This window comes from Ictalurus furcatus, chromosome 14 (genome assembly GCF_023375685.1).
Source record: "Ictalurus furcatus strain D&B chromosome 14, Billie_1.0, whole genome shotgun sequence".
Lineage (NCBI taxonomy): Eukaryota > Metazoa > Chordata > Actinopteri > Siluriformes > Ictaluridae > Ictalurus > Ictalurus furcatus.
Genome location: NC_071268.1, coordinates 12,346,777 through 12,418,865, shown reverse-complemented (window position 1 = coordinate 12,418,865; position 72,089 = coordinate 12,346,777). Strand labels below are relative to the sequence as shown.

At 38.8% G+C, this 72,089-nt stretch overlaps 3 protein-coding genes and 1 pseudogene across 7 annotated transcripts; 2 read left to right on the top strand and 2 right to left on the bottom strand.

Annotated features, from left to right (window-relative positions):
• Nucleotides 1-15,319: 15,319 nt before the first annotated feature.
• On the bottom strand, nt 15,320-20,356 carry thg1l (tRNA-histidine guanylyltransferase 1-like). Its single transcript, XM_053642351.1, has 6 exons — nt 19,909-20,356; nt 18,657-18,833; nt 17,745-17,914; nt 17,052-17,140; nt 16,741-16,848; nt 15,320-16,636 (listed from the first exon to the last, which is right to left on the bottom strand). The coding sequence occupies exons 1-6, from the start codon at nt 20,094-20,096 to the stop codon at nt 16,475-16,477; spliced, it is 894 nt and encodes a 297-aa protein (XP_053498326.1). The 5' UTR covers nt 20,097-20,356; the 3' UTR covers nt 15,320-16,474.
• A 492-nt stretch (nt 20,357-20,848) lies between these two features.
• On the top strand, nt 20,849-24,325 carry LOC128618420 (THAP domain-containing protein 1-like; annotated as a pseudogene).
• Nucleotides 24,326-24,687: 362 nt separating this feature from the next.
• nipsnap3a (nipsnap homolog 3A (C. elegans)) lies at nt 24,688-29,852 on the top strand. Of its 2 annotated transcripts, XM_053641138.1 has the most exons (7): nt 24,736-24,844; nt 25,610-25,778; nt 25,897-26,107; nt 27,038-27,199; nt 28,017-28,166; nt 28,761-28,847; nt 29,091-29,852. In XM_053641138.1, exons 2-7 carry the CDS (start codon nt 25,749-25,751, stop codon nt 29,165-29,167), a joined length of 717 nt encoding a protein of 238 aa, XP_053497113.1. In that variant the 5' UTR covers nt 24,736-24,844; nt 25,610-25,748; the 3' UTR covers nt 29,168-29,852. The 2 variants fall into 2 exon arrangements, with proteins under 2 accessions (XP_053497112.1, XP_053497113.1); XM_053641137.1 differs by lacking the exon at nt 25,610-25,778 and having other exon boundaries at nt 24,688-24,844.
• A 1,994-nt stretch (nt 29,853-31,846) lies between these two features.
• On the bottom strand, nt 31,847-66,675 carry abca1b (ATP-binding cassette, sub-family A (ABC1), member 1B). 4 transcript variants are annotated; one of them, XM_053641133.1, is made up of 47 exons: nt 66,261-66,662; nt 63,106-63,213; nt 61,922-62,015; nt 59,475-59,616; nt 59,208-59,326; nt 55,432-55,553; nt 54,369-54,560; nt 52,747-52,836; nt 50,070-50,310; nt 48,806-48,945; nt 48,555-48,671; nt 48,212-48,406; nt 47,437-47,642; nt 47,154-47,330; nt 46,843-47,065; nt 45,780-46,001; nt 44,939-45,257; nt 44,655-44,829; nt 44,411-44,542; nt 44,088-44,227; nt 43,867-44,004; nt 43,546-43,766; nt 42,615-42,690; nt 42,230-42,468; nt 42,088-42,139; nt 41,864-41,983; nt 41,613-41,761; nt 41,387-41,511; nt 40,944-41,042; nt 40,555-40,839; nt 40,311-40,449; nt 40,145-40,225; nt 39,883-40,052; nt 39,591-39,768; nt 39,385-39,500; nt 39,142-39,286; nt 38,798-38,921; nt 37,733-37,862; nt 37,511-37,631; nt 37,343-37,405; nt 37,129-37,235; nt 36,886-37,027; nt 35,913-36,047; nt 35,480-35,583; nt 34,396-34,488; nt 33,977-34,220; nt 31,847-33,318 (listed from the first exon to the last, which is right to left on the bottom strand). In XM_053641133.1, exons 2-47 carry the CDS (start codon nt 63,169-63,171, stop codon nt 33,175-33,177), a joined length of 6,852 nt encoding a protein of 2,283 aa, XP_053497108.1. In that variant the 5' UTR covers nt 63,172-63,213; nt 66,261-66,662; the 3' UTR covers nt 31,847-33,174. The 4 variants fall into 4 exon arrangements, with proteins under 4 accessions (XP_053497108.1, XP_053497110.1, XP_053497109.1 ...); XM_053641135.1 differs by having other exon boundaries at nt 42,230-42,432; XM_053641134.1 differs by having other exon boundaries at nt 66,276-66,662.
• Between the last annotated feature and the right edge of the window lie 5,414 nt (nt 66,676-72,089).

Sequence of the window (72,089 nt, the reverse complement as noted above, 5' to 3'; positions counted from 1 at the left end):
ATTGGGCCCAATTTGGATATTTTCACTTAGGGGTGTACTCACTTTTGGACATTTTCACTTAGGGGTGTATTCACTTTTGTTGCCAGCGGTTTAGACATTAATGGCTGTGTGTTGAGTTATTTTGAGGGGACAGCAAATTTACACTGTTATACAAGCTGTACACTCACTACTTTACATTGTAGAAAAGTGTCATTTCTTCAGTGTTGTCACATTAAAAGATATAATCAAATATTTACAAAAGTGTGAGGGGTGTACTCACTTTTGTGATATACTGTATAATCACCAAGTCATGCACATAGAGCACATTTGAGAGGAAGTGAGTCTGACATGCCCCATTGCAGTGTGTGTGAGGCTTGGAGGGTCATGGAAAGCATTCATGAGAGTAAAATCTTATGGAAAGGAGAAAGAGAGAGAGAGGTTTAAGGGGATGTTCATACACCCATAAGTTCATCCCTCTGGCCATTATGACTCTGCTCTGACAAACAACAACCAGTAGAATGAGGAATTGACCATTTGGAAATTGAACATGGGGAATGTTTTCCTTTAGAAAGAAAGTGCATAAAGTAAAATTTTATATATATATATATATAAATATATATATATACACACACACACACACACACACACACACATATATGTATATATATATATATATATATATATATATATATATATATATATATATATATAGCCCTGGAGTATGATCTGTCAGTTGCTGCAATTTATTATATCATTTAATGATTTTTTTGTTTGTTTATGTTGCATAATTTAATCTTATCTTATCTCTGGCATTTCAAAAGTTTTACCCATCATGGTTTTATTTTATTTAGTTAACTAACTAACTAACTAACTAACTAAAATACTAGTTAGCTAAGTATTAATCAAACACATTCAATAAATAACGGGGTGAACAAACAAACAAACAAACAAACAAACAAAAATATCAGTGCCAATAATTTTATAAATCATATAAATCAACCATAATATTTTATATGGCAATCTACCTGCACTAAAAAGATGCTGTTGTTTCATTACAGCATTGTGTCTTGTGTTATCTTTATAGCACTTATGCATACTTTTTAGCATGTAGTTTGGCAAACTAATTTGAACTGTATCCTACCAGGCTATAAACATAATTTGATAAACTCACAATGTATACTTAAAGTCCTTTTACTGAATTGCATGTGTGATCTGAGATATTGAATGATGACATAGATACATATCATTGAATGAGGATTAAATATTCAAACTTAAAGAGCAGCCACCTCTCCACTATTCCATAGCAGTAATTCCTGAAACCATGATATGTGTAGGAAGTAAGCACATTTAGCTCTTTAATGATATGCAACTTCTGCACCATTAGAAAAGCCTCAGCAGCCCATCTGCAACCCTCTGACCTCAGTCTCACATTTGTGGGGGTTTTTTTTAGAGCAGCATTATGCCACATCTCCCCTGAGTATACACTTTGATGCAAGTCCAGCTTGCTCATGGGGTTAACATGGGCACTCCCTGGACACAGAAATACAGGTGGTGATGATGTGATGAAATCTTGAGAGAACCCTGCAGAGCATCAATATTCAAACATCAGGGTCATCTCACAACATTCCCTTAGACTAACCCAAATGGACCTCTCTTTTTTAGATAATACTTGAACCCATTAAATATTTATATTTTTTATTGTCAAAGCGCTTTAAACGGGCTTGTTGACTCTACAAGGTTCAAATCTAGGAGCATTAGGGTGGGCCCCAAAAGCTTGGATATGCTTCCAAAATGTCAACAAAACTCATACCAAATGCAGAGAGCAAATTGCTTTGCATCCTGCCACAGAAGAGGCGCATTGTAAGAGTCAACAAGCAGTGCTTCAGCGTCGGCCATGGGAGCATTGTAAGAGCGAGGGGAGGTCATGCAGTCATCGGGGGCGTTCTACGTGCTGCCTCTGAGGTGGAGGCACAGACAGATGGGCTTGGCAGCAGAACAACAGAGAGGCGTCCCCCCCGATCTGCCCACGAGGAGGACCACTCTAAAGTTTGCCTCTATTAAATGTCGATTATGTGACACACATTGCACGGATGGTGGACAGCCAACAAATGTTTCTCTGACCCTTGAAGGCCAAGCTCATGCGACAATAGAAACTGATGCTACAGGGAATTGCAATGAGTTTGCAAGCCTGAGAAACTGACAATATGTTCTGTTTACGGCTACAGTACTTTACGTTTTATTGATTACACATACACACAACGTATTGCTGTTATTTTAAAGCTTTGTGGTTCTTTGTAACAAATACATAGTACAAATATTTTTAGAATTAGATGTGCTGTTTATAGATATTTTCTAGATTTTTACATACATGCAGACTTCACATTTCTAAACATGTGTAGCAATTTGTAAAAGTGCATTTTTGTCTGGTATAATCTAGTACAAAGAATGTAAAGAATGTAATGACAATTTATATATGTTTTGTTAAATATCTGTGTTGTCGTTCTGGACATGGCAGATGGTGCAGGAACATCAGGGTGCAAACCTACCGCTGGGCTTTTATTGACGCTTATATCACCATCCACCTCACTCATACTAAACTTCTACGCTTAGTTTCTATGGATTCTTAGAGAGGAATGTTATGTCAGTATCCTAGAAGGAAGGAGAATTGGGAGTAGAAATGAACTAAGAAGAACATGGATTGTTTTGACAATGTGATAGTGTCCTGGCTTTTATCTTCTTCTCCCCCTTGCTTTAATCTTCCTTCCTTGTGTGTGTTTTAGCTCATTCTTCACTACTAATTTCATATAAACCCAGAGTGATCATAGCTCAGGACAAAATCTCAAGAGTTATCATAATGAGTGTGTATTATGTGGAGGATCCAGTCAAAACAACCACAGTGAAGGTCATGCAAGGAGTAAAGGGGGACCATGGGCATCCAGTCAAGTGTGGGTGGGTAAACTCACATATGTGTGCATGCGAGAGAGAAAGCATGCATATTTGAGAGACAGAGACAGAAGGAATAAAGGACCATAAGAAAGAAAAAGAGGGCCATCTGTCTCATATTTTCCTTTCTCTGTGATAAAGGGAGTGCAGGATGAGAGCTGTGAGCGAGGCATGATTATAAGATGGACACTATCACTCCTTTCTCCTCAGAGCTCTGTGTGTACATTGTGCTCTCTGGATCCGTCCTTGCTGAGTTTTCCTTTGTCAAGAGCCTCGAGATTACAGATGCATCCATCTGACATTGCCAGCTTAAAATAGAAAACACATGACCCATTTTTTTCCATTTGTACTGACCCCACTTTAGGTCTATGTGAAAATGCTGGCATGGCCAGTGCCTCACAGAAAGTAAGTCTTGAGGGACCAAATGTCAAGTTTTTATTGCAAAATACAACTGTGTCAGCAGATGTGAAGGCAATACGAAGACTTTTTCCCCCTCCCTCATATGTCTCTGCTGTGTGTTGCATACAGATGGACCTGAGTGGTTGAATCCATACAGTAAATGTCTGAATAAAAGAAGCCATGTATCAAATTGCTTAATATGAGCCAATGCTTAATACTGTATACCATAATATTTACTGCTTAAGAAGATTAGCATGTAGAACATCATTTCAACTTGGTAATTTTTACGTGATATGCTAAACTCAGTGGGCAAGGTAGCTTAGTATTTAGCATGTTTGCCACGCACCTCTGGGGTTGAGGTTCGATTTCCGCTGCTGCCCTGTGTGTGCAGAATTTGCATGTTCTCCCTGTGCTTCGGGAGTCCAAAGACATGCATTGTAGGCTGATTGTCATCTCTAAATTGTTTGTAGTGTGTGAATGGGTGTGTAAGTGTGTGTGTGTGATTGTGCGCTGCAATGGATTAGCACCTCATCGAGGATGCCCCCCACCTTGTGCCCCGAGTTCCCTGGGATAGGCTCCAGGCTCCCCGCATCCCTGTGTAGAATAATCGGTACAGAAAATGGATGGATGGATATGCTAAACTCAAATATTCATTTTGCACTTAATAGAAAGTATGTTAAAATGCATGCAGTGTAAATAATGGTAATGTATTAATTTCAATGCTACTTGATATCATCTATATTTAGTATTTTGCTCCAGAATTATTGCCACATTTCCATAAAAATTTGCAAATAATTATTGTGCCAAATGAAAAATATATGCAATGACTTGTATAATGATATTTTAAAATTGGTAGTTTTCCCATGATGATGGAGGACATCAGGCTTTTACATGTAGTCATGATAGTGCAAAAGAGGTGCTGAACTACATCACCCATCAACCCCAGCATGTCACAAGACCATGTCACATGTCTCACTGATCAGTCACACCTGCTAGTGTTACTCTTAATAAGCACCCCATTTAAGTTCCCTGTGTGTCAGTGTTAGGTTTCTGTTTGTTGTTGTGTGTTCCACAGTCCCATTTATTGTTTGAATGTTTTGCCATGTATACTCTGTTCTAGTTATCTGACTGCACTCTACTTCAATAAATTCTACACTTACCTCTGCCACCTCTACAAATCCCTGTCACATGTGTGCAATCTTACATTAGGTCACAGGTACTCTCAGCCTCAGATGAACTGTCATGTGTGCACTCTTCTGGCCACGGGCGTCAGGATTTTCAAGATTGCAATCTCATTAGTTCTCTGCTCTGTGACAGTTTAAGTAGGAATGTATAGTATCTGGATTGCAACAATATTCACAGTACAATGTGTTTCAAATGTATTCAAGTTTTAATGTGAAACAGGGCAGAGTATATATGGTTATCCAGTTGCAGTGTCAGTCAAACATTCATCTTGTGAAAACACGCTCTTTAGTGAAAGTTAGATTGGTTTGCAAGATTAGATCACAGTATTTATAGAGACTAAGCGCAATAAAACTAGATTTTGTTGCATTTACTGTATTTACTCTTTTTTGATTAGTTAAGAGAGACAATAGTAATGCCACTTAGGATCAGAGAATATACCATTATTTACAGGAAAGGTAAGTAGTTTCTCCAACTGTCTGAGTAGATTAATTTAAAAAAAAAAAAACATGATTTTCAGTAATTTTACCCATTCTCCAGAAGGGTGCCAACAAATGTAGAGTTTGCTGTACATGCATTTCTTTTAGTTTACAGCTTGTTAACAAGTACAGAGGTGGTGCCTCTACAGCCCTCTTGGTAGCCATGTCAGTTATGTTGTCATCTGCTACAAAGTGCATGATGGGACTATGGGATTAGTGCAGTCCAATAAGTGGGGGGGAAAGCCCAATTGTATTTCTGATTCATATTTATCAACATGCGCACTATAGACCGTGATGAACAATGAAAAATTATCTAGAATAATACAACTCCAATTAAATACAAGCATTTGCCTCCCTCATGGTTTCTCCATTACAAAAGTAAAGACTACCCCATTTACAGTGTTTGTTTTGCCAAGACCCTGAGAGTGTCCAGTCCTTATTTGATGTAGGAAGTATATGGTCCCTGGCAGACTTGTAACGAATATTTCATGAAGAATGAAGGATACAAATGATATGAAAGAGGGTGGATGCATTTGTAAAGGTAAACAAGTGGACTTTTAAGTTAAGTAATATTTATATCACATTTAGTAAGGAAAAGTATTTTTTCACTTTTACTCTGTTAGCATTCACCACATTTTGCTATGAAGTAACCTCTGTGAAACTTAACAGAAAATGTATTTTCTTTGTCTTCTTTGGTGTGAAAACTTTTGCACTCAACATGTGATTGTACAGAATTGTTGAACATCTAGCAGGCAAAACACGTTCAATGGCAAGACAAACAAAGTCTTTAGAAATATGACAGGACACTGCTTATCTAAATGCAACACTCACTCTTGGTCTCAGAGTCCTCAGTTACTGTACATGGTTTTGTGTTTTACTGATCCAACATGACATCATTCAGTTAATGACTTGAATTGCCTACTGTGTTTAAATATAAGCATTAAACTATGGCTTGAGAGTAAAGAACATTGGATTAGATGATGTCCATCGAGGCTTTGACTCTTAGGCCTCCCAGGAGAGAGGAGGATCTATTGTTTATTCCCACTGATCCTCAGATGGCCATATTGTGGCTCTGTGGGATGTTAAAAGCACAAAGGCAGCTTGCTGCTTTGTCACACTGCAAATGAAGAAGTTATCTGAGTGACAGCGACCAGAGCGTGGATGTGTCACAGGATATTGTGTGTGTGTGTGTGTGTGTGTGTGTGTGTGTGTATATGTGTGTGTATGTGTGTGTGCACGCATAATATTCCTTTCTCATTCCGTTCCCAAAATTTCACACACTCATTTTTACAATATTGTATTAATTACAGTGTACAACCCTGGATTACACAACGTCTATTCCAAAAAAGTTGGGACAGTAAATTGAATGCAAATAAAAACAAAGCAATTTTTAAATTTACTTTGACTTGTATTCAAACAACAACAACAAAAAACTGTATAAAGATAAGGTTTTTCATGTTTTTCCTAATCAAATTGTTTTTTTGAATACATACCTTTATTCTGAAATTGATGCTTGCAACACATTCCTGAAAATTTGGGACAATAATAACAATGTGACAAGCTGAAATAACAAGATGATGTGAAACAGGTAAGGCAATTGTGTTATACTAGATAAGGAGCCTCTAAGAAAGGCGTAGTTCTTCAAGAGCAAGGTTGGGTTAGCCATTTTGCCAACAGATATGTCAGCAAATAATCTAGATCTTTGAGAACAACGTTCCCCAAAAAACAAATCAGTAGGATTTGGGGTATTTCACATTTCTCTGCAGTGCACAAAATAATTTAAAGATTCAAGGAATTCAGTCAAATCTCAGTGCGTAAAGGACAAGGCCAAAAACCACTTCTGAATGCATGTGATCTCTGATCCATCAGACGTCACTGTCTTAAAAACCATCACGCATCTATAATGGATATCCTGACATGGGCTCGTGAATACTTCAGCAAGCCATTGTTAGTCAACACCATTCGCCGCTGCATCCACAGATACAAGTTAAGGCTTTACTATGCAAAGCAGAAGCCATACATCAACACTGTCCAGAAGCACCGCCGACTTCTCTGGGCTTGGTCTCATCTGAGCTGGACAGCAACACAGTGAAGACAGGTTTTGTGGTCTGATAAATCAAAATTTCAAATAGTTTTTGGACAAAAAATCCATGATGTGTTTGGGACCAAAGAAGAAAATAACCATCCAAGCTGTTATCAGCATCAAGTCCAAAAGCTCATTTGTTATGGTATGGAGGTGTGTCAGTGCCAGTGGCATGGATAACTTGAGGGCATCATGAATACAGAAAGATATGTAAAACTTTTGGAGCAACATAGGCTGCCATCTTGTCGTTGTCTTTTCCAGAGGCATCCCTTCATTTTCCAGCAGGACAATGCCAAACCACATTCTGCCCTGATTACAAGCGCATGGCTGTGTAAGCAGAGAGTGTGGGTCCTAGACTGGTCTGCTTGCAGTACTAACCTTTCTCCAGTTAAGAATACGTGGTGCATTATGAAGCGCTAAATACGGCAATGAAGGCCCAGTACAATTGCGCAGCTGAAGACCTGGATAATGGAAGAATGGGGGAAAATTCCACATCTAAACCAACTGGTGTCTTCAGCGCCCAAACACTTAATAACTGTTATTAAAAGAAATGGTGATGTTACACAGTTGTAAACACCCGACTGTCCCAACTTTTTTGGATCGTGATGCAGTCAGCAGATTTGAAATGAGTGTATATCTTCAAAAAAAAACAACCCAACAGCTATTAAATTCACAAGTTAAAACATCAAATAATGTGTTGCTGTAGTGTTTTCAATATAGTAGAACGTGAATAGAATTTACAGATCACATGTTTTTGTTTTTATTAGTATTTCCCCTACTGTCCCAACCTTTTTGGAATTTGGGTTGTAAACTGCACCCTGGATATCTTGCCATCAAAAGGCGATTGAAAGCATATTGAAAGGTGATATGTCTCTATAAAATTTCCTACCTAAATTATAAGTCATAACTCTTCTATGTATGGTTCAAAATAGTGCATCTATGCCAGTGCTCTCTCTCTCGCTCTCTTTCTCTCGCTCATTTTTTTTCAAATGAATGTCCTTATTGTATGATGTATTCAAAATGTAAAATATATTTATAAATTATGAGCATCTTCCATTAGGAGAAGCTTTAGTGTTGTTAAAACATGACTCTGAAACGAATCCAAGTATTTTTAACCAACCAAAACCTTAAAGCTCGCCCTCGAGCTATATAGATTTGCATCAAATGTACTGAATTAATGTATTTGATTGCTCAGTACTTTAGGAAGTGTCATGGCAAGATTGAAAACAGAAAGACACTAAATTAGGCATTTGATAAATCAAATCTGCATTGAAAAAAAAAATGTTTTGTTACTGTTCTCAGAAGGATCTCATAGCAGCTTGTTTTGATGGAATGTGCTTGGAGGCAAGCAATGTCATGGCCTCATTTGGGGCCTTGGAGATGCATGTCCTATTCTTCATAAATCAAACTTCTTACAATTTCTGTTCCAGCAGTAGTGATGCTAAAATACTTAATTTATTTCAGTCTGATAACAATTTTCAAAACAGTTTTTGATTACTGGTTAATGAAAAAAAAAAAGTTACTTGTATTTGAATGTAAAGATACAAGGGTAGTAACAGTACCTCATTATAAATGGCTTTTGTAGTTGTCCAAAAAGAAATGAAACTACACTAAGAGAAAGTAAAAGACAAATCTAAAGTGTTTGCTATGTTAGGTAAGATTGTGAACAGATTGTGAGATTTATGATCTTTTATTTTTTTTTTAAATAATTTAATAGCTAGGATATGACAGTATGTACTACAGTGCATTAACAGTAACAGTAACATTTTGAACATTTCTAACATCTCTCTCTCATAACTTCTCTCTTTGATGGGTATCTTTTTTCTTGGTTATCCTCATGTCATTTAAATGTGATCTAATTTGCTGCAGTGGAGCACCTTTAAGAATTAAAATATTATGCTGACAGTCCAAATATGAAAATATCACACTATTGATACCACAGGCATCTAGCTATCGCCCTTGCATGCTACCTTGAGTTCACCTCATGCAGGAATGTTCAAAAACTACACAGCCTTACAAAATGCAGTCTATGATTAATCTGTTTGCCCTGGAATATCCTCACACTGAGCATGGCATGATTTATGTGGATATTACTCTCCAAAGGAACACATTGCATCTCCTGTAGCTGGCAAACTCCCAGAATATAAACCCTTGCTGAAGGGGTTCAGGTGGGACATAATTTAGGTGTGCTATAATACACTATAGATTTTTTATTACCAGTTTAGACTTTATATTTTATATCCCCAATTTGGTCATATATTAAATGCATAATGACATGAGTTTAAGTGTCAGTTCATGATGATCTCTGGTACTTAAAAGTCTCATTTACTCTCAAGGCACCTGTGTATTATTTGTTATGATACACATTTGAACATTTACAGTATGTGGTTAAATTACATAGGGGAAACAAATTACATATCTAGACTGAAAATGTAGTAGTGTGTCTTCCATCCTTTTATATAATACAATAATGTGCCACACACACACACACACACACACACACACACACACACACACACACTGAAAACCAACCAGGTTTTTCCCATTAAAATAAACTTGGTTAGTGTTACTTAGTACTATTTACATAAAGACACAGGCTTGGGGAGTAACGCAATACATGTAACAGTGTTACAAAATCAGGATACAGAAAACTGGTAACTGTAATCGGTTACAGTTACATCAAAAAAACAAAGTAATCAGATTACAGATACATTTTGTAAAAATGGGAATACTCTCAGGATGACATTTTTTAAATTTAAAACTAAAGAAATGAACCTTTTAACATAACACCATATAGACAGCTGCTTGATTATAGTTCTGGTTCTCTCTTCAGTCATGACTCACATGAGCAAACTCCTGGTGCATGCGCAAATACATTTTGCACAAAGTTAATTTGGTAGAAATTAACACAAATTTCTGAAATGCTTTGTTAGGGTGAATATACGTCCTCTTATTCCCAGACATGTCCTCTTTTCAGACCGTAAAATAGGTCTAAATTTGAGAAAATGTCTGGGATTCACCTTAGTTTCATTATGATGTGCTTTTGGTCTAATACTACATCATGTGATGCGCATGTTTGCATTGCTTTAACCCATCTCTGTAAGTCCCGCCTTCTCGCACACCAATCGGTCGATTATAAAAGGCTTGTAGCAACTATTAGCCACATTCCTGCCTCTCAACCATTAGCCTACTCTCAGCGAACATGAGAAGGTGAAGTGCTGTTGTGTACAGCATCAACATACTGTAGTAGCAGCAAATGACTGCTGTCCTGAGTCGAAACAATGCCCATGGCCATATAAGGACATTTTTAATGTCATGTTATCACATTGCTTCATATTACATGACCATTCAAATGAAATGTGTAAATGGTAACAGATGGTACACTCATGGCATCTAATATTTTATTTTATTCCATGAACATTCTAAAGAAGAACTTAGGAAAAAAATAAAACATGGCCAGAGTGAAACCAGTTTTATTTATATATATTTATGTGATGCTAATAGTATGTCTTTTTCACCATATTAAAGTCTGCATTCATAGTAACACTGTTTTGAACACTATTAAGACCCCCCCCCCCCACCCCCACCCCCACCACCACCACCAAAAAAAAAGTTTCCTCTTTTTGGAACAACAGAATATAGTCACCCAACTTTTGTGTTGTAATGTTATTTTATTACAACAAATCCAAACATTGAACATGTTTTTAAAAATAAGTTTTCTAAAAATAAGCTATAAATAAAAGTATTTTAGATCATATTGCTTTTCTCTTGACTTTATTTACATATGTGGCTTTGAAATAATACATACATAATCAGATTACATTACTTTCATATTGTGATACTTGGATTACATTACTGATGACATTTTTTATGAAGCAATTTATAACTGTAACAGAACAAATTTTTAAAGTAACCCTCCCAACCCTGTAAAGACACTGATGCATTTTTATTGTTGGCACTATTCTATAGAAATAGTAAGCTAGTCTCTTATCTCTCTAGTGCATTTGCATTGGATCAGCTGGACAGGATAAGACCAAGCTGCACAATTTACATAGCAAAAGAGAAACTGAGACTCAAAGAGAGCAAAACTTGTCAAACAAAGTGTTGCATTATCAGCCCAATCTTTTAAACACATATGCATAATGCCAGTGGCTTGAGGTGGAAACCCCTGAACACTGAATCCCCTTTTCTTTCTCTGTACTGATGAATTCCCTTATCTCTCCCCACCAGTCACACCAAAAAAGAAAAGACATGGCTGGGCTTTTGTGCGCCACATAGAGCCCCAGTTTTGTTTCACAGAGTTTTCTTTGCCTCACTTGACACACCACAATTTTTTTATACCCCCCCACCACCACCCCCACCATCACAGCATTATAGTTTCCCCTGCTATTATTCTCTAACCAGATTCCCTGTGTTTGTTTTTTTATGGGGGTGAGGTCTCACTAGAGGTGGAGGCAGGCTGCAGAAGAACAAAGTTTGTTGTTGTGTCAGGGCATCGGCTCTATACCATTCAAATTTCAATTGGCCCAATATTGCTATTGATAAGATGAGGAAAACTCAACACTCACTGTACCATTTGCAAACAGCACACAATCAAATCTCTTTTCCCATCACCTTCCCCCACCTTTATTCTCTGGGATTCAAAAAATCGTCACAAGCTGCATCCCTCCAAAGAGGAAGAATTCCACCGCTGCTTCTTAACAGCTAATGAAATAATAAGATCAGGTCCAGCTCATCTATCAACCCTCTGCTCAAAGAGACACACTGGGACTTGGTGTGAAGGTCTCACAGGTCTCACATCGTTCCTGATTTAATTTAACCTAATAAGCACAGAATAAAAAGTCACAAGAACAAAACCAGCATTATTTAATTACCTTCGAATTTGTTTCTTTGTATCTAGTTTAACATTCATGACTTCGGTGTATAACATTTATAATATATAGTTCACCACTAAATGTCAACAATTTGAAACTAGGACAATTATTAAGACTACCACAAATCCTTATAACTATGTTGCAGTGTATTTATCATCTTCCTAGATGTTCATGCATTTTGTAAAAATTAACATTTTATTTGACCGTATTAAAATCATAATGAACATGCATCTGCAAACAGAAATCACATCAGTGCCCTGTTTTTTCCCCTTCAGCCTTTGGCTCCTCTCTGTAGCAGCATTGGTATCCATTGGCATTAAGACTGGCATGCCACTGGGTAACTCCAGACAGGGGAGGACATGCCTGTGTATAGAGAAAATCTCTCAATCAAGTGAACGCCTGGGTGGCCAATTAGCTGGAAGGAAAAATAAAAAAAAAATAAAAGCCTAGATGTCATCAACTAATCGAAACAGGGAACATATTTTGTGACTCTTTTGTTTTGTTTTGCTTTGAGCAAATTTCTGTCTGTCACCATTATTTGAATACAAAATGAAGGCTTTGTGCCCTGATGCTCTCAATGTTTATCACTAAAAAGTACTGTATTCTCTATATTCTCTGCAGTTTGCAAAGAATCCACCTGGAATATTTGCAATTATTGAAATGCCCTGCCTAATTCTCAGTAGATGAATGCTGCCTACACTATAACCAACTATAAACACCACCATGCTCAGCCACAGGGGAGTCCTCCATCGTTCAAATGAGGTCAGATCTCCAGCATCTTGAGTGCACGGCAGAGTCCCTGAGGCTGGGTATGGCTCTAATTAAGGAACCTGTGAGAGCCTGCACTCGTCCTGAGTTGCCAGAGGTTGGAGCAGAGGAAGGATAAGATATGCCCTCACACCAAATGAAGAGCAGAGCAGAGAAGAAGCTGGAGATGAACCAAAAAACACTAAATTAAAGGAAATCAATGCAATCATGGTTGTAGTGAATAGTATAGAGTGTGTTGGTGAGTATTAATTAATAAATTAATGATAAAATGTATACCTAATTAATGGTATATGTTATGGAATGCAACATAATGATATATTCATAGATACACATGGCCTTGTGATAGGCAGGCGCTAGACTCAAGCCTGGCTGCATTTCAGAGGAGTGGGAGCATGTGCAGTCATTTTTAATGATGGGGGTCTCTTCAGTTTGAGATGGAATTGTGCCGGGCTAATTTGTGTGTGCAGGGACGTACGTGCTCGGAGTGGGGCTGCATGCGCGAGGAGGGCTTTGTGTCTGAGGCCGCGGCTGAGGTCAACCTCGTGGGGCTCCGCTTCGGGCCTCCAACAAAAGCCATGGCAGGATAATCCACCCGAGGACAAAGTGTATGATTAGCATGAGAAAGCGGCCTGGTTCTGGCACGGCAGTCAGGAGAGGGAGAGGGAGAAGAGTGCTGGTCTACAAGGCCTGCAGACTCTTTGAGCAGAGACTTTAGACGCACAGATCAATGCACCAGTGCGCAAACAAAAGAGTCCGATTGTGCTGCTGTTGATATAAGACAGTGTGCTGGTTTACGCTGGTTTTTGCATAAGGATTTGTTTTATGAGAATGAGTGTGAAATGAAAGAATGTAGATCTAGCATGCTGAGTATAAGATAAGCGTGTGTGTGTGTGTGTGTGTGTGTATGAGGGAGCATTTGGGCATTGCAAGCAATAGGATCTATGGCAAATCCCAAATCCTGTTGTGATGACTAAACTGCCTATTGAGGAGTTGCAGTCCTAAGCGCCCAGCATGTAGATTTTCCTCCTTTTCACAAACTCTCAGTGTCCTGCAAATGAAGAGGATGAGCCCAGCTCTTCTGTGTAAACCCTCTCCCTCCAGTCCTCCGGTTTAGAGCATTTGTTTTGTCTGGAAAGCAGACTCCTCCTGTTAAATCTCTTCTCTGTGTCTGGACTTTGGATGGTTTAAGATGAAGGATAGCTTCAGACGCTCCAGCAGATGCTCAAGAAGAAGATCTCCACTTCAGCTATCTCACTCACATACTATCACCCCCTTAGACACAAATACACCCACACACATGTGTAAACTGAGTTCGGAATGCGTTAGTAACATGCAAATAATTACTGCTTTGTCTCAACTCGGTGGCCTCAGAGTTCAACGTAGAGGTCAGGAGTTCAGCATGCTGCCACACTCACCCAAAACATTTACACACACTTTTGTATGTGATACTGCTCTTTTGTTTCAAGCATGTGTGCTTATTGCCTTGCTATACTTTACGAGCCTATTGTTTCCTGGACTTGACTATGGAGAGGCAGCCCAATTTCCCTCTGTTCCGTCTCTAACTTAGCGGGGTGTTAGTCAGGTCAAAGCTGTAAGTAAGACATCTCTATCATGGGATACAATGCACTACCTTTGTCACTAATAAATACCTATTAGATCACGTAGCAACCGCTGCAAGAGAGCTCAGCTACAGGAAAAAGACCAGATTCTAAATGACAGTGTGGTCAGCTGACTCGAGGACATATCATCTCCAACACACACAGTTAAAAAAAAAAAAAAAAAAAACACAACTAGGATTATGTCTTCAGATCTCATTTCCCAAGTTGTTTTCAAGCGAATACCAAAACAGACACCCAAAGACGAAGCCATTCTGCAATTCTGAAATGTGATGTCTGCATTTGAATGATGCAAACTATAGAGTTTGGATATGATATATAAAAATGACTGATAAATCTGAAGAAAACTGACATTAATAAAACTGTTGCAGCTAAGAAATAGTAATAAAGAAATATATTGAATGCAAATCTTCAGTTTTATTGAACATGATTACGAATTGCTTGAAACATTACTTAATAACAGATTGTCGTTTTTGTTTTTTTAACACTGAAAAACAACACTGGCCATTTCCTGTTCTTAATATATGTGTGTGAGAGAGAAAGTTTCTTTTTGAAAATTAATTTAACAAGGCCATTTCATTAACCATTAAAGTAAACAGCATATACTTCAAATAAACTTGCTAATCTAAAATGTCTAGCTTCACAGATGAGCACACTTAGATGTTACTTCTCAGTGCACTTCTAAACACATACATACCAACGACCGAGATTCACAGACTCAACTTAATTCCTTTTATCTTCTACTGAAGTTGCATGAATTCTCTTCTCGCAAAGTTATTATTTGTCTGTTTGAGAGGCCAAATGAATGTGATGCCTACTATGGCCATGGGCAAAAAACAAGGCTTAAGCCAAATATAGTCACCCAAGTCCCTCGTCTCTGCGCTCTCACCTTGGAGATGAGGCTACATATTCATCCTCTCTACCTCAGGGAGCTGAGGTGACAACAGAATGGATTTCTTAACCAGAAGAGAACATCCATCTTGTGTGTGTGTGTGTGTGTGCATGTATATGTGTGTGTATTCTTTTTTGTTAGCTCAATAAGGATTTGAATGTGTGTGTGAATCAGCAGCAGATTCGAGTTTAGGAAGCCACCAATTAGGTTAGAAAGTTCTGGTCTGTAAGCCAGTGTGTGCTGCAGAAATCATTCATTAAAATAACGGTTCTACATTAATAACAGTGATGTTGGTACTGCAGTCAGAAACAGCATGATCAAAGGCACAAATTGAAGTGATAGTGTGAAAAGATTCCTCAGTCCACAGGAAATGACATACTGACAAAAACAAATCACAAATAATGACCGTGTTAAAGACAGACAATGTTCTCATTATGTTAAGTTAAAGATTGTTGGGCCATGCACCATGCACGCTCATATTCACACTTACGGCAATTCATCTAGACAATCCACCTACTTACTGTACACGTTTTTGGGAGGTGGGAGGCAGCCAAAGAATCCAGAGAAAACCCATGCAGACATGTGGAGAACATGGGGAAACTCCAAATCAGCACAAACCTGAGCTCAGGTTAAGACCCAGATTTAGTATTTTGTGATTTAATAGAATTTAATAGAACAACGAAGTGCACGTCCTTTTTATTTATTTAGCATGTTATTGTAATGCACTAGGAGCTAATGATTTCATTGACTGTAATAGGCACAATATTTTCTATTTAACTGATTATAAAATCCCACCAAACAATGCAGAAGCCTCCATAGAGGTAGCTGACAAGATTTAATATGTAGGTCATAGTCCAGAGCATGTCTGAAAGCTACATGGTGCCACCTTGTGGTGTCAGAGCTGAGGTGCATGTTAATCCAGGTTCTTCCTTGTACCCAAATAAATAATCTGACATGGTTAGTGACCTGAATGTTCAGGTATGCACAGGAACATACTCTGATTGAACATGTCTTGCCTTTGACTTCATTCAGAGAATAGAACAGTTGCTTAAGTATAACTAGGAATAGCATTTTCCTTCTGAAAGCAGAGCACATGAGTCAGTCATTCTTTAACCTGGCAAATAAAAACACTACAAAAAAAAAACTACTATATATTTAAACTTTTTATTTTCTGGAAGTAAAGAAAATCATAATATTATGTTTGTGTCCACACTAAAACATTTACTAGTCCAGCTCCAGTCTTTTCACCATGTTTATATTCAGCAGCTGTCTTCCTCTAAAATGTCTGGATGTTCTTCCCAGAACAAATCTCCAATTATATCACAGTTATGAGCGGTAACTTTTCTTCTGCTCCGTGTAAAAGTGACCTCTTTTTCTCCTTCCTTGGGTAACGTGATCCTTTTAGTTGACGTTTCATCGACCTGTAGGGTGTTTATGTTTAATTAAAAAAAACCCCAAAACAATTATTAAATTAATGCAAAGCAACAAATTACAAATTAACAAGCTTTCTATTATTGCTACTTACTTTTTCCCAGATCAATGTGGTGCCTTTTCTGTGCAGAGGTGATTCATTGTTGTAATTCATATTAAACTCTGAAAACAACATTTCATTCTTATCTGCAGACAAAGTTCCCTGAAACAACATAAAGAAAATATTAAACGATGTACAGTATGTGTGGCACGTGTTGATTTATCAGCTCATTCTACCACATTTTATATCCAATACAATGAATTGTGAGGTGAATACTAACTCTAATTTCAAATTCAAATTAAGATGACGTTCATTTGCAGCAACAAACTAAATACTACACAAACTGGCTTAGCTGTAAATCATACATTTAGTCTCTCCTCTGCTTGAGTTGTGGAGAGTCCACCCTTATGCACCAGGGTCCAAAAAGCAGTGTTGTACAAGTTGTTAATGTGGCCTGCAGGTTAAAAGGAAACATTATGATTAATAACAAGAATCAGTGAATATAAATTTAATCAAAGGCTATATAGACCTTTATTTTGCTTTGCATGGACTTGCTCCCCAGTATATTTGTGATCATCTCTCCCCATACACTGCTTCAAGACACCTTCAATCATGCAGTCAATTACTGCTCTCAGTTCCTCGTTCACGTTTTAAGGCTAAAGGTGTCCGGGCGTTCTCGGTGGCTGCTACTAGGCTTTGGAATAGGCTTCCTCTCCACATTAGATCTTCCCCTTCCATTTCTGTGTTTAAATCCTCACTTGAAAACTTATTTATATTCTTTATGTTTTAATTGAGGGTGTACATTTTTTATCTGCCTTTTCTTTGGTTTTTGTTTACTCTTTTAATTTGTTTTAATTCTGTTTCACATCTCTTGTACAGCACTTTGCTTTATAAATCAATAAAGTCAACTAACTAAACTTATTTTGCGATGTGTCTTGTCTGCTTTGTTGATCCGAGAATTACTATAAATATATTTGTTTACATTTTTTTTGTAAGAGAAACATAGTTTGCAATCATAAAAAGGTTTTCTCTTAAGATAAAAACAAAATCTTACTCACAGTCAGCCTGTCTCCAGCTTAAGTAGTCTTTTAAATTACGGTTGGTCGGATATAAAACAACTCTGCCATCGAAGCCCGGAGGATAGAGCAGCGGCTGCTCTCCAAAATACTCCTTCCAATAAAACACATAGCTGGAGGAGAACTGTGATGCCACATGGGTCATCAGTTTACTGTGGGAAATGGAAGAGAGAGCAGGCAAGTAAAAACTCCATGTACTGACTAGTGTCATGATTTGTGTCTGGAATCTGACTGACTAGGCTAAAACGTAGTAATTAAAGCAATATACAAACATATGACTTTTCCATGCATGCTAATTAATATGCCTAGTAAAAACTTTTCTACCAACAGCAGATCACGCCTCGTGATGTGTGTAGTGCAGCAGGATTCAGTACAAGTAGCTCACGCTATAGTTACAGCATCGAGGTGTTACACCAAAATGAAGTGCATTCAAATGCATACATTTTATAGTCCAGTCACTACAAGGCCAATACAGAGTTTTTCAATTTGCACTGCACAAATAATGACGCTAGCAAGTAATGGATGTCTATGTCACCCAAAATTTCGCTCCAAATTAGCATAATGTTCAACTTTTTTCAACTTTGTTGCATCACTGGACACACCCACATCTAGTAGCCAATGAATGGTCGCTATCGCTCATGTTGCTGGAAGTCGCCAGCTCAATCAGTTTACAACAGTCAGTATGACAGTGATGTTTTGTTCTGGTTAAAGTCACACAGTGTCCTAAAGCAAATCAGTAAGCCTGTGTGATATTGGTGAGGAACTGAAATACATCACTCAACCAGGACTACAGTAATTACATATTATTTTATTAAGCACATCAACACATGAAAAATGTTTTTTTGCTTAGTTTCATCCAGAACAGTTTTGTCTCATTTTAGGATTTGAGTTTACCTTCCTCTTCTTTTGAACCAGTTGGTTGATCTCTTAAAAACAAAGCTGAACTCATCGCTCTGCCCATAAGCTATAGCAATGTCCTCTAGATCCTCCATGACGGAGCGTGCGCTGCGGGCCATCAGGCCTAAAGCTCTGTCATCATTGGGCTTCATAAAGTTGTGCTGCTCGGCAAACCTAAAAGCAAAGAGTCCTTCATAATAAATAACAAAAAAAAATATCCTCCTTATCACAGAGATGCATAATCATGCATATGAATTATTAACATTCATTTTATGTCTTAGAAAATACTCATGTTAAAACTCCTACATTAAAAAGAGGCAGAATGTAGGCTATTGGCCTCCAGAAAAATCCATAACATGATAATGTGTCTGGCATAAAACAAACAAAAAAAGCTTTATTAAACATGCATACACATCATATGATGTCACTATTTATATATTACACAAATACATATGCTTATATACCTTTTGCAGTTCTAGATATACCCTCACTGTCTATTATATTAGGCTCACCTACCATATGAACTTTTTATGTATATAGTTTTTTTTTGCTAACCAAAAACACACAGAATTCAGAAAGCAACCATGATGAAGCATTAGAGATGGGGTCGCAACCCTTAGCTTGGGAATCCCTGGGCTAGTGTGAATGAGTGAGTGAGTGTGAATGTGTGAGTGTGAATGTGTGAATGTGAGAGTGAGTGAGAATGAGTGAGTGTGTGAAAGTGAGTGAGTGAGAGTGAGTGAGTGAGTGAGAGTGAATAAGTCAGTAAGTGAGAGAGTGTGAGTGAGTGAGAGAGAATGAGTGTGAATGAGTAAGTGTGAATGAGTGAGTGATATGGGGTCGCAACCCCTAGTTTAGGAATCCCTGGACTAGAGTGAGTGTGAGTGATTGAGTGAGTGAGAGTGAATGAGTGAGAGTGAGTGCGAGAGTGTGAATGAGTGAGTGAGAGTGTCAGTGAGTGTGAGAGTGAATGAGTGAGTGTGAATGAGTGTGAGAATGAATGAGTGAGTGAGATGGGGTCGCAACCCCTAGCTTGGGAATCCCTGGGCTAGAGTGAGTGAGAGAGTGATGGCATTCCCATCATCTACATAAACAAATCACACATGGGAATCGGTTCTCAATGGTTAACTAAAAGAGCCGACTCGGTCGTGAACGACACTCCACTAGCGAAGAGTGATGTGTTCACTTCTTAATAATCCACTGACATCTTGCAGGTTATTAGGAAACAGCACAATTTAAAGTCGCTTACTTGTGAAAATTGCGGCCATCCAGCCGAACGACGATGTAGCAGTTCCGTAAGCACGTGTCATCAGTCTCAAAGCAGCGCACGTACTCAAACTTACTCTTCGCCATAACACAGCTGGTGCACAACAGAGCCAGATGTTCACTGCTTCTCTTCGCTAAATTTCCAAACAACGCAGAGGCTCGACTTAGCATGGGATTTCAAACGAGATCAGAAACTGAAGAATCCTTCAAAACTCGTGGGAACCTCCTGTATCGTAGTTCACCTTACTAGCTATAGCTAACTAGCCTGTTGTCAGTCAAATACATTTAACATACTTTACTCGTTGATTAACTTACAATGATATGACACAATTATTATCAGATCACAATTTGAGATTGAACGCTAGACTTCAAATTTGCCCACTATACTCCAAAACTGCGGCAGCGTCATTTGTATTGGTCCGACAGACTGTGCGGTGGTACTAAAACAAGGATCTAAAACATTAGTTCCGCCGAGTGCCTCCTACAATGCGGATCCATTTAATTAGAGGGTGTTAGGGTATGTGTTAAAAACCGATTTCCATGCTTGTGTATTTTAGAGGGTGTGTGGCCTTTAATTATTTAAAAGTTGCATTGGTTATTAATAAAATACTTCCGTTTACTCTGTTTTGACATAAGAAAGGCTAAACCAAAATGTTATTATTAAATTTAAGTAGGAATCAGAGCAGTGTTCAAACGCAATCACATAAGGCAACATACTGGATTTACACAAATAATTATATACACAAAACACACTTCTAATTATACATGGAATTGACCTTTATTTATAAATAATAATTATAATATATAATTGTAATAATATATACAAGCAATACTTATCTACATAAATAAAGTCTATACATAAAACAATATATGTTTACAATAATAAGTTCAAAGGTTTTTTTTTTTTTTGCACCCTAACAAGCATGGATGGTGAAATCAGAAGTGATAGTTCTATGAGAGGGGAGGTACACATCCTCCTCAGCAGCTCCCGTCTTTCATAATCATGATGTCTGCGTTGGTTTGCCTAAAATCATACAGTCAGTCAGTACTGCAGCATTGCAACATTATTACATCATTTCCTGACAGCTGACTTCGATAAATAAAGACAGAATTGTGTGTTCAAGAATAAAAAAGAGAAACAGTTTTATTTCAATTGTGCTTTCATTCTATAATAAATCTGGTGGATTCCAGTTGTTATGTATGACTATACTCACAGGCGTTGTACACATAGGGCACATTCGTTGGCATAGGTGATGCCATCACTTCCACAGACTGGAGCGTAGTTAAGAGGGCAGGCCTGACTTAAACTCATGGGCCCACATGCGGGCTATGAAATTGAAACACAATCTGTTAGCGATCACATTGAGTCATAGATGAGTAATTATGCTCTGATTTTTAGCAGAGATCTATTACCCTTCGGTACCGTGTTGATTTGTCTTCAGCATCTGGGGGGGAAAAATATTGGAAAAGTGTCATTATGGAATCATATAAATCCAAATTAGAAAATATGATTTTGGAGAAGTTGAATAGGAGAATTAGAACATGAATCAGTAATCACTATTTGAGTTCAATACTGACTTGCTGAGAGAACTATTATTAGGATTGTTTAAATATTTTAAACAATTTTTTTAAATGATATTCTTATTGGGCATGTGGGACAGGAATATGCAAATATCAGGCATAAACATACATGGCCAACTTATACATACAGTATAGCTCATACAGTATTTTACAAATAAAAAACATTTCAGTTATAATTTAATATTTTTAATACTTAAAATTTTACATTATTATTTACAAACCTACATTTTTCTTGTCTTATTTTACATTAAGATGCATTTTATGTAAAGGTGCTTCATAAATAAAGTTAATTATAAAGCTGTCATCAACAGTTTATCAACACACAGGCAACTAGACCTAGTGTACATGTAGACTTACCCACAGAAAAGATGAGAATCAGGCACATCAGTAACAACACCGTCTTTGTCATGTCGCCAAAAGGTCAATATTTGAGATCTTGAAGTTCTGACTGATTACTCTTGCTGTGCTGGATTATATGACAGATAATCCAAGCGTTTGCCTTATAATAAATAAAACAAGATGATGTGATGCCGATGTTGTGATGCTGACCACCTGTTGCAGGTTGTTTATCTGTGATGGAGAGAGTTGCTGATATATTGACACCGGGCCGCCCCACCCTACCTGACAGAGCCTCACTATTGTCCCTTTCTTTATTATGGGATGAACATTCTGTCTGGCCAGAAAATTGCTGATCACAGTCCAAAACGCAGTGGCGTAAATGGCATCCCTAAAAATAGTGTAGGCAAGTGATTTCTACACACCTACATACAGTGTTGTGTATCAGTGCGAGTATTTATGATCACACACGTTTCATGCTCTATACATACCCTTATTCATGATCACACACTTTAAATCCCCTTAATGCACAGGTTCCCAACCTTGTTCCTGGACATTTTACTGTGTTCCCTGCTATGGACCTCTGGGGTTGGGGGTTCAAATCCTACCGTGGAGCCTGCATGTTCTCCCTGTGCTTCTGGGGACTCGGGAGTTTCTTCCGGGTATTTTGCTTTCCTCCACCAGTCCAAAGACATGCGTTGTATATTGACTGGCATTTCCAAATTGTCTGTAGTGTGTGAATGGGTGTGTGATTGTGCCCTGCAGTGGGTTCACACTCTGTCCGCGTGGTCTCATGCCTTGTGCCCCAAGTTCCCTGGGATAGACTACAGGTTACCCCACGACCCCGTGGAGGATAAGCGGTATGGAAAATGGATGGATGGATGAATGAATTAGCTGATGGATGAAAGAATTAGCTGATTAGTTGAAGTGTGCTGGAGCAGGGAAACACTAAATATGCAGGACAAGTGGTTTTCCAGGACCAAAGTTAGGAACCTGTGTGATAATTCAGTGTAGACTTCTTGTGCTTGTGTCATTATATTAAGACAAGCTTGAGCTTCCCTGCTGAAACACACAAAAACAATAGAAACCATCACATAAATTCTAATTCTATTCTATTTCCACTACAAATACCATTACAAACCATCAGCTAACCATTAAAACCATTCTATTTCCACTACGAATACCATTACAAACCATCAGCTAACCATTAAAACTATTACCATAATCTGCCCTTAATGGTATCCACTAGACATAACACCACCAATCCATAGTTTTTACGTGATGTCACATTCTTACAGGAACGTCCACCTGGAGGGCAAACACAGTTTTCTTACGCTGCCCACCAGTTATTTTGTTTATCCAAAGTGCCGGATAGTTGTTGTTCAGTCAGATGCAGTAACCGACGAGGAGACAAGCCTGAGTTGTGCTTTTACAGAATCCCTTCTGAGAAAGAAAACCCAGAGAGGAGGAGGTTGTGGATTTGTGTTATTAGACATGCCTCCTTCCCTGGGGAGGGCCAAGAATGGCAACCATCAAAGTACACACGTGTTTGCAGTGAACATTTCATCAAAGATAAGCTCAAGTAAACACTGAGTATTTTAAATGTTGTATTGTTAGTAATTATATCTTTACATAAAAGGCCTAGTTCATTTTCGTGGAGCGATGCAGCCAACTTCAATGGGATTGAAGACTCAGGAAACAGTGTAACAGTTACCTAACGCTAGCTAAATAATAAGTTGTCTAATTAAGGGGAAGTTTCATTTTCAGTCTGAAGAGTTAACAGTTGTTGGAAGGAATAGAGGGTTTTACTACTCTGAAAGAATGATGTCACAAACGTTACTAACATTACTTTTGAACTTGTTGGCATATATTGGACATAAACACTCTTGTATCATTATAGGTGCCAAATCTGATGACCCGTTGTCCCCTGACTGGGTTCCATCTGTCTTCTTGCACACAAATGACCCAAGAGGAGAAAAAGGGAGAAAGACATGGAAAGGTATGAGCAGCACAGCAGAATGTAGAACAAGAGCGTGGAGGAGAGAAAGCAGCAAGATGCAGTGGATGTCCTCCTAAAATTGTCATCAGTACCAGGTGCTGAGGATGAACAACAGTGTGACAACAAACCATGCAAGGAAAATAGTGCAAGATTACTGCAAAGGAATGTAATGACCTCCAAGAGGAAAATCATAGGTTGAGGGACATTATTAAATCAGGAACATTTGATGAACTGGTTTTTTGAAAAAGATGATGAAACGGTGAAGGCAGTGACTGGAATCCCCACATATTCCAAGTTTTAAGTAGTTTTAACGTTTCTGATCTCAATTCTGCTACAAAACCTGGTACAAACCTCTCTCCCTTCCAACTCTTATGAGGCTGAAAATAAACCTTCTCCTTTCACTGCTTGCTTGTATCTTTAAGATCTCAATTCCATCTGCCAGCAGAACAACAAATTATCAGAAGGGACCATTACAGTTACCATTAAACCAATACAATTCCCATTACAACCATTCTACATTCTATGAGGGTTTCTATTGTTTTCTTTTTTTCAGCAGGGTTGACTTCTCAGCTTTCTTATTATAGCACTTTTAAGAGGAAAGTTTCTCTGAGGTCAACAAACCTGCCCTGGTTATGTCTCAAATCCCATACTACTGCGTTAATTAGGATTGCAAAACCTTGTTAGTGTGAGTGACTTATAAACCACCGATATTTAAATGTCTCATTGAAGTTTAAAGATTTATTATGACGTTATCCAGGCTAGAATTCTTTGATTATACACTTATTTCAGGTTGCAGCTATAGGCTGCTATTTTGGCATACTGTTTAAGCGGCTAGTCTGCGGTTTGGGACGTAGACGTGGTCGAAGGCACGTAGCGCTTTCAGTAAGCGGTAGGGTGGGTTTCAGTGCTGTCCTAGTGAACAGTCATGTTTAAAATACGAAATGTGCTTCGAAGAGCGATTATTCAAGCAGACAGCGTCATCTTTTGCAAAACTGGACACGAGGTTAGTAGTTAATACTGTGTGTTTCACTGTGAGCTTTCGGTTTGCTTCAGGAAATTTACACAGCAATGCGCGCGCGCGTGACTGCACCTGGCTTGATAAACAACGCACGTTTAGAGCAACATGGCGAAACTTTTCATTACTGCAAACCCAAAACAATCAGGCTTGTCGGGGGAAACGCCCTCAACGTTGTTCTTTGTAAGTTTGCTTTGCTGTAGGTTTGGACGAGAAACAAACATCACGGGTACGTTGAACCAGCACTGATAATGCAGAGATACTGTGCAGTTTACTGAGCCTTTCAGTTGTTTTCCTGACAGTATTTCTTCCTTACGTGTAGAGACACTATTGTGACAATCTGTTATAAATATTCATGAACTCTTCTTCTTAAATAACAGACAGAGTGATCTTTGTACCACAGTGGAGGCACTGTCAGAGGCTCAGAGATCCGGTGGTTTATAATTAACATGTGACAACAAAGTACAGGTGGTGTTTTACTAAACTTGGACCTGAGTCAATGCCTGACTAAAATAAACACACCAATTTATTCTTTACCCAAGCTGATGATTTTATTTATTTATTCATTCATTCATCTTCAGTAACCAGTTTATCCTGGTCAGGGTCACGGTGGATCAGGAGATTATCCCAGGAACGCTGGGGGTTAGCCAGGAATACACTCTGGGTGGGATGCCAGTCCATCACCTGCATACACATTCACAATTAGGGACTATTTAGAATAGCCGATCCAACTACCAGGATGTTTTTTGGCAGGTGAGAGGAAATCTGAGAACCCAGGGGAAACCCACAGAGGAGAATCTCCCACATGGGGAGAACATGTGAAACTCCAAACAGACAGTAACCTGAGCTCAGGATCAAACCAGGGATCCTGGAACTGTGAGGCAGCAACGCTATGTACTTTGCCACCATGCTACACTTGACGGTGTTAGTTCATTCATTTTAAGATTGAATGAAATGCAAAAATTGGCAGGAGTTTAAGCTGTTTATCACTAATGATCATCACTGGGTAAAAGTAATATCATGTGTTTCCTCATCCCCAGCACTCCAGGGCCTTGATCTCAACTGGGCCACAACAACAACACGGAACTTTCTATGAATTTCGCACCTACTATATCCAACCACACCTGAATGCAGCCTTTCACAAGCTGACCAGCGAGAAGGTCCACCTACGCACTGCACATTCTGAGCTTGTGGGCTATTGGAGCGTGGAGTATGGAGGCCTCAATCAGGTCTTCCACATCTGGAAGTATGGTAAGAGCAATTTCAGCATGATATGTGTGAGTTTAGCTGTTCCCAATACTTCCCACCAACTCTGCATCCACCATATGTGTGCTGCTGAAAATCCCTTGTGGTTTTATATGGGAGACTGCGAGTCTTTGTGCAGGTTTTATGATCTATAATTCTGTCCCTAATGGTGCCCCAGGCAATGCGCTCCTTCTCCAAGCCCAAAAACAAAGTGTGAAATCAGCCTCAATGGCACAAGGGTGTAAAAATCAAGCATTCTGGACAGACCATTGACATTTACATTCAAAGAGGAATTTAAGTAATTTGTAATTGAACCTGATTACAAGTACACATAATAATGTAGCATAGCCAAATCAGCCACAAAGTCACCTTTAGAGAAATTTCAATATCTTTTTTTCTATATCATTGTTGGTAAGAGACGGTTGTTGGATCTGCATCATCCAGGGTGCTTGTGAGCAACCTTTTAAACCCCCTAATAGTAAATGTGTCACATTATGTAACATGTTGCCATGTGCAAACTCTGGGGGTTAATTGCAAATGCATCATTAGGGACAGGGGACATTTTTAAAAACAGTGAAATATATAAATGTATGCATATAGCTTTATATATACCCCTGCAAATTTTATGTTTTTTCCTTACCACAAATCACTGTAACTTGTGTTTTCTGTTTTGTGTAGTTAAATCATACTTTTCTGCCACAAATTTTCAATTGGTTTGAGGTCTAGGCTTTGAGTGATTCTGAAACACGCAATTGTAACTTAGGGTCCTGTTGGAAGACTATTAAGTCTCTTGAAGATTGGAACAGTCCCTCCTGGTGAAAAGCATCCCAACAACTTGATGCTTCTACCACCATCCTTCACTATGTGGATGGTGTTCTCATGGTGATAAGAAGCAATGAAAGTCAAACTTTTTTAATGATCTCACATATATCCTAGACAGCTATGCTCAGCGAGCAGCAGTACGGGCAGCACTGGCGCAGGATCCCAACTGGATGGAGCAGTACATCTCTAAAGCTATGCCCATGCTGAGCTCTCAGGATAATGAAGTTACATATTTGGTGCCCTGGAGCAAGATTCAGAAACCACCTAAAGAAGGCGGTATGAATGTCATTTTACTAGTTTAACCATTTTTGACTGTTGGCGATGCATCGTATGTTTGAACATCTTTGGATTGTATTTGTAAGTTGACATACCAAACTCTGGCTATGTGAAGAATATAAAGGTATAGTCAATGATTTTAACAGTGACTAGCTGAAGCTATTTGTTTTGAAACTAAAATCCAGACAAAAGAAATTTCAAGAGAAACTGGTTTCTGAATGGAAAGGCAAATATGTGTTGTAAATGTTATAATTGTTTGGATGTTGGTGTTCCACAGAGTGTTCTGAAATTCCAAAGAAATTGCTGACAACACCTTTGAGTTGATGGAGCTATTCTAGACTATATAAAATGTATACATATGTTTGAGACAGACAGACAGTGGGAATTTGTTGGTGTCCAGTCAGTGAAACAAGGCTTTTCATGGCTATTAATGGATGGGATTAATGTTAAACATGTAAACATCTGTTTAGGAATGTATGTTTGTACAGTTATTTATCACAAGAATGGGGTCAGCATTCTTAAACTTGAATTATGAACTTAAAAGTTTAATGCTTAAACTTGTGAATTATAGTTAGCATAATAGTTCTTCATCCTGTGTTTTACTGATAGAAAAAAAACCAGATAATTATTTCAGCAGTAGATCAGGCAGATTGTAACAGACATATATTATCAATCAGATATCTTATATTTTAAAATATAATAATCTTACATATTATTTTGGAAATAGTTCTACTCTAAGCAGTCTGCATACTGACTGACTTACAGTTTTGGTTTGGGTCAGTCGCCAGTAAATAAAGTGCTGTATGGTTTTCCTCAGGTGTGTATGAGCTGGTGTCATTCCAGATGAAACCAGGGGGTCCAGCAGTGTGGGGTGAGAGTTTTCAGGGGGCAGTGTGCACCCACGCTGCACCAGGATATGCTCTCCCTGTGGGTGTTTTCCACTCTGAGTTCGGACTGCTGAATAGAGGTGAGTGGGATGCAGCGGTGCTCAAACTATAGTCGAGATTTAGCCCATGAAGGCTTTGTTTGGCCCATCAGGGATTGCATTTTAGCTCAAAGTCATATATTTACTGACACATTTTGATGTCAACTTTTGTCTTTATGGCAATTTGAAAACATCTGTTTCAAATAAAGGATCAGTTTGAAATTTTAGAGTCCCATGCTGCATGCAAGGCAAAATACATATGCAATGTAACTGACCCCAGCCTGTGGTTGAAGCTATATGTAACTTAGTTTCCTTTTAAGAAAAGTGGGCAGGGCTGAGCTGCTTTGTTTTCGGCTAGGGGTGGAGCTAATTTCCAGACTGGAAAAATCACCAGAATCCTAAAATTAAGTAACTCCATTACAGATCCACTCCATAGTAATATTTAGAATCACCTTTTTCCGAGGTATCTTTTGAACAATATAAAATATAAATCAGCCTAGAAACCCTTTAAACATCATAAAGTGGTACTTTAAACTACGGGTAGATTTCAAATTTTCCTCAACAATTCTGTATTTAAAGCATATAAAAGCATATGTGTCCTCATTCTGTAAGGTATTATTTTTGTGTGTACTGCAGTGCATGTTCTATGGTGGTATGAGAGCGCAGATCAACGGGCAGCAGTAAGACACAAAGCCCACAGTGACCCTAGGGTTGTGTCTGCAGGTAACACCTCTCTGTCCACAACACGTCCTTTCCTACTGCCTGTACTAACATGTAACCGCAAATCAGATTAACTCTTCTCATGGGACTATGGTGATGTCATTAATTCCATGTCACTACTCATTCAGTGATTTAAAGCTTTCACAGGAATCCATTAAATAAGATATTGAGGAAAAAACTGATGACCCTGGCTGATGTATAATAATAATTTTTTTTTTTTTTTGCATGTGTGTGTTTTCTCAACAGTGCGGCAGAGTGTAGCCTACCTGGAGTCTCAGAAAAACAAGCTGATGTTTCCCTGCTCCTACTCGCCTCTTAAGTGAACATTTAAAACTTACCTAATACTACCGGTGATGACCTTTTGCTGCACAGCTCTCAACTTATTCTAACAAGTGTGTGCTGGACTCCATCATTTCAGTGGTTTTCTTATGTTTCTGTCTTCTCAATATGTAGATGAGCATGTATAAGATGACAATGCATCTACGGTATTGGTTTCTGAGTTTCCTTTGTCTCATTTTCTTAACCCTTTGCATTCAACATTTCTCTCATCACTTTCAGCAGTAGTCATGGTATGTGTGTGTCCTGAGAAAACCCTCCATATGATCAAATTGTAACATTTCTACTGTATAGTTCTGAAATCCATGTATATCTCTGAACTGATGTATGTGTGTAGGTATACCTTTTGCATGTATCTCAACCAGAATTCTGGTTCACCTCAAAGTTGTAGAAAAAAAGGGAGAAAATTGCATTTAAAGCTTTGAATCTGACTGCACATTAGGCACGTCACAGAGATTCTGACAAAAGGTATCAGATTACAAATTGAAATGGCACATAATTATCCCAAAAACGTAATCAAATAGTGATACTCACTGTTTGTTAAATTCAGGGTGTTGAGATATTTTTAGGCAGACTGGTTGTTTTTACTGCTACATTTCTAAAACCCGCTCCTTACACAATGTGATCTTTGTCGAGGCAAGATTAAAAACTAAATAAAGCATTTCCAAGTCATTTAATGAAATATAGTTATGGTTTCTTTAAGTTGAGGTGTCAGTGTTATATGCAGAAAACCCTAGTTTTGTCCAAAATCTGATCTGTTGTTTAAAGAATGTTCAGCCACAGTGACATCTGATTGTTTTTCTCAGACTACCTCACATGCATACTGGTAGAAGTGTTACCAATTTCATTTGTAACCATTGCTTAAAGCTTTCTGCATTAGTAATTATCTCATCACATTAAGCAACACCAAACATGTCTGTAAAATTCAGTCATTTCTTACATTAAGTCAAGTGCCTTTTATTGTCATTTCAACCATATACAGCTGGCACAGTACACAATGAAACGAACCAACGTTCCTCCAGGTCCATGCTGCTACATAAAACAACGTACCATGTGAGACGACACAGAACTAAATAAAACCTACACAGTCTACATAAAGTAAATGTGCAAACGTGCAAACAACACAAGACAATAGAGGAGCTACTAAAACATGTCAATGGGCACAGTAAGTGACAGTGTAGCGCCGACTAATACACAGAGCTAGTGTGAAAGTCTCCAATATAACAGGTAGTGCAAAAAGATAACAATATAATAAAAATGCTGTGCATATAAACATAACATACTATGATGTGGTATTCAGCAGATTAGCGTATAACGTGGACATAGCAGTTATTGCTGTAGCATCTAGGTAAAGCACTGTGGCCGTGAGGGCCCGAATGCTCTGGTACCTTTTTTTAGACAGCAGGAGTGTGAAGAGTGTGTATGAGGGGTGTGTGGGGTCATCCACAATCCTGGTGGCTTTGCGGATGCAGCGTGTAATGTAAATATCTATGATAGAGGGACAGTCCGGACTGACTGAGGTCTCTCAGTCATGAAGTCCAGGATCCAGTTGCAGAGGGAGGTGTTCAAGCAGGTCATGGAACTTTTTAAGGCATTAAATGTTAATAAGGACAATTGACCATATTAGTGTTACCTGTGCGTATTCTAGCCATTAAGCAAACAAAAACAAGGATGTTTTTGCAATTCTACACTCGAATTAAACTATGCTGTAACATTCATAATACAACCGCTACTATAATTTGAAACTCACCTGCTTGAACTCCTTGAATAAATCTGGGTGTCGGTCTTAAAGGTGCTTTAATAGGTTTGATGTGTTTCCTCCTTTCGTCACAAAACCTCGATTACACTGTTTGCAAATCGGGTTTTTGGTTATCAATGATGTTTCCTTTGTGATCTGCCTCAAATTCAAAGTATTTCCATATGTGGCTCTTTGCCTTTTTTGTCCATAAGCTTTTGTGGATTTGGAGCCACCGCACCAGCAGCACCGCCGGTCACCATGGCTGCATCTGAAATCATGTACTACCCTACTACACAGTACCCAATTTCAGCCACAGCAGTTTTTTTGTTGCATGGTGCACCTATGAAAAGTTCCCGACTGACTACCTGTTAGACAGCACATAATTACCGGGTTGACCCGGTACTCGGTACTAACAGTACTTATGAAAATCAGGTACCATCAACTATTTTTTTTTTTAGTATCGACTTGGTACTGACATACCGGTACGTTTGACAACCCTAGTGGAAATATTATCACTATATGAGATCTATGTTGTGGGTTTGGATACTGAGAATACAGCTAAGTGCAAAAGTTGCATTTCGTGATTTACAGGTTAAGGAGTAAAATCTGCTTTATTTTATCTGAAATATTTTCAAGATGAAATGTGGATGTATCTGGCAAAACGACAATTAAAAACTAAAATCATCAGAAAAATATTTTTTTTTCCTCACAACTCTCTCGGTCTTAAACATTGATTTGAATAAAGGAGTGCATCAGTTAGAGCAGACTTATCACAGATGCTTCAAGAAGAGCCTACATTAATGCCTCATTGTTATTAATTATATTTCTTTGCCTTGTTCATTTCTCCTAAAGGTATGCAGACTTTGCACCACAATGATAAACAGGAAACTTTTATGACTCTTCAGCCAGTAATGAAAATACAAAGTTTTTATACTGTAGATTTGTCATTTTATTGTGTATTGTACTAACAGATGTACAGATTGATGTACTAACAGAGTAACAGATGTTCCACAGCCATTTTCAAATAAATCTGAAATGTAAACGGGTATTAAATAAGGAATGTTGCCATGCTGAAATGATTTTCAGTTCATCTAGAAAAAGGTGGAGGTATAACAAAACCCAAAAACATGTGGGATGTTTTTTCGTTGAAAAATCCAGTGCAAAAACATTAATAAATTTCAAATGAACACAGCCAGTAAAGTGCTAGGATTGAAAGGACGGACACTATAGCCATCCTTTCTCTTAGACCAATGGGAAGCTCTCTTCCAAAAATACTGATGGACCACTGGGTAGTATATGTTTATACTCGATCCATAACACTGACTATTGTTGGGTATACCAGAAAGATCAGATGCCCGATGATGCCTAATCCACGATTAGTGTGGCTTTAAAGGCCATAAGCCTGTTCAAAACACCAATGTTCTTATTTCTGTAGGAAGGCCTTCGTTCTGGTCATCTGCTGAAATGTCCTTCAGTCTGCTGAGCTCTTGTTTTTACTGAGGTATACATTATATTCTGTGACTGTGAAACTGCCTCTCCTAAACAAATCGCTCTTCTTTAATTAAAAACATACAAAAGCTGCACTTTACAGTACTTCTCTCACTTAACATCAAACACTTTGCTTCTCTCAGATCACAGCATCAAAAGCCAACAATAAGCACTGTTTGCAAGAATATTAAAAGACATAATGCCACATTGGACTTTAAAAAAAAAAAAGGCAAATTATTGTTTGTTCATAAATAAAGGCACATATTAATACAAAATCAAATGACCAGCAGTTTAGCTGTTGGCAGCACAAATGATTCTTCATCATGTCATTTCTAGTACAAAAAACAAACAGACCCTGAATTTTTTACTATCATTTGCAATCCAGTATTACACACTGTGCTTGAAAGATGATTGGTCAACTCACAGATATCAAAAAACAGGCTTAAAAGAAAGGCTTTTTGGTCCTGTTCGTACAAGAACATATTGATTGAAATATTCAAGTTTTGCTCTCACACTCAATCTGGAATTTAGCATAGTGATCCAGACTCCACTGAGCTACATTACGTCCAGACTGAACTTGATTTCTTTTTGCATTGACTTGCATCAAGTTTCTCAGCTACTGCGTCTGTAGCAGCGTACTCCAGCAGGCCTTATGTGGCTCACTGAGCAAATCGTTTAGCAGATTGCAGCATAAAGACAAGAATTGCAAGGTGATATACATGAATTTCAATGGCACCAGGTAACTCCTAGTGTAAGAGAGGCTTTAGCTCACACGAAGCTCTCCTTGTGGTTCTCCTCATCCTTTAAAGTTGCTGGCAGGCTGAGCAGAGGAATGTTTACGATTGCCTCTTTACGCCGTATGGAGTGGTCACAGTGATCGTCACTTTGATCCTTGGCAAAGTTAACAAACACCTATCAGAGAAGGATACACATTTCAGTACAAGTATTCTGAAAAAGATAATCACAATGTAATGATTCTTGTCAATTAAGTGCTTTAGATATACTTTTTTATTTTAATTGACAATATAGATCTGCCAGTGAGCTTCTGGACCTACTGAAATTGTCAACATTGCATATACAGTGATGGGATTGTAATTTACTCTGCTTGTATTAAAGGTGCAGTTTGTAAAATTTATATTGTACTTTATATCATTAATTTAAGATTGTATACCTGTAATATAATTTAATTTCATATTTAATTTCAAACATACCTAGGGTGAATTTTTTTTTACGATTTGCAATACTGCTATGCAATGTCTCACGTTTCTTCATTTTAAGCATTTCTGGCCCAGAATTTCACCTCTGCCTTGCCCGTTTTACTTAAAAAGCAAATCACAATGCCATTTTACCAGAGGAGGTGGCGTCACTTGATATAGGGAAGGGTTAAGTACAGTTTGCTCAGCAGGCAGCAGAGTGCTCCAAAGATTACAAAATGCTCCTTTAAGATGTTTTTAAAGAGTAATGTTTATGATTCAAGGTAAGACAAATAACTTTCTATAAGCATCCTCTGATACAGTCATTTTCGTTTCAAAAGGATTTTTAAATCCGTTTTTGAAAGGCTAAATCTCACCTGGTCCAGTGTGGTCTGGGAAACAGAGTAATCCTCTATCTGGAGAAAATCTTTGTGCTTTGCAAGAATGCTGAAGATGTGAGCGAGAGAGGACAGGGATGAGGGCAGCTGGTACTGCAGCATGTTTCTGTGTTTCTCCTTCAGTATACTGCCAGGCAGCTCGATCTCAATAAACTTCATTACGGGCTGCAGGTCTGGTTCGGGTCCTGCCACCCTCAGGATGATGGTGTATCCATCACCAAACCTATACAAGGAGGAACACACACACACACACACACAGACACATCTGTGTTAGAGGAAATGTAGACCATTGTTTATAAACCTAGAAGATATTATGTAATAAATGTATGTGTTATGAATATTCACAAACACAAAGGGCTGGATATGATGTAAGGTAAATTCCACGATATGGATCTCACCTGTTTTTTAGATGCTGGACACTTCCTAGACACCTAAATCGGCCATTTACCATAATGGCCATTCTGGTGCACAGGGCCTCACACTCTTCCATGCTGCGTAAAAAATGGAGCACAGATTAATGTGTGTCACGTGGACCTTCTCTCCGTTGTTAGGCTGGAGTTAGGGTTGTTATGTCTTGATAACTGCTGGATAATAACAAATAAATTGAATGCACTTGAGTAGGAACCAAAAATAAAGTCTATATAGCCCACATCCAACCAAATTCATGATCTGGCTTACTATAAGTAAGATCTTGCATTATTAGAAAATACTGCTCACATGATAAGATTTTAATTTGGGAGGTTTTAATCAGACTAGCATCACTATATAATTACTGACAGCTTTTAAAGAAATACTCCAGAGCTTTTCAGTCTATACCTGCTCTATCTGTAGGGTGTGTGTGTGTGTGTGTGTGTGTGTGCTTTAATCGAACACACTTATAATGATAGCCTAAGGGCAGTTGGGGCAGTCAGAAAAAATCTATGCAGAACATTTTGTTGAACATGTCAATGAATAATTCAGTCAAAGATATTTGTACATTAAGCTAAATCTGTATTATTCACTCTTTCTGACTACGTTTTCCTATTCCTATCCCAGTTTTAGCCTGATGGCACATGGACACCATAAAAAAAAGGAAAGTGCATTTTTTCTGCTTTGCTCCAGTGCTGAAACATTGTCTAAAACTATATACAATTAGCTTTGCTGGGACATTCTCTCATCTGCTTATCAAGACCTTTATTGTTAATGTGGAATAGTTACAGTTTTGAATTGTATTTCAAACGTTAATTGATGAACCACTGCCCTTAGACTTCCATTATAAAAGAGTTTTGAGTAAGCAGGTCTTTCTGTACTTTTTCTGTACAGGCAAACATGTTGACATCCTTGTTCACACATATCCTGTAGATGTGGAGGATAGAGATTAGATTAAAGAATGCTGGACTACTCTTTTAAACATATCGGCTGTTTGTACAGTCCTGTTTGTAGACCTACCACTTATCAGTTCTCATTCAGAGTTAAAAACCTGAGCGTGAACAGATGCAGTACCTGTGTGACGTCAGCACGACAGAGCGCCCTGCCTTGATGATGCTGTGGATGCAGTTCCACAGAGCTCTGCGGGCCTTGGGGTCCATACCAGTGGTGGGTTCGTCCTAGGACAGATGGCACACGTACAGATTTAATACAAAACACACACTGAAGATCCAAAGCCTTTACTAATGATCTTCTGCTTTAAACATTAAGTGTACATAATAGAAATACCAGACTAGGCCTAATATTAGAAAGCAGTGTTTTCATCCTAACCCTCTTCCCTTAATGAGTGGTCACTAGAATCTCAGTTGAAAGTACAACAAAACAGTCCTCACAGGAATCTGGCCTGTGTTGTTTTCGTTATCAAGAGCTTCACAGACCGACCGCATGATCACCCAGAGTGAAAACAGTATGAGCTGTTTGTACAAGCCACGGGGGAGTGTATACATACCAGAAAGACCACTGGTGGGCCTCCGATGAGGGCCATGGCTGTAGAGAGTTTGCGCATGTTGCCCCCACTGTAGCTTCCAGCAGCTTTATCGGCATATTTTATTAGGCCCAGCTTGCGGATGCCCCACTCAGCCACCTAGCAAAGACACACAATGTTTTTTTTAAAATTCTTTGTTTTCTAAGGGTTTATTATTATTATTATTATTATTATTATTATTATTATTATTATTATTATGTGGCTGCCAGCAGTAGGGGGCAGTGTTGCATTTACTAGAGGCATATTCAGGACTCAAAAAACAATGGTGAAAAGTCCCAGGTTCTCAAGATTCAAGATAAAATAGGCAAAGTACTGAATGATAAAGATTGTGTTTGCATTGTACATGAGGTTCAAAATTAGTCTTGCACTGACTTGTCACGTTCACTAGAGGGCAGTGAACACAACAACAACAACAAAGGCAAAAAGTCACATGGTAGGGATGACGGCTAAATGTACTGAATGATAAAAAAAAAAAAAAAAAAAATTGTTCTTTACACTGTACTTGAGGGCAGTATTTCACCCATTTCTCTTATTTGGCTTACACTTTTTTCACACCTTGGGCCCACTTTCTTCCAACAAACTGTTTTTCTGTAACATTTAAACATGCACGGGGGTCACATCTCCTTCACTGGGATTGACAGGTACAGCCCTCAAGCTTTGCAACATACTAACTAACAGAATACAGTAATGAAGTCCAATCAGCTTTCATGTGCAGACAGACAAGCTGGCATATTATTACTGAATCAAATCAAATGTTATTTTTTTAAAAACTATTCATAATTAATGAGTATAACGTCAAACCTCTTCTGCCAACCAATTCTCAAATGGATTTACTTTTTCGTAATGCCATTTCTACCCAAAACACTTCCCTGCAGATCGTCTCTTCTGTGAGCTTTGTACAAGCTCTTTGTATTCTACAGTCATGTTATGCACTCACCTCACACACTTCCCCCTCTGGAACACCACGTAGGATGGCATAGAACTCCAGGTGCTCTCTGCCTGTCAGCAGGTCGTTGATGGCATCAAACTGAGGGCAGTAGCCCATGTTCTGATGCACCTCATCTATTTCCCTGAGTATACTGAGAATGGCCAAAAGATTAGGGAAGATGTGGTTAATGTTTTTCATGATAAGTTCTATATTAAACATATAACGTGTTAAATAAATGTATTTCTATCTTACCTCTTCCTAGCTAGGAATGCTTCTCCACTGGTGACTGCAGAGTCTCCTGTCAGCATTTTAAAGGTACTTGTCTTTCCAGCTCCATTCACTCCGAGCAGACCAAAGCACTAATGGAAAAAATGGATAAGAGGTCAAATTTGTGATCTGCCAACAGTTAACTAATGCAGTAGCTTGTTTGGAAATTGCAAACAGGAAGTAGTTGCATGTGTCTCACCTCTCCTGGAGGAATTCCCACACAAAGCCTATCCACAGCAGGTTTCTTCTTCCTCTCATACACCTGTAATGTAAACAATACATTGTGATGAATGCGCCATTAAATCACTCACATTTTCCTACAACACTGTGTAGAACTTGTGTTAGTAAACAAAAAATTTTGTCAGACCTTCGTGAGCTGTCGGAGCTCAAGGATGTCTCCTTGCCCTGCTCCACTGATGATCCTCTGCCGTTCCCTAGCCACATCTTCATCTTCCTCTCCAATCGGACTCAGCTTAGGGCGAAGAGCTCTGCACAGCCATCAGGATGGTCAATGGTCAATCAAATTATTTAACCCACTCCTACTAAGATACTACCATTTTAATGAAATTTGGATGAAAATGATGCTCACCTGGGTTTGATAAAGAAGCGGTACTGGATGAGGACAGTAATAATAAAGAAGACCACTCCTTCCACTGCCATGGCAAACAGGTTCTTACCCACCATGTCCCATTCCAATGGGGAGCGGAAACGGTTCTCTCCTATATCCAAAAAAGGACCAAACTGTTAGAATTGTGTGTGTGTGTATATATATAGTATACAACATCCTCAAATTAAGCCCATGTAAAGTTAAACATGCATTTCATGCATTTAGTGTCTTTCGCTTGACCACTCACAAACTGAGCTCATAAACTATCGTTTATTAATCTGTAGGACAGTATACTCTTAGACAAAAAGAATTCCTCAAGGAACATTAACGTTAGGAACGTTAATGGTTCTATTAGAAATATTTTGTGAAGCACTGTTATAGAGCCGGACAAACTGTGGAATATGAAAGTGGGAACACAGAACTTCGGAGCCATGTTTTTTGTTATTCTTCTTCTTCTTTATTTATTTATTAGATGTTTAGATAGATAAAGATATTTCCTTATGTTATAGCTATCTAGTTTCAGTTTAATTAATTAATTAATTAATCAATCTTTAGTAACTGCTTCATCCTGGACAGAGTCATCTAAAGATTTTTTAGCACAAGGCTGGAAACACCAGACCAGTGCAGCACTTCTTATGCTAAACATGTGGATGACTGCTTTGCATGTGCACATTCTGACTGCTGGGGTTTTTCCCTGCCTTTGACATCCGATAGCATGCTGTTATTAGAAACCAGAAATGGACATTTCTGTGTAAAGAGAATTAAACTCTCACTCAGGCCTGCCATCTGCCATCTTCCACACTCAGTTACGTCTCCAGTCATGTGAATGTTACAGGGAAAAATGAAATAAACATAAATTCCCTTGTTTATTTTTTATTTCAGTTTTGGTATCAATATGTCTAGTTTCAATTGATCTATAATTCTTTATTTCACCTTATTATTTCACCACATTATTTTATTTTAGCTTATGTAAATATTTTTGGGGTATCTTTTTTCCCCCAACTATAACCCTGCCTCAGAAATGTGCAATAAACAATCTATTCATACCAAATCTCTCCAGTGCATCAGCCATGGCCTGATTCTTCACCATGTCAATCAGGCCTCGTCCCAGACAGAAGTGAGGGAAGATCAAGAGCACGTTCTTCAGGATGTCATTGATGCCACCAATTTTCTAAAGAGGGAGCAAGACAAGATTAGAGCGTCAGTCTTTCAATAGATTTTGACTACCAGGCATATTTTTTAGCAATGTTATTTCAATGAAACCATAAACTTGCAAATGTGTGTTCAAGTTTATAAGTGAACCGTTTGTCTTACATTCCACACCACTGTAATTGAGGGAAATGGCTTAATTTCAGATTTGTTGTTGAAAAGCTGAAGAAAAGAACACTTACATCGCCACCAAACAACTCCAGAACAAAAGTGGACACACTGCCGTTGATCCCAATCAGTATGTTGACGCTGGTAAGGACAACGTACGCAGTGCTGGGGATCTGGAACAGGAAGGAAGCTGGGTACATCAGAGGTGTGATAGACCATCTAAAAGGAGGAAATAACATTCATCATCATAAAATTCCTGTTTATTTTGTACATTTATTTCAAAAATCATAAACTGTTCTGAGGACTCACTCACTCACCCATACAGAAGCAGCAACAGGGCGAGTACTGGCAGATTGGTGGAAGACACGTAGGCTTTTTGTTGGAAGCACACAAAGATGATTACGACCAGGGTTGCCGGGACGATGTAATTGCACTGAAACAAAGAAGAATGTGTTCAGAAAAAATTGATACTCGGAACAATCAATTTTTTAAAAGCATAAAAAATGCACAACAAATAATATACCATATCCCAGATAAAATTGGCCAGCCAGTAAAGATATGGCTGTACTCCACTGATGAACTGCATATGCTTGGCCTTGTTCACACGTTCTTGAATGAGAAAGACAACAAAGCTAGCAGGAACAAATGACATGGCGAAGATAACGCATATAGACACCAGCACGTCCACTGAGGTTGTCACCCTGAAAGAAAACAGGTTTGGATTATGTAAGGAATCTAGTTACATTTATCTGTATAGAAACCTACAAGATATGAGTTTAGCGGAATATAAGAGGAAAATGTTCATGACCACTCACAGTGCCACCTGGGAGATCTGCTCTTTGGTAAGGTTCAGAGGGTGATTGTAGGCTGTGATGCCATATTTTCTTGGGTCCTTCCCTGGAGGCAAATTGGCCCGCAGAATACCATTGTTCATCACGTTGAGGAAGGAACCGATGCTGTGCCAGCCCTTGTTATTGAACCAGATCTGAGAAAGACATTAAACATAAATCAATTCCAATTCTAGGGGCCTAAGAAATGAAAATTAAACAGACCATTTAGACGACTAATATAACTCACCTTCACATTATTTTTGGTGTCTAGGCCATTGATGAAAGAAGAGAGACTGTTTAGAAAGCGATCAGCTGCTGTCCCTGAGTTCTAGATAAAAAGCAGAACCCATGCTATTAGCTATAGAGCTAATTGTTGAGTATGACTGATATGAGGATAAAAATAACTAGCTTACCTTCTTCAGTTGGAATATTTCCCTCACTCGAGAAATGGCATCGTCAATCTCCTCAGCAGGCGGGAGAACCTGCGTGCTTCTGGCACCCAGTGAGAACCCTCCATATCTGAACTCATTCACCCAGACCTTGTTCTTCAAACTTTAAAAAAGCAAATGTAGCAGCATTAAGACTTTGCAGAGAAAGTATTGACAAAATGAATGACTGAGTGCCCCAGAATATCTGAAATGTTCAGACAGTTATTACCTTTTGCCAATAATTTCCGCATAAGTCTTCACCAAGTAGTCTGAGATGTTTCTTCCAGTCAGGTTTTGAAGTGTGTCCCTGTCACTGATCTTTATCTGCGGAGGTGGAAGGCCTCCAGCACCAGCAGGGCATTCTGGGAGCATCTTCTTCTTGCCATTACAGCTGCACTCACACTCTGGCGATGGGTTTTCCATGGTCCAGTTTTCATTCCTGAACACCTCCCAAACATTTTCTGTGACCTCTGGTATGGACCAATCCTCATCACCCATTGTACAGGGAGCATTTCTGCAGGCATTGTAGCAGAGGGTAAAGTTAATCATTCTGGATATATGTGGATTAAATATGGTCTTCATAAAATGTATTATTACTTGATATAATGATTTACTCACGGTATTGGTTCTCCTTCCATGCAGCGTGTTCCAAAGCCAGGGTCGTCTGTTAGTGCGGAGAGTAATTTTTGAGTGCTGGCATCTTCAGGTGCATCGTTGCTGTTAGAAATAGTGAGCAAAAGTCTTCATGTTGTGACACAGAGTTTTGCATCTTTGTCATTAGGATTTTTCCCCTTAAAATATGGTATAAAGATCCTGGCTGTAATCATTTCCCTTTATCGGGTATTAGAAAGTGTGTGAAGAATGCTTATTAAGCACATCATGATCACTTGGAGTCTCTATTGTAAACATATATAAACCAACCCTATTTAAATATATAACATGCTGTATGTTAAACTGTATATGTATAGGCAGAAAATAGCAGTGAGTCATGCTGATAAAAAGTGCCTTGCTGATAATGGAGTTTTTTTATGCTAGATTAGGTGTACACCAGTGTTAAGTACCTGATAAAGGTAACTTGATCCTCATACATCCATGGCTGCAGGGCAAGACTGGGGTATTTTCCAAAGGGGGGGACAATAAGACTGAATACCAGGGCGATGCACACAAATACAGCAGGCAGAACGATCTACGTAACAGAACAGAGCAGAAATGAGTCACACAGCAATACTACCTCTAAATCTTTATTACATGTTTCACCATCAAATTCCAGAGCTATCCACTTCATACCTGGGCAAAGAAGCCTTTCCTGGAACGACGAGCATACAGGAATCTTTTCCACAACAAGGCCACAAACTGCTGTCTCTTCAGGGTCCAGCCCTGGATTTGGTATGAACCTTTACCGTCAGTGTTGCTTAAGTAATCAGTTTCTCTGGACTCTAAGGAGCAAAAAATGCACAAATGGTTTTTGGTTGTAACAGTGGCTTGAAAAACAACAGAAAATTCCTTACCAAGGTTTAACTGAGAGTAATAAAATGTACCTGGGTCAGCATCAGATTCGTTGCAGTCAAAGTTGTCATCCTCAGTCAAGGGTTTAAGGCAGCTCTGGTGATCAGCTCCAAAAGCATGTCGTCTGCGCCTGCGTATAGGGAGTGTGCCATCTGCGCAGACACAAACAGGAGAATGAGAAGTGCTATTCTCACATTTTTTCATGTCTTTATCTCTGCTTTAAATGATCAGTGAAAATTACAAGTGAAAAACTTACCTGACATCATTTCAGTATCAACCCCACTGTCCTCTGCCACTTTCAGGAAAATCTAAAATGATAATAATAATAATAATAATAATAATAATAATAATAATCTGCTTAACTGATGGGTATTAAATATATTTTTATTGAAAAGTACCTCTTCAAGTGTGGTGTCTGAAACACCATAACTCGAGATGCCCAAATCAGCAAGGTGGTCATCCAAATCGTGTAAGAGATCAACAAAGGCACCATCTTTAGCCGATTCATAAGGCAGGATGTAGGTGATCTCATGTCCCAGATCCTCCACCATGCGTGCGTTAGGGACGTGCTTAAGAATCAGACCTGAGATTAGAGCGATGTCTGCAGGAACAACAGGTGAATCAGTCCATGAGGTACCTGCGTGTACATTCACAATCAGATACACAATGGGTTTGTGGTTAGATTAATATCTGGATTACAATTAGGATTAAGGTTTTATGTTAGTCTTTTAAATGTCAGTCTGGAAATCCAGACCTCAGGCTGATCAGAGATTAAAAGCTCACCAATAGCTGTGGCAGCATCGCTCTCATGGTCGCTGCCCAAACCAGCATCTGAACTGCTCTCTGTGTCTTCTTCATCCTAAAACAGGCAAATCACTCAAGCTTAGAATTGTAAAGGTACTGGATGTAGGTAGGAAAATCTTATCATAAGGTACTTGCGGAGAAACATTTTAAATCAGTGGTTTTGCTGTGTGGATTAATCTCACTTGTAAGTGCAACTGCAAGTGCTTACACTCACAGCTGTGTCTCAAACAGGATAATACACACTTATTAGTACACCTAAATAGTAAAGACCCCAGAGGCATACTGACAAACTATTTAGTAGGGAAGTATGCTTTTGGGATGTGGCCCCACATATCTGAGGATATAATTAAATGCTATCACAGAAACATTATGATAATAATAATTAAAAAAAGCTTTATTGTAAACATTGATATAATTGTCACATTTACTGAGTAGAAGGTGAAAGTTCAAAACCTTTCAATTGCTCTTCTGTAATTTCATACCACATTGCTGTATAGACTCCTGTCTATCTGCATAGGAGATGAGTCCACATGTCTGCAAGACGGACAGATGCAAACTAGCCCACTAACTCTAGCTAGCTATAAAATACAGGACAGAGTACAAAACTATCACCTCTGATTACTTCTGATGTGTGTATTTTTATTACCTGATCTGTGTTCTCCATGCACTTTATTCTGTATTCTGTGCATTTTGTATTATAGCGTGCCAAAAATATTAGAACGTTAGTCAAAACACAGAAATAAATCACTGGCTATCGTTATCTCTTTAGCAAAAGAGTGACTATCATTCACTCGAATCCGGCCAATTAGAGAATACATAAAATAAATGCCTTATCTCTTCAGCAAGAAAAAAAAAGGTAAAACATTTGAAATATTTGTCCTATAAATATCAACAGAAGAAATCTTCTTACCTTCTTGATATAAGACTCAGTGGTGGTGGAGTTTCTGCTGGAACTCAGAGAAGCTTCTGGTTCCTTCTTTACCAGTGTCAAGTAGTATCCAGTTCCCAGGTGAGTTTTTAGGAAGAGAGAGGAGCCCACGCAGCATAGCTTCCCATGAGAGATGATGGCAATACGATCACCCAAGATGTCTGCTTCGTCCATGTGATGAGTGGAAAGGATGATGGTTCGGCCTATGGTACAATTTGCTCCTTAATACTGAGCTTAATTATTTTATTATGACTTGACTGAAAATGGAGTATTCCTATAATACTATTAGAGATTGAGGCAAACCTGCACGATATTTCAGCAGGAGGTCCCAAATGCCCCTGCGAGCATAAGGGTCCACCCCAGCAGTTGGCTCATCCAGAATGACAACCTTTGAGTCTCCAACAAATGCAAGGGCCACTGAAAGTTTCCTCTGCATGCCACCTTTGGGAAAGCAAACATCATTACCACTTAAGTCAAACAAGTCTGTGATAGTTTTAATCAATTGTAAGGTCAATTCCACCTACCAGAGAGCTCACTGGTTTTGGACTTGCGTTTGTGTGGCAGACCAGTATCATACAAGATCTGATCCATCTCGGCCTTCACCTTCTTTTCAGAAAGGCCTTTAAGTCGTGCATAGAACCAGATGTGCTCCTCTACCGTCAGCCTAAATATACCACATATCCAGTTAAGATCTCTCAGAGAATGCTTCTAATAATTCGTAACTAAAAATTTACTTAAAATGTGGCTCAATAGCATGAGCGGCACAGAATGCAGCTGCAAATATTAAATTATGATCAAATGTAAATCAAAAACGAGGTCCGTTATATAAAGAATAAAGAGCGCTTACATGCTGAAGAGGACGTTGTGCTGAGGGCAAACTCCAAGGCTCTGACGGATAGCACTTAGCTCTGACCGGATGTCTTTGCCCATGATGTACGCTGTACCAAATGTTGGTGGAAACAAACCAGTCAGGATGGACCTGAAACATTGAATAACACTCTGTTTATGAATTGTCAGTCTGTTGTATTGCACTTTGTGTTAAAAGGCAAAAAAAAATGCTGTTGTTTTAAATTCATCTGTCATTTTCTTACATGGTGGTAGTTTTTCCTGCTCCGTTGTGCCCCAGAAAGGATGTAATCTGACCCTCGTAGAATCCCAGTGTCAGGTCGTCCACAGCAAGCTTTTTGCCATTCCGATAGACCTTCACCAAGTTCTTAATATACACCCCCAGGTCAAGATGAGTGGGCTCTTCCTCAATACACACAGCTTGAAAATAAAAAAGAAGAGTACTGTTGAGAAAAATTGTACAGCAAAAAAAAAAACAGTTCAGAGTATTCCTACTTTGTTAATAATGTTATGTTTATAATGCCCTTACCTCCTGCATTTGCCTTCTTGCCCTGTATTGTGGGTGCCTGATTTTGCTCTCCTTCTCCAAACCAGTAGGACTTGGTGAATGGGAAGTACCATGGTCTGGGAATGCCATACTGACCAGGAAACACAGCTTCAATGTACCAGGTCATGACACCATAGAGGAAGGCGTCAAAGTACATCAGGATAATGGCAGTAGTGAGACTGTAGTCATCCCCTTCCATTGGGCTAGAGATGAGGTTGCTCCACTGGATCCCCACTCCCTGCTCTTCAAAGAGGGCAAAGTACTCACAGCCAAACCCAAAGGCCACTGGAGAGAGTATACTCTGCAGATAAAAACTCAGAGTTAGCTCAACTTATCACAGTTATTTTAATGTAGCAATTATTCGGTTTAGAGCCCTTTGCAAGGCTTAATTGTCCTGGTGACCAATCTCAGCCCCTCTGTCAAAACTAGATAAACAGAGAAGAGCTGGGGGGGAGGGGGGGGGGGGGGACTAATTTCTGGGATGGGAAATTGTTACACAGATGCCTGGAATAAAGTAAGTGACCAGATCCAAATTTTTGTGAACTCAAATGCCATCCTAAATAAATGCAGCTTTAGGGGAAATGATTTGGGTCAGTATATAATATCTTTAATCTACAATTACAGCAGGCAGCCTCTATCATGTGAAACATGGCATAGCAGCAGTGACCTCATCTGTACATAAACAAAGCAATTAGGAGAGGTTGGTTTGAGCAAGATAAGATAAACCATCAAGATCGCTCCTGGAAAAGATACAGGGTTGTATACAGGGTGCAATTTGCTGCACTGTCACTGCTAGGACGTGTGCTGGTGGTTGTAAACTCACAGCAATAACTTTAGTGGGAAGACCGACGTAATCCTCCCAGGCCACACACAGCACGTAGGGCAGATAGAGTGTGAAGTAGATTATTCCACCGCATGCTGCAGCCAGGTTTGCCCGGGAAAATGCTGTGCTGATTAGGAAACACTGCATGATAGTGACCACAGCGAAGGAGCCCAAAAAGAGGAAGACCACACCAGGGTCACTGTAGGGAAGCAGGTTCCCCATCTGCAGATAAAAAACAATTATATATTTGTTTATTAATTATTTGTGATGTCCTTGATCATGTAGCCATGTAGACTCATGACAGCAGTGTGTTTCGGATACATGTTAATCATCCTGTTCATCATATAATCATAGGATTTACTGGTTATGCCTCCAACTATTAAAGGACATTTTACAGGGATAAGTAAAATGGTAAATGGCACACTTATATAGCGCTTTTATCCAAAGCGCTTTACACTGTGTCTCATTCACCCATTCACACACACCAATGGTAGCAGAGCTGCCATGCAAGGCACTAACATGCTATCGGAGGCAACTTGGGGTTCAGTGTCTTGCCCAAGGACACTTCAGTATGTGGAGTCATGTGGGCCGGGAATCAAACCACCAACCCTACGATTAGTGGACAACCTGCTCTACCACCTGAGCCACAGCTGCCCCAAGTATCTATCTGTCAGTATAAACATGAGTTTTTAGTACTACTGAATTAGAAATAAGGTAATAATCCGGAGAGGTAATTAGCCCTCACTAAACAGTCATAAAGATTATGGAGAATTAGGTTATATAAATCAGCCTTTTATCGTCTGATTTATATTTCTACAGGCAACTTCATAAAATCTCTTCAACACATAATAGATATTACAACAATAATATTTTGTTCTTTGTGTGTCTTATGGAGACATTGTGATTTAATTTTATTAAATTTGTCTTGAAAGAGACTAAATGTAAAATATATATATATATATATATATATATATATATATATATATATATATATATATATATATATATATATATATATATATATATATGTATGTATATGTGTATATGTATATATAGACAATACCTTAAGCGCAAACACTAGCAGTCCAGCACTCATGAGAAGCGGGATGAGACTGCTGATAAACCAGCTGAACCATAGGATACCATTGTCCAATCCCATAATCCTCATGGTCTCCTTGAGGCGGGCCTCCTTCTCGTAGACAACGCTCTTTATTATAATGGCCACAGAGTACATCCAGGCTAGGGTCATGAAGAGGGGCATGGAGCGGCTCATCACACGCAGGAAACTACAGAGGTTAAGGAGAGGAAAAACAATACCTTTAGAATTTGGTCTACAACATGAGAATAGTGACAATGATTTGTATAGAAACATACATATCGTCGACATAGCATGGGTAAGGCATCTGCTGGATGTAGACTCCAGTCTTCTCTTTAGTTCCTGTTACAGCTCTGATGATGCTCTGTTCTATAACATCCTGGAGGTAGGAGAAACCGCCCCAAACGTACCGCAAGTCCTCAAATGGGTCAGCTCTGGGGCCAGGGTCCCAGTACCTAAAGCAATGAAAGGATTAGTTGACAGAATATAAGACCAATTACTACCACCAAAAGTTGGTGTGTATTTAATGGTTGAACTTAAAATGTATATATATTGACATACGCATCCTTGATCTTGTTGGTGCGCTCCACATTGTCAATGTCCATGCGGATTTTGTAGTTGACATGGGGAGGAAGCTCTGAGCTGTTTAGATCAATATCGGGGAACACAATTCCAGCCCAGAACTTTCTGTTATCTAGCAGACCAAGAGACTCATTCACTAACTTCTCCTCAGTGCTCACAGGCTCTAATTTATCCAGATTCACACACTGTAAAAACAGACAATGATTCAGAGATACGTCGACAGATTGTTTTTAAATAGCTCTAAACTGACTGTACTGATTATATTTGGGGTTTTTTCCTGACAAGTATTTGTGGTTGTTTGTTTGCAAGGCTAGCTAAATGACATCTTCCTCTGAAAGAAGATGGTTCTTCTTTTGTATAATGATAAAGAGTACCAGACTATTCATTAAAATATTCATTTTAATATTCACTCATCCAGAATGGTGCTTACTAATTGGAATCATTTGTTTATAATAAAAGACAGGCATATAATTATATAATTTTGTCATATATAGTGATCATATAACTTGGTGTCTATTTTGTAATGTGGATAATCTTCCTGTGTTGGTCTACACAAAAGATTTCCACTTGCTCCTTCACTTTCACTTCTTCATTTTATCCCAAGTCATACGTTCATGTGGTCTGCACGTTAGCCAACAACTTAGAGGTATGAACATGGTTGTGAAAGAGGAAGATTTCCTTTTCTGAAATACGCATGTAAATGTCTGGAAAACAAAAAAGGGGGTTGGAGGAATGTACATGTATTTAAACTGACCTCCATGAAGCGGGATATGCTCATAATAGCTTGATCGGTTTCATTGAAGACATTTCTCCATGTGAATGCTGTACCAGGTGGACGAGTGTCCTCGGAATGCTTGGTCAGGAAACTGCTAAGATCCTGCACACTCCACTGACTACCACTCAGCTTGGCACTGAAGAAATAGGCTGTAACATTGTTTTGTAGTAACATCTGTAAGCAAAGAAAGCAAACAGTTACAGGTTACACCTTGACATACAACCACATTGTACCTGGTTACTGTATATAAATTTGTCTCTATAGATGAGTTGGTGATGTGCCCACCACTGGAAGGTACTAATGAGCAAAAGGTCCAACATACCCGCACTAGGTCCACCTCTTCACTGTTCTCCATGAAGTTCCAGACCTTGGGCCTGGCCTCTTCCCACATCCCACCCAGATCTCGGAGAATTCCCAGCTCCTGAAATGTCCTGTTGACCTAAGTCACAGAGAAAGGTATGCAGAGAGAAATTGTTCACCTTCTTCATTTTCCACTGCAGGTAAAGGAAAATATTATAACATAAATCAATAGCTTTCTTTTTCTATGTTGCATTCAGTGATAAAGGTGTGTACCTCTTGGATGATCTTTTGTGTGGCAGGGGTGTGAGGTGTGTACAGAATCTTCCCCATGAGCAGAGGCTTCAGTGCTCTCCAGATCATCCGAGAGATGGGGCTAGTCTCAAGGTTCTTCATTAGATTGTTACAGTAGGGAGCTGCAAGAGCATCATGAACAGAGATTTCCAAAATACGATCAAGATAATAATCAATAATAATTCTACCACAGCACTGTTGACTTCTCGATTCTGATTGGTCGGAAGTTGTTGACTACTGTGACAGTATTGTTAGCTATAATAATTCACACCATGGGTTTGTATTAATGCACTTGTTCTGATATGTAATTGTTTCTATATTAACAGCACATTCACAGGGAAGTGTATGGTGGATGTTCCATTTAATCTAAACCTATTAATAAACACGTTAAAAATATTATTTAACAATGAAAAATGTATATTTGTATATTCAGTATGGTGAAGATTTCTGTATTGAGATGTTTATTTAACATTTATTGAAGCAGCCTCCAGTGTCAGCACTTTGTAACAGAATGAGTTCAAGATGTAACTTTTAAGTTTTCAACCTGGGAAAAGTCTAAAGAAGGAGGAGGTTGCACTTTGCAGTTTCTCTGTAATCTCCTGATTTTTTTGTAGAAAGTGAGGAAATGGCTGCTTATAGCTGTGATAATGGGAACCAACTTGTTTCACAGACATTCCATAACATTAAATGTAAATATATCCATCCATCCATACATCCATCTTCTATACCGCTTAATCCTTTTTCAGGGTCACGGGGAAACCTGGAGCCTACCCCAGGGAGCATCAGGCACGAGGCGGGGTACACCCTGGACAGGGTACCAATCCATCGCAGGGCACAATCACATACACATTCACACACCCATTCATACACTACGGACACTTTGGACATGCCAATCAGCCTACCATGCATGTCTTTGAACTGGGGGAGGAAACCGGAGTACCCGGAGGAAACTCCCGCAGCACGGGGAGAACATGCAAACTCCACACACACAGGGCCATGGTGGGAATCGAAGCCCTGGAAGTGTGCGTGCTAACCACTAAGCCACCGTGCGCTAAATGTAAATATATTGATTATTTATAACAAAATTTCTATAACTATAACAGCAAGTCCCATTATGTTTTATTCCTTACACAAACAGCTGTAGTAACATGTTCTGCATAGCAGGATTTATAAGCTATATGCGTCCAAACTTAATGAATTTTAGAAAGAGACATCATGTATAAAACTAAATGGGGAAACTGCTTACTGCTCGTATTGTCGTAGACTGAAACAGGTTCCTCATCGCTGCTGTTGTAGTTGCCAAACATTGCTTTGAAGTTGCTGTCCTCATACCAGTTAAGAGACTTGATTTTGAGGCCACCACCTTCAGGGTGTCCACACACTATTCTTGAAACAGCCTGGTACATCTGACTGGGTGAACCAGTGGCATTCTGGGTCAGAAAGAGGATCTCATTGCGCAGGTCACTCCAGCTCCGCATGCCGGCCAACTGACAAAAGATTATAGGGTGTTAGAGGCCTGAAGGAAACCAATGCTAATGAAACTAAGCCAACATGTATGAGAATTAAAGCAAGAGAATTCATTTTAAATAGATATTTAAGTGTACATAGATGTTCTTGAGATTTGTTTATGTCTGTTTTTATCTAGAACATGCCTCATTAAAAGGTAAGACTCTGTTTATCCCTTCTGTTGCTATAGACAGAGATTTAATATGCAATAACTCATTAAAGGGAGTGACAGTCCTGAGGCCTGCCAACTTAAACTTGCCAAATAAATACACCATCTCGAAAAGCTTGTTCTGGCATTTGATAGTGCATAGCTTCACAGGATACACTCAATACAAAACAAACTATGGCTGCAGAAAAAGCTACACACGTCAGGTGAAGTTCATACACTTTGACCCAACTACAAATATTCCTTCAGTCCCCGTTTCCCTGTTTTCCTTACAAACTCCTGAGTCAACATAAAAATGTGTCATGAGGCAAGTCAAACAGCACAGGAGTGAAAAGTAACTATCACTCATTCCCTTTAAAAAGGGAGGTGTGGTGCAGATGTACATCATGTGAAGTGTTAGCGTTGACTCAGAGAACCACATCAGGAAGCCAACCTTTCATATGCTTCCAATTTTGTAATTTTGTAAAAGTGCACCAGCAGAGGAGGGCATGCAAGAAGGAGGGGAAACAGGATAGCGGTTCTTGGACTATTCCAGAACAATACAGGTTTGCTGAACAAACAGATATAAAGAAAAGAGTCTCAAAAAAAAAAAAAAAACAATCCAGAAAGTGCAAAAATACTTTTTATTCCAACCAACGCCTGATTCCACTCATTATATCACTTCATCTTGGTCATTAAACAACTAATACTTGTGTTTTTCTAGACTGAAATTCTGCAGCAACATTGGTCCTGTGTTCAATGAATGAGAGAATACAGAGGAGCTTTTGTTTAAGCCCACAGATCACAGATTCCCAAGTAAAAGTACACTCTGTAAATGCTAGTTGCATCCTTGGTTCAGGAATCCTCAGCTACTCTCTTTTTCTCTGCCTCTTTGTCTCTGTGCTTTTTCAGCTGTGCCTGGTTGTATATCTGTCCAGCTGAGAGTTGAAACGACTCTTCCCCCAAATGTCCCTGAAAGTACACAGCATGAGTTATACCCAGACACAATGTGACACTTTAACTGCTGCCCCCAGTGGCTCAGACATTACTGGCATCCTTACAGAGAGACTCCAACTTTTCTAGATTATCCTAACACACAATCAATCCTCAAAATGACTAATAAAAAAAACTAATAGACTGGAATATGTAAACTATGTAGATATAATGTCTGACCATAATACTTTAGCTGATTATGAGGCTGCATACTGTGTCACTATGTACCGCATGGCCTTTGAAACAGAATGTACTTATCAGTATGTCTGTGGTATTGTACAGTGGTTAAGACAGTGGACAGAAGATGGTGAGGTTGTGAGTTCAAATCCCAGCACTACCAACCTGCCATTGCTAGGCCCTTAACCCTCAACTGCTCAGTTGTATAAAATGAGATAAAATGTAAGTCACTCTGGAAAAGTTCTGCCAAATACTGTAAATGTATGAATACAATGGTACTCCGCTGTATTGGCCTTGTCATGTAATCTTTGATGTTTTCATAAACACAAAAAATCCAGATTAAAAACTGAATTAGCAGTTTAATTTGGGCAGTGTTAACAGGCTGAGGTTAACTTGGCCGGATTATGGTTTCAAACGCCATGACAACTGTTTTCTTGTTTAAACCTTCAACAAGTTAACAATTTATTTGAGTATTGTTAAACAAGTCCTGTTTAACCAAGGTTTAATACTTAAAAAGAGCTGACATGCTGTCTTCTGCTATTTGTTTTTCTGAGCTTGTCCGAACCAGTCCCATTGCATTATGGGATTTTTGACTCACGTAGTGTCCATTGGTTGCCATCCGGGTATTTCTCGCCTACTGAGAATTCAGACATACTACCCCTCTAGCGTACTGCTTTTCGCCTTCTGTGTAGTATAGTAGTACGCCATTTTGGACACAACCTCAGACCTCAAAGGGAAGTAGACACAGAAGAAAAGCGAGCATTGTGGAAACGGGTCCACAAGCAATAGCAGGAAAGGCCTCTATTAAAAGTTTTATTCCATACATCACTGCCACTGTATGTCTGAGATCAAAACATCTAATTGTTTTCAGTCTGGTTAAAGGAACTGCCCTTTTTCAGGCTAAGACAAACATATACACACACAAGATCATTTACACTAAGTAGATCAAATAAGTGTAGTCTCAGACTCACACTTTGAAAATACCATAACATCCCATAATATCATAACACTGCATGTCTCGGTGTGTGCACATTTTTTCTGCTGTTGCAGCATCGAAGCGTTTTAAATTGTTTCTAATTAGACCAAACAGAGTTATTATTACCTCCACAGCTACAGAACCCAGGCTTTCCAAGAGGTTGTCTGTGATTTTGGCAACTTGCCGGGTGTCATTTCTCTCAGGTCTTATGTCTGACTGCAAAAAAAAAGCATATATAGTTAGCAAAGCGTCCACATCTGACCAAATCAACACCATTTTGCTTAGAACTGAGAATACACAATTAGTTGAATGCAAAAGTTTACATTCCCTTACAGCAAAATGAAGATGTTTAAATTTAATGTTTTAAAATTAAGATATATTTATCAAGATTATTAAGATAAGATACACTTATCCCCAATTATATGATGTATGTAAGAGCTAACAAGCTTTCCTAGCTCATTTTTTTTATAACTAAAGCTTAAAATGTCAGGGTGATCCAGACTGCTTTATCAGCATATTATCTAAATGATGAGGCAGTACAATCAAAACTTTTTGATTAGTATCTTAGTGACCCTACAAGAAATTAAACCATAAATGCTGTATAACAGATGTGATGCCATTCATTCATATACATGCTGTAAGGTTTTATAGAAAATACCACTGCAAGTCACTCATTTATTTCAATTACATTTTTTTGCCTATGAGAAAATTATTATCCCAAAATCCTAGTGATGAATCACATTCAACATTTGGTGATGAGCGAACTGTTGGAAAGAATATAATGTTCATGGCTTTATAATGAATTGACAAAAAAAAATAACTAAAGCTGCCATGGCACGCTATAAACTCCAAACTGCATCTTCAGGCTACATGTTAAGGTAAGGTGTGTAAAGAATTCAAGTCAAAACATGTCTAGTCCTCTGCATGTTCTGAAAGGCCTTGCCCCCTTTCCAACCCACTCTCTTTCTTTGTACCGCTCTTTGTCTTTCACCTACTCTTTCTTTGGTTCTGTACAAAGTACACATTAGTGGTTGAGTCACCTGGTGCGGTGTCTCATAAACAGCTGTGGTCAGTGAGATGCACAGAGGAATATTAAAGTTTCATGATTAGAGGAGATGATAACCTGTTCACCCTTTTCTATCTGGTAACCTTGAACTGTATAACAGTGTATTTTCTCCCTTTATATACACAAACAAATGAAAATGAAAAACAATCTAGTTAACATTTTTTAAATGGAGAAGTCTGCTCAGGGTTCCAGGGATCCTGAACAACCAATTAGGCAATTTCTTTACCCACAGGCTATTAAAGTCCTTCCGAATCAGGATTCTGGTTGGTCAGGATGTCTCTGTTACAGTTGTAATTGTATGCAATACCCGTAATATCTGTAATTCCACAACTATTGATTGCAACAAAACACCATTTGGTGAAAAAGCACTTTACAACTCCTCATCTTAGCTCATAATGCCTTTGAACAGGACTATGTAATGTTTTGCTAAAATAATGCTGCACAATAAGGACCCAGTTTTCCAAAGGCTCATATTTCCTAAAAGTGAAAATCATTTTAAAGGGTAGAGAGATTATTCAATTTGATTCTAAGTGTACCGTTTAACAATGATCTCTTGTGGTACTTCTGTTTCCAGATAAACAAAGTTGACAAGGCAGTTTCTTCCTTCTACTGTGGAAAGAGCTACTGCTTTCCAATATATTTCTTTTCTCATTTAAACTTATTTTTAACTGAATTTTCTTACCCTTAGAGGTCTAAAGAAGTCCATATTGGCCAGGAAGTGTTTCTCAGCTTGATTCAGCCAGCCCTGAGATGAGCTGCAGATAATGTTGTGGGTGAGGTCTGCTACTTTCCTGTTTGGGAAAGTCACGAATTGCTCCAGGGTGGACGTGTTACACATGGTTCTCAGATGTACCCCATATCCTTGTGTTAGCACCTGAAGCCGGATAAGAGCAAAGAAAAACCTGTGGTGTGAGTCTAACTATGTGATTCTCCACCAGTAAAAGAGGGAATATGTGTGAGCTTGTGGCAGAGCCACACACTGTGTAATATTATACTGTGAAATATTGTGTAATATTATATAATATATACAAATGCAAGCAAACAACTGGTGACTCTGTTATGCTGTAGGGAACATTTATTTTGCTGGCATGTTTTGGGTCCACTTGTCCACTTAGAGGGAAGAATCACTGATCACAAGTGTTTCTATCCTGATGGGAGTGGTCTCTTCCAGTATGACTCCACACCCATCAACAGGACAGTAGGACTCACTGGATGGTTTGATGGCATGAAAATTATGTAAACCATACTGTATGGCCTTCACAGCCACCAGATCTCAACCCAGTTGAACTCCTATGAGAGATTCTGAAGCAAAACTCCAGCTGAAGGAGTATCTTTAAGAAGAATGGTTTTCATCCCTCCAGTACAGTTCCAGAGATATTTAGAGCCTACACAAAGGCATGTTGAAGCTCGTCTGGTAGCTTGTGATGGGCAAACAGCTCATTATGACGCTTTATGTTGGTTTTTCCTTTAAGTTGTTGCCCCTCTTTAACAGGAAATGGTGCCAGACGGTGAATGGCCATTTGCTGAATATTTTATCATAACTACTCTCTAAAGCTGATTTCAGAGTGGTTATGTTAATAATAAAGTGTCCCATAAAAATAGTGAACATGTATTTAATACTGTCTGAATATCCTACTTGAAGAGAAAAGGGCATTAAGGTTGCATTTTATTAAATAGCATATTATAGATAATAAAACTGCAACATTATGTATAAAACTGTTTAGTCTAGTTGTCTCACTGCTCACCTTTTCCAGGTTCACTTCTGCCATCAGAATCTCCTGTACAACATTATCTGTGAGGGAAGCATTTTGCATGAGGAAAGTAGACAGGGTCTCGTTGTCATTTAGGAAGTCTTTAAGCTTGAAACCTGAGAAGAACAGAATTAACATGTTTTAACAAATGCTTTCATCATCAATTGGCTGAAATTTGACCAGATGTGATTTTTTTTTTAAAAACTGACCCAAGTACTCATTTTAAAATTCATTCAGGAAGTTTAACTTATATTTAAATATATCCCTTTTTCAATTACATCCCTTTCAATGGCATTCCTTCCACATCCCTAAGCCTTTGTTGTTATACATGTAGACACATGCTGAATGCGTAGGTACTCAGTGAGGTGTAGGACCTTTGTGTGCTCCTGTTTCCTGCTCCTACATTCTGGATTAGGGTTCGTTTATCCTTTAAAAGTTCAAGTGCATGCCCCAGCAGGTAAAGCCCGGCAGTACACAGCAAACATAGGCCTAGTCACAGGAACATTTAACATGTCCTCAGTTCAAATAGTAAGTGTACATTCTTAGGGGAAATATTAAATCTAAAAATCTAAAAGAACAGCACAAGAAAAAAAACTTTTTTAAAATGGTTGAAAAGTGTTTGTTAAAGTATAAGTGTATAAATGGGCCAACAAAACCTGTCGGATATTGCCGTGGCCAAATTGTATTATTATTATTATTATTTGAACAATAACATACTTAAGAAACCATAAATATTTTTCACCAAAATGGTGGAATATATTTGTGGATTTTTTTTTTACCATGCCTTGGCTATCTTCCTGCAAAAGTGCTAAAAACCTATAACCTGGCTTACAAAGTGTGATATCCTCACACAGAGAATGATGACTTTGTTGGATAGCTACTGTATGTGCCATAACGAAATGGACATATGCGTAATAATTCACTTTGTGCTATATGTGTGTGTGTGTGTGTGTATATATATATATATATATATATATATATATATATATATATATATATATATAAAAACTCTGTTAGTTCACATGATTGGACAAATGCTTCTTGTGGCAATGCCGAATGATAAAAACCCCTAAAGTGACACTCTCAGGAGTCACACCTCGCTTCAGAAAGTGTTGCCATTCACACCTTCCCTCCAAATGCCTGTTAAAAAGTCCACTCAGGTAGTAGCCTGACTGTCTGGCTTGAATTCCCCCATTCTGCTGTCCCCTCAGGAGAACAAAGACTGGAAGTGTATCCACTATCCATTCTGATGGAGGGGACAAAAAGCTCCAGCAGGCAATAGATTCCTGAATTTTTAAAGCCTTTCCACACTGGAACCACTTTCAATGACAGAAATGGATAAAGTGTAAACCTGACAAGGTGTTAAATGGGAACTGCGGTATCAATGAGAAAATACACAAATAAGAGGACATGAGGTGAGACAACACTGTTGTGATATGTTCTCATTTTATATAGTATGATAATTATCTGATTTGTCAGTTACCAGAGTATATAAATTGTCATAAACAAAACACTGTGATATTTCATATTGTATTTAAGTCATACTATTTTTTAAAAATCCAATAAAGGCACCTGGATTTTAGACCAGTAATCAGGTTATTCAGCGCATGTACACAGTTATTTTGAAATATTTTAATCTCTCTACATGTACACGCATGCACTGGACAAAGATAAGCTACAAACAGTAAACATGTTTCATGGCTAAAAGAAAGACAGCTAACAAATATTCATCACAGACTCTGATGTTTGAAGTAAAGAAACATCCTATTTGGTAGAATTATTCCCATGTAATAAGTAAACCTTAGACATCATGTGTTAAAAAATAAAAGAAATCCAGAGTTTTCAAATAACTAGATTACTAAAGTTCATGTAAGCGCATTGGTTGAACTATTGTACACGTAAACATTATAGTCTAACAGCTCAACAAGATTGCATAGTCCGGTTCACAGTTTCACAAGATAAGAATAGTCCATAATCAATATCTGGACACAACTCCATGCAGCTACATATACATCACTCAGCACCTAATGTATTATTCCCAATTATGCCCCTGTGGAAGCTAAATCATTTTATGTAGATAATAGTTGGCAAAGTAATTGAATCAAATTCAGGACATTTAAAACCATCACAAAAATATGGCAAGTTGTACACCGAGTTGGAAAAAAAGACCCCACAATCCTCACGTGATGCTGGTGTGAATGAGTTTAAGCAGAACTCTCTAAGCAGCTATAATCACAAACCCAGTGACCTACAGGGCTTTCAAGTCCTTTATCTGTTTATAAGTAGAACATAATATAGATGAAATTAAAGCGCAGCAGGAGTAAACACGGAGAGGCTCCACAATACCTGGAAAGCATGTTCAAAGCACCCATATTCTTATACAGGCGGAGAAGTATATTTTTGAAGTTGTGATTACATTAAATAGCCTTTCTAGTTTTTGTTTTTTTACCTAAATATGCTTGATGGATCTTTTACCTGTTCTCATGCCAAACTCAGCACCTAAGCTGACCATTTGTAATTACTCAGCTATAATAGTGCCAATGATTTGTCAAGCATTCAGATGCTCTTAGACAGGATGGAAGTGTAAAGTCATAAAGCTGAGGTAAGATGAGATAACAACCATGTTGATGATATCATATAGCCAGCATCTTTAAGACAGCAGTGCTTTATCAGTGCCCTTATGCAGTAATGCTGAGACAGTATGTATCTGTAATGTAACAAACATGCACAGCCTATAAACCCAGTGGTGGCTAGAAGCCTTATGTCGAAAATCTCAATCATAGCATGGCAAAATTGTTGTAATAATGATGCTAATGTAAGTCTATAACTGCTTTTTAAAATAGCTTGTTTTTATCCTGCCAGTTACCTTGCTGCATGAGAAGATAATTTGACATTATTTTGATGCCAAAACTCACAAAGAAGACACAATGAAAACGTAAGATCTGGCCACCAAAGTGCAGTTAAAGTAAACCCATAACAAACAGATAAATTAAAAACGCCACATAATCCATCAGTTACACATAATACATCAATTCAACAGTGTTGTTAACACATTTCTGGCACCCATGATAGAAGTAGGTCAAAATCCAGCCTCCTAAATCCTAAATAATCAATACCTGATGTTGACTCAATCAATTAAAAGACTGATTTGTTATTGTTTGGGAAATATAACAAATATATTGTTTTGGAGTCACAATTCTCTTAACCTGAAACTTCACTTAAAATTGTCAAACTTGACTTAACAGTTTTTGGACAGTAAACTTTTAGAATCTAGTGTAAAATACATGTATGTATACAATGTAACAGTAAAGTGTAACACAGTTAAGACCATGTGCCATTTCTGTGTAAAGAGAAGTTTTAATAGTCAGGGGATTCTGAGCTGTTACTGAACAGAAGGAAGGGGAAGGTTGGTATTGCGTGAGGTCTGAATTAAACGGCATGTGTGTGCGTGTGCATGTATATCTTCCTCCAGTCCTCACCCACACAAACCTTCCCGCCACTAACTTGCCTTGGCTTGCCCAAAAAGTTCCCAAATCTCAGAACTCCCATCGCCCACATACTCTTTGCGTGGAAAATTTTTCCTCTATACAATCAGCCTCTTACAGCCCACGACAAATACACGTGGATTTACATATTTGATGCTAGACATTTCATCAGCCATTCACACGAAATACTTGCCTGAACAAAGCAGCTGAAAATAATGCCTAAGGTTACATCGCGCTTTAAGAACTCACTAGGAGTTTTTTCCAACACACCCAATTTCGACTCACCTGAAGTGTTGTTCTGCATGGCTTTCACTGCATTGATTAACTCTTTAAATCCATCAAGATTTTTGTCATTTTGACTGTACAGGAGGATTTTCTTGGCATCCGAAAAAAGCCGTGATATTCTGTGAATGTAAAAGCGAGACATTAGGCTGATACTGTCAAAGCGGTCACTTGAACAGTTGATTACAACTTAGTTTACAACTAAGTTTAAAACTTATTGGAATTACCACTGGGTTGCTGCCATGCGCAGAGATGCAGGTTTAAACTTACATGGAATCGTTGAAGTTGCCGACTACTCCAGGCGATTCTCCTGGGGTGGGGTGACGGAAACATGGGTTATTGGCATTACACACAATGCCCTGGATCCATGGCAGGGTGCCTGCTGAGGGCATGGCTTTGTTGGGAAAGTGACCTGGGACCAACAAAGAGAGAAAGAGGAAGATATAATTAACTGCCTAACTGAGGAGAATACAGTTCCCACAGTAAGAAAGGCAGAAAGGAGAAAACAAACTGGGAACAAACAAAGAAAGGTTGGCCATTTAGAAATTTTCTAGTGAAGATTTCGGGTTAAGATCCCACATTTTTCTGAGACTTTTCAAACAAATAATTCTTTAGATAAACTAAAGAAAAGATGAGGTGCCATCTGTGTCATTTTATACATCATGTAAGTTTCAGAATTCTAAAAGGACATGGCTCAGATAGCAGCTGAGGACCCTGTGATCATCTTATCTGCGGCCTAGGACAGGTGCGAGTAAACATTAGCACCGTTGAATCTCCTTTCAGAGAGGAACCTAGCATAGAAAGACTTTATTCAAGGGAGAATGATTGCCTAAGCACAACGTGGGACCTTTGGTTTAATGCTGATGCCCCTAATGAAGGATAACAAGTTTACTTGTCAAATAAGTAGGTCTGCTATCAGTCAACCTTAAGACTGCCAACTAGGCCTTCGCTAAGCACAGCACTGATAAGATAACATCCAAAGAACTAGTGTACAACTACCATAAGTAAATGCACTGTTTGCATTCAACCAGTAAATGATCACATGTTTCGTAATAAACACCATCTCTAAAACTGAGTTTAGGAATAACCTTAATGCTGGATGCATCATTCTGCATTTTTATTTAGTTTATTTGCTTGTTTTTCTGTTTCAAACAATTGAGCACCTCCTCAATATTAGCAATTGAAAAGAGGAACTTGTCTCCTTGTTTCTTATACGGTTGCAACATGCCTGGACGCACATCTCGGATGATTCACAGCAAAACTATACCATTATCTTCAACCAGGCCTGGACATTATACAGAACTGAGAGACAGCACAGCAAGTGCTTCCTCCTTCAATATGGGACCCTGAACCCAGAGCCAAAACAAAACACTGAAGAACAGTACAAGGGAAGAGCAGCTATAATAAGCCCATGTCATGTGTTGGGAAATGTGTCATTTGTCTGTGTAATCAGTAGTATTGGTGCAACTGTAATTATCTGTTAATATACAGAGAGTCGCACAAGCTGTTTATAACTAGCAAATATATATATATATATATATATATATATATATATATATATATATATATATATATATATATATATATATTAAAATATGAATGGGTGATCATTGGGCATCCAGTCATGTTTCAAAATAGCTTTTTTTTGCTACTTATAAATCTCCTTTCAGAGAAGAACCTCTCTAGTGATCTTCTATAACATTATTCAACAAGGAAAAAATCATACAGTAAGTGTTACAGTTTAGGTACATTACAGGTCAAGTGTGTCTTAATCTTACATAACCTTACATAACATGCCAAGAATTCCCTGGAATATCATTTACACAGACTTTGACAAGGAGGTTAGAAGACCACTGAGGTCCAATAAATTTCATGCTGTAATACTGATATTATAACCGCAGGTCATACATAATACATTTACTGGTTGCTGATGTCAAAGTGCTGATGAGCCATTTCTTGGCACTCTGTTAAGCTTTCTTACCCACTGTGAAGTCAATAAAGTCAATGCCAATTCTTTGCTTTCATTCATTCATTCAGTTTGTTTTGAGATAATGGATATATGGATATAATGAATGACTCTGAACATCATTATCATCTCAGAAAAAAAAAATCATTAAAGTATGTTTTTTTGTAAACTCCTTGTCATACGGATGTCACATTGGGACAAAAAAAGGATAGATTTTTCATATATTTAATTAGATCAGTATAATTACTGGATCTTAAGGACCACTGCTGCATGTTTGAAGGAACATTCAACATTCCAGTTCAACATTCAACATTCTTGATCCTAATGGCATTCCAGTGTCTGTGTTTATTGAAATCTATTTTTAATAACTCTCTTTGCTATCTTCTATATTTCTGCTATATTTCTCTGTGGACATTACATATGTTAGAAGAAGATACAGCTTACCCTTTGATTAAGAGAGCATTGCCACTATATTCACCTTCTTTGCATATCATAAATGCAGGAATGGAAAAACAACAACAGCGAAATCCTGTCTTCATAGGATCTTATCTTTAGTGAGGAGTGGAAGTGTGGAACCACTCATAGTTTAGTAAAGGATTAATATGATTTTTTGCTTGTGAAACATGGAAACCAGTTTGATTTCCACTCACATATCAAGAATCGAACAAAAAAAGTGTTTTTAAAAAAGCATCTAACATTCATTTATATGCATCAATCTGTCTTTTCAACACTGAAAATAAATTTGACTTACACTCATGTTGCTCATATGGGGGGTAGCTCAATCTCACAGCAATCAAGATGAAGAAGATAAAGAGGGGCCACACAATCTCAATAAGCAGCTGGAACTGCAATACAAACATGTGGAAAGAGCAGACAGACAGAGAAATCAGGAGAATACAAAGATCAGCATTTTCATGTAAGTGTGGACATTGTCCCACATCCCCCCTCTTTAAAGACAAGTGCTTGTCCCTTGCTAATAGATTAGCACACCTATCCTGCAGACAAGACATCTGCTGCAGCACTTTATAGCTGTTCCATCATTGCCTGCCTTTTATTCATAGCATTTATTATTCAAACATCATCAGTCAAGCATCAATAATACATTTCCAGATATAGAAAGCATGTATGCAGAGGCGATGACTGAGACATCCAGTAATGTCTCACATTCAATACTGGTCAATACTGACCATGTGAGGTAATGATTTGACTGCTTGCCTATTTTTGCAGTGTGGCTTGTTATTACTTAACTGGGAACATCTTGGATTTCGACATGTTAGCAATGGCTTACAATAGTGCTGTATACAATATAAAACCTAAAGCCCATAAAAGAAAAAATATATATGTTTTTTTTTATTTGGCAATGTGTAATCACTTAAATATCCAGGATACATCACAGATGGTTAAGTGATTAAAGAAGTATTTCAAGAAGCATAGTTTAATTGTTGTCACTGAAGAATTTACAGTATTTCTTGCCAGGAGTTTAAGGGATTAAAACTCAAGGCGCTTTAGATTACTTGAGGACACAGAGATATCATGAATATCTGCAGCTGCCATGCCTCAAAAGCTAAATTTCCTGTAGCTAAAAGCTGAAAAGTCTTGGGTCAGCAAGATGTACTTTTTGTCAACAGATGACAGATTTACAACAGGTCTCAAGCCACAAGTCTCAAGTGTAGATTAATATAAAGGTTAACAATGACGTTTGAGACCACAGTAAAACTACTGCCATAAAAATGGTGTTAATGATTTATATTACAATATACAAAACAAAATATTTGAACATATGATACATTGCAATACATTGTAAATAGTCCAATCCGTCTCTCTACATTGTCCCAGCACTCAGTTACAGTACTTTATTCACCTGTAAAAAAAATGTCACTTACATGCACCAACATGTCACATTTCACATTAACACAGTTTCTGGTCCAAGCTTACCGTTTGTCGTCTCCTACAAGTGAAGTTCTTCCATAGCAGCAGGCCCAGCTGAGTGGAGACAGACATGTTCACTCAGGTCCTCCTCACGCTGCTCTCTGCAGCTCTCAACTGCAATGATACAAGAGCAGGACGAGTATATAAGAGGCATATAAGAGCAACCAACAGTGCAGTTCAAAAGTCCAGGCCAAAGTACAGCAGCCTATCTGAAATCCTCCTGCTCACGTCTTTAATGTCCTCTGCGGTTCAGTCTTGTTGTATCATGCTCACAACCCAGGTTTAGAAGCACCCATCCCAGAATTCCTGATAATAAAGTACCTTTCTGTAGGTGGAGAATCGTTCTCACGGCTCCACGTCCTTGCCCAATCATGGCAAGTAGCTGAACAGCAACAGCTGCATTTGATCAAAGCGCTGCCATCGAAAAGTGGGCTGCTATTGTTCCAGGCTAATGAAACTATTCATATGAAAGTGTGATTTTCACTTGTAGCCATCTTTGTTCAAAGTCCAGAGAAATCTTCACTGATTCAATCAGAATTGAGTCACTCAGAATTGACTAAGCTGTGACATCTATTCTACTTCAGTGGAAAAAAGTGAAGTATCAAAACTAAATACATGTCTGAGAAATCATAAATACACTAGACCAAATTAACTGTAGATGTGGCCTTCTCTCACATATTAAGGCTGTTATAATATGATTTTTACATGCCACATATTTTAATTTCCTGCATCATCAGTATCATGATTACTTCTATAGCAATAATCACATTATTATTTGTTTCTTTACCAGATGCTGATTTCCTCTTCTTCCATGTAAATATATTTTCTTTAAGAGTATAAGTATAAAATATTTTCATACTCATACATATTCTGTGTCATAAAAAATGTCTTTAAGGTTTTTAGATATTTTATCACACCATGTCATGATGTTCCTGTTGTTCCGCATATTTAGTGTATTGTCTTGTGACCCATACTGTCCTGTTTTTTTTAATTACAACATGATGCACTGATGAATTAATTTAACAAATTTTATCACTATATGTACCCTCTACATGTAAAGAACTGTCTGAACTGTGCTCCACTATTGTCATGTATTGTGTATGGTCCTATTATATTTCATCCTACTTCATATAAATTGGATGTCAATACAATCTGCTTGAGTGGATATATTTAAAAATGTATGAATTGCAATAATAGACTCAAATACATAGTAAAATCTTATATTGCTGAGGAAATAGTTTAATATAAAGTTTTCTTTGTAAATAACTATGACCAATTGTTGAAACACACAATTAGGTTGGCTTGATAACAAATTTTTAACTTACACTCTTTCACACAGCCTTTCCTACGACTTACAATGGTATAAATTTGCTAGAGCTTACCATTATTTTTATTGATTTATACTGTCTGTAAGATGTAGACCTAACATGATCACACAGAGATAGACAGTCATTTACTTATGCTAACATCTAACAAAGAGGTCTTGAAGAGACATACCACTCTATAACAGGGGGTCTCACACTTTTCAGCCAGGAACTCCCTAATCTTTTGAATATAACTGGATTATTCACAAAACCACTTCTCATACCTGGGAATGCTCCTTCCACCAGGTGTGTGTAATCAGGTATGAGTGCAAATAAGACACAGAGGTAAAGCACACAGTGAGTTCACCTACAGTATTTGTTTTAATTTTGTTTAAAAAAGAGTTGGTGTCAATTGATATTAAATATGAGTATGAAACCCTTAAAAATAAAGGTTCCCATTAGATTAAAAAAGGTTGTTTTTTTTCAGCCTGATGCCATAGGAGAACCCTTTTAAGTTCCACAAAGAATCTTTTACTCTCAAGTTTTTCAGAGAACCATCAGTTTAAAGGGGCTTTATAGAACCCAGAAATGGTGGTGGTAGCTAAATGGTTACATTGGACATCTGATCGGAGGGTTCTGAGTTCAAATCTCAGCACCACCAAGCTGCCATTGCTGGGTGCTTAATCAAAGCCATTAACCCTCATCTGCTCGGTTGTATAAATGAGATAAATGAAAGTCACTCTGGGTGTCTGCCAAATGCCTTAAATGTAAATGTTCTTCACAGCAGTGCCACAAGGATCCGTTTTATCATAAGTTCTCTAAAAAAAACAAACAAAAATAAACCTTAGTTAATGCTTTAAGGCACCAAAGTAAGATTCCTAAGAGTGATGCCAGGAGAACCTTTTCCAGTCCCACAAAGAACCTTATAGGGTTCAATTTAACCTGTTAAAGGATGATACCTTGAAGAAATAACACATTGCTCCGAAGAACCTATGATGAAACATAAAAAAACTTCTTTAATCTCCAAATAACCATATATCTCAACTCAAGAACCCTACACAATAAAAAAATCATCCTATGGTGCTGTAAAGAACCAATGAAGAACCTTTATATTTAAGACTATATACCAAAAGGTAAACCGGTCCTTCTTAATGTTCAAAAGAGAAAATGACTTGTCAAGTCATTAAGCACATAAAGTTTCGTTTTCAGTATAGGTGGTTATCCATTGTCTGATTTCCACAGCCACATGCATGCACCTCTTATGTGCTCCTTTCCTCATACTAGTGGGAACATGCCCCAAACATATTTCCCACTTCTGTAATACGTCATCCTAACGTGGATGAAATTAGCCTGTATTTATATTTCGACTTCTCGAACTGTGTTGAGTAGGACAGTAACTTCAAATTGCATTCCTTCACACACACATTCCACTTTAATTTAAACAGGTAAAGTTTAGTTCATCCAGTTTGTGGCTTCAGGAGATTCCTTGGTGTATAAAGTAACAGCATAACTGCATTGTTCTTCCCTTTTGAATAAAAACACACTGTTACTATGTAATGAATGAGAGATGTTTGTTTAGTTACTGTTCTCTAAAAAAAGGTTGTATGAAGACATCGTGATCTTTATTTCTTTTATTTTTTCCCCCTCAAAACAATAAAGCAATACAAACAATTGTACGACTTCTCGTTTTATAGCACAGTAAGTACTTCATTTAAAATCATCTGAATAACAAAGTTAAAGCCAGCCATTAATTAACTAAAAGATGATTAGATTATCAGTATAAAGACTCGCGCTCATCACTCGCAGCACTTTATAGGAAACATGCGAGAAAGAAAAAAAAATCTGATCGAGCTTTACCTTTTGTCCCTTTACCTTTTGGCACACCTGATGGTTTGGTCTCGTGCATTCGCTATGTTTCCGTGTTAAGTCGGTTTAAACTCTTTTCCCCTTTCAGTTACTCCTGCTCGGTGTGTGTTGTGTGTCCCAGTGGCAAAGAGCATCTGTTCCGTTCACTATCGGCTTTATAGCGCAGTCATGACACACATCGCAGAGGTTACCTTCGGTCAATAGGAATGAGAATGCATGCGCGTGTGTGTGTGTGTGTGCGCGCGGGCGTGTGCGTGTGTGTGAGTATGTTTTTTATATCATGGTGGGATCCAAACAGTTTTGACCTGTGGGGGGACATTGGACTTGACCCCACAAGAAAATGTATTTGTTTTTATTTGTTTGTTTTCAGTTTCCTGATGAACATGTCCTGGTTATTGAGGTTAAGGTTAAGGTTTGGTTTGGGTGTAGACACTTATGCTAATGTAGCATTAATAAGCTGCATTAATTATTAGGTCAATATACAGACCTCACAAGGATAATAAGACAAACATTCTGTGCGCGCGTGTGTGTGTTGCGTACGTGCGCGTGTGTGTGAACATGGGGGGCTGGAGGGAGTTGGGGGGCTGGAGGGAGTTGGGGGCGGGGTGGGGGTAATTTTGTGGGTTGGGGGGTACATCGTTAGTTTGCAAGCATCCAGCAAAAAACCCGAAATGAGCCAGTACACTAACCAGTAATCACCCAGTGATGACTGTTTTTATGTTATTCCAGCAGATATTTCTTTACATTTGTATTTTGACATATTATGCTTTGTAGTATGCCATTTTTAATGTAGCTTCACTTCGCTTTAATGTACACTGATAATACATCCTGTGGTTTGTGTGTGTGTGTGTGTGTTTATATATATATATATATATATATATATATATATATATATATATATATATATATATATATATATATATATTTAGAATTTCTGAATTCTACTCACAGCAAAATCTTTATTGTTGAAACAGATCTGAGTTAACGCTACCATGTTTAAGCAGTAACTTGAGTAACTTGAGCAGTAACTAGACTTGAGGTCTAGATCCAGCCATTCGTAGATTTAGAAATCTATAAAGCTATGTGACTTGGAAGTGGAAAATCAGAATTATGTCATTTTCAAAACTCTGTGTGTGCAGGCTGCTACGTGGAAGGATGTGCTACTTTGTTTACTGTTGATGCTGTGAGCAGCCATGTTGATTTGATGTCACTTGCTGATCTTGGGGTTGAGGAAACTGTCCCAATGTTCCTGAGTTGGGGGGGGGGGGGGGGTTGTTTTTTGTTTCCTAATCGGTGATTGGAAATCCCAAATGAATGTTTTAGTCAAACAGCATGAGACAAATCTGTCAGCACAGGTGATATTGCTGCCTCACAGATCCAGAGGTTCTGGTTCAATCCTGAGCTCTGTGATGGACTGGTGGCCCAGCCAGAGTGTATTCCCATCTCACACCCAGTTTTCCTGTGATAGAACTTGGATCCTCCATCACTCTCACCAGGATAAAGCACTTACTTTGAAATGAATATATGAGTGAATAACTTTGGGACTTGCAATTCAATGCCATTGTATTATACAATGACAATAAAGAAATTTCTATTCTATTCTATTCTGTTCCCTTTCAAAGGGAAATCATCGTTGCGTGAGCTTCATGCTGTGGGAAGCGCCCTCGTGCATGACCAGTATCTGAAGTCTGTGTAAAATCATGCCTATTTATATGCCTGCCGTGGTCAGGTGACGTGCTATTTCGTGCATCGCATGACTATAAAATGGTGTTTGTAAACCACGCCATCAGCTTTATTATCTTCAGCGAAGACCATATGTCAATTGTCTGTTTGAACATTCCTAAAACTCTTCACTTCTCTCTATTTTCAGAAAAATATTTTAGGGGGCTGACTGCACACACTGTGAAGGCTTCACAATTAAGCAGCTCTGCTCTTGGCTCACTCTCTTCTCAGTCAAAGGGAGTTGGGTTTCGGAACCTCGGGCTCTGGGCAGGCTGCTGCCGAGGCAGGCGGCTGGCTCAGGTCCTGGGGATCCCATATGGATCTGGAGGAGCAACCGGAGACAAGCACTGCTCTATCTCTTGCCCTTTCCTCCGGATCCGACTCTCCACCTCTGGCTTTCAGAGCTTGCATAGCAACTTCTCCTTTCTGGTATGGAGAGTCAACCTACCCTCTCTGGCTCCCCCCTCTGGCTCCTCTGAGTCAGTGTTCCAAAAACGGAGAGCAACTCTGAAGCCTTTAAACAGCTGCTTGAAGTGATCACTAAGGCTGTCGAAAAAATTAGACTGGCCTGGGGAAGAGGAAGTGGCTCGTGGCAGGCTAGATGAGTGTTTCTCCCCAGTGAAAATAAATCTCCCTCACACTGCAGAAAACTCCCCTTTTTTTCAGAAGTTCATGAAGAAATATTGCGCTTTTGGGAAAATCGTACACTAGCCATGTTTATAACCCCACGATGTCTGATTATTCTGCCATCGTGAGGAATGAACAGTTCGGGTATTTTGCTAAGGCACAGGTGGAGGAGACTCCAGGGCATCGATGTACTAAACTACCTGGACAACAACATCTCTAGCATGATCGCCAACTCCCTGGATTGCACTAGAGATGTTGTTCTCACCCACATGAGGAGCTTGGGGCTCAGGTTGAACCCCAAGAAAAGTATGCTTTCTCCAGTGCAAAGGACGACTTTTCTAGGGGTTATATGGGATTCCACTACGATAAGGGCTTATCTATCCCCAACACATCTATCCTATCAACCTATTAACATTGAGCAAGATAAAGCTAATTCTGGGCATCCCCTCCAGTTTCTACAAGAGACTGTTGTGGCTTATGGCAGCAGCAACGAACGTCATACCGTTGGGCCTATTTCACATAAGACAGTTTCAGTGGTGGTTGAAAAGTCAGGGGTTTCATCTGTGGACGAAAACCCTGAGTGTAATCAGTGTCACACGGCGATGCCTACATGCTCTGAGAATTTGGAGGTGTCCCCGGTTTCTAGCCTCGGGTCATGCCCGAGCATCTCCTCTAGGAGCATCTCCTTTTCGCAAGATTGTAATGACAGATGTCTCTCTCACGGGCTGGGGCACTCCTACAATGAAATACTTTCTTCCTCAGTTGAGAGGTCACCATGTGTTAGTTGTGACAGACAATACAGCAGTGGTCTTATATATCAACCACCAGGGAGGGTTACATTCGTGCCTCCTGTTCAGGCAGGCGCAACTAATTCTTCTCTGGGTGGAGGGAAAGTTTTTGTCAGTGTAATGTACATTCTGGGCAACTGGAATGTGGGGGCAGACATCCTATCAAGGCAGGGTCTGAGGCTCCATGCACAAGTGGTGGAGTCCATATGGTATAGGTTCGGCCAAGCAGAAGTGGATGCGTCCAAGGAGACAACACACTGCCCGATGTGGTTCACCCTCACTCCTCCCGCATCATTAGGGCTGGATGCCATGGTACACAAGTGACCAAGGTCACATCTGTACGCCTTTCCCCCGATCTCTCTGCTCCCATAAGTTCTAGCGAGAGTTTGCCAAGACTTCGTCTGCTGCTAGTAGCACCTTATTGGCCAGCTCAAATATGGTTCTCTGAGATAACATCCCTGCTAAACGGCACTTCTTGGGAGAATCCCATTCGCAGGGATCTACTGTCTCAAGCATGAGGGTTCATTTATCACCCTCGTCCGGAACTATGTAAACTGTGGGTCTGGCCCCGAGGGGCACCAGCTCATATATTCCGGTCTCATGTTGAATGCTAGAGCACCATCCACAAGAAAATTGTATGTGCTCAAGTTGTGACTTTTTGTCTTGTGGTGTGAGGAATGTCAGTTGGACCCAGTAAACTGTGCAATAGATACAGTCCTGGAGTTGCTACAGGGAAATTTCTCAGTAGGGCTGGCTCCATCTACAATTAGGGTCTACATGGCCGCCATTTCAGCCAGCCATGTCCCTAATAATGGAGCCTTGTTGGGGCAACATTCTCTAACATAGAGATTTATGCATTTCTGTGGTCCTGGCACCCCATTTGAGCCCTTAGAGTCAGCCTTAGAGAAGCTTCTGACTATCTCTCTGCTGCCCCTTCCTACCTTGACTTTGCCCCTGGATTAGCCAAGGCCTTCCTATATCCTAGGCCAGATTATATTCCTAAAGTTCCTTCATCTGCTGCCCAGCCAGTAGTGTTGCAGGCTTTCTGTCCTCCTCCGTTCCTTACACTGTGATGTAAGTCAGAGCAGTTGCTGGTCTGCTTTGGCAGTGACAGAAAAGTGATGCTATGTCAAAGCAGCGCATCTCTAATTGGATAGTGGAAGCAATCTCTACTGCTTATGAGGTGCGCAGTCTCGCTACGCCTCTGGGCACAACGTCTAATTCCACTGGGGGGTCGCCTCCTCGAAGGCTTTATCCAAAAGTGTACCCTTACAGGTTGTGTGTGCTGCAGAAGGGTGGTCTACACCGCACACATTCATTCAGTATTACAGTTTGGATATGGATTCCACCCCAGGCTTGAGGGTCTTGCCGTGACCCTCAGGCTCGGACCTTTTTGAACAAGCCATACCCTCAGTATGACAGAGTGGGTATACTTGTTCCCACAGCGTGAAGCTCACGCAGCATTGAGTTCCTTTTGAAAGGGAACGTCTGGGTTACGCATGTACCCCTATTCCCTGAGAAGGGAATGAGACGTTGTGTAGCTTTGTCATACTGGGGCATGGATGTGAATTGCGTCTTCTCTTCAGATAGTAGAAGCTGATGACGTCGTTTACAGGCGCCATTTTGTAGTCACGTGATACGTGAAATGCCACGTCACCTAACCACGGCAGGCCTATAAATAGGCGTGATTTTACACAGACTTCAGATACCGGTCACACACAAGGGTGCTTCCCACAGCGTGAAGCCCACGCAACATCTTGTTCCTTTCTCAGGGAACAAGGTTACATGTGTAACCCAGACATTTTTTTCCTAGGCTACTTAATAATCTTTCAACAAATGATGAAAAGCCACGTTAATAATTTGACCAGAATTATAGATGATTCATGATTTCACTGCTTCATGTTGATGGGAAATGCATTTGTGAAACCACATCACTGAGCGTAATCACAGGCTATAGATAGCATCAGAGCAGCCAAAGGTCACCTAAGCTGACTCAACCTTAGTAGAACATGCTGCCTCTCAAACACTTAAAATTTCTCACATGCTTGTCTGGGCCAAATTGTTTTCAATTGGAGCACAATATTGCTTAATAGACAGCACCACACCAGAAATACTTATCACGACTGAACTAAAATGAAAAAACAAAAAACAAACATGGCTGGTGTAGTAATAACACATAGACATGTAATGTAATGCACAACAGAATGTTTTTCTTTGCATAGCCCAACTTGGAAAACAGTTGGGATCAAAATGAGGTCAGCCAGAGAACATGATGTTTAAGAGTAACAACCGGGGAAGTGCACAGACTCAAACTCTAGACTTCCCACTTTATTAGCCTACTCTGTCTAGCCTTACCACTGTCCAGATTAAAGTTTCTTCCCTGAGTTTTTCAGTATGTACCTTTGTACATTGTAATATGAAATCAGTGTGAAATATTTAGGAAATGTCTTTTCTTTCATTAAAGGCAATGTTCTAAAATTTATTTCAAGCCCTTATCTTTGATTAAAGGCTAAAGTGCAGTACTCCCCCATGTTTGACAATTTTTTTCTGTTGAATTTATTACATTACCGTTTCAAAATTTGACAAATTTTTACTGTTGAATTTATTACATTACTGTTTCAAAGGTTGAACCTATTTTTTAAATGGTTTTCCTTGTACATGTCTGTCTCCTTTGTTTCAATTT

Coding starts and splice junctions, on each gene's coding strand:
- abca1b (XM_053641133.1), bottom strand. CDS start 63,171: ATGTCTGTCTCCACTCAGCTGGGCCTGCTGCTATGGAAGAACTTCACT. Junction 40,840..40,943: donor ATGGAAGGAGAACCAATACC/GTGAGTAAATCA, acceptor CAATGCCTGCAG/AAATGCTCCCTGTACAATGG. Junction 40,226..40,310: donor AAATATTCCAACTGAAGAAG/GTAAGCTAGTTA, acceptor CTTTTTATCTAG/AACTCAGGGACAGCAGCTGA.
- nipsnap3a (XM_053641137.1), top strand. CDS start 24,767: ATGTTTAAAATACGAAATGTGCTTCGAAGAGCGATTATTCAAGCAGAC. Junction 27,200..28,016: donor GAAACCACCTAAAGAAGGCG/GTATGAATGTCA, acceptor GGTTTTCCTCAG/GTGTGTATGAGCTGGTGTCA. Junction 28,167..28,760: donor GTTCGGACTGCTGAATAGAG/GTGAGTGGGATG, acceptor TGTGTACTGCAG/TGCATGTTCTATGGTGGTAT.
- thg1l (XM_053642351.1), bottom strand. CDS start 20,096: ATGCTAAGTCGAGCCTCTGCGTTGTTTGGAAATTTAGCGAAGAGAAGC. Junction 17,141..17,744: donor AAGCTGGAGACAGGCTGACT/GTGAGTAAGATT, acceptor TTTAACCTGCAG/GCCACATTAACAACTTGTAC. Junction 16,637..16,740: donor CCACATTGATCTGGGAAAAA/GTAAGTAGCAAT, acceptor AACACCCTACAG/GTCGATGAAACGTCAACTAA.